The 72,089-nt window shown below is 36.7% G+C and overlaps 1 protein-coding gene and 1 long non-coding RNA gene across 2 annotated transcripts; both read left to right on the forward strand.

Moving 5' to 3' along the window:
• The first annotated feature begins 22,796 nt into the window (after positions 1-22,796).
• On the forward strand, positions 22,797-25,842 carry LOC128293893 (uncharacterized). Its single transcript, XR_008284018.1, has 2 exons — positions 22,797-22,884; positions 25,669-25,842. It is a non-coding gene; the product is annotated as an uncharacterized LOC128293893 (long non-coding RNA).
• A 7,552-nt stretch (positions 25,843-33,394) lies between these two features.
• On the forward strand, positions 33,395-36,054 carry LOC108485174 (uncharacterized). The gene is made up of 5 exons (XM_017789017.1): positions 33,395-33,773; positions 34,022-34,144; positions 34,400-34,759; positions 34,994-35,220; positions 35,569-36,054. Exons 1-5 carry the CDS (start codon positions 33,395-33,397, stop codon positions 36,052-36,054), a joined length of 1,575 nt encoding a protein of 524 aa, XP_017644506.1.
• Positions 36,055-72,089: the final 36,035 nt, after the last annotated feature.

Genomic DNA, 72,089 nt, shown 5'->3' on the forward strand with positions numbered 1-72,089 from the left:
AATAGATAATGTATGAATAAGTAACAAGACACTAAGGTTAAAATGTTGTAATTGTGCTATATGGTTGTTTCGATAAATGCATGATGACATATTTGCGTGGTAGTTATCCTAATCATTCACTAAGCTTGTTAAGCTCACCCACTACTTTTAACTATTGCAGATTAGTAGCGTTTTGGTCTGAGCGGTGTGGTTCCAAAGGAGTGATCCAAGCAAAACTTTTACATTGTTTGTAGATGTTTATTCATTTGTTTATGTTTTGGGGGAATAAAGGAAATGTGGTAGAAATATTGCATGATATTGCCATGATGATTTGAATATTTCATAGCTTAATTGTTCATAGGAATTATAGGCTTGGACCTTGGTATGTTGATTCTTGCTCAGACATGTTTTTGATTGTTTGAACTGTTATTTTAATCGTTTTGACATTGGTTTGATAAGATAAATGTAACATGTTGAATAGACATTTGTTAGGATGGATTAAATGCTTGGTTATGTTGTATTTTTGGGGTCTGGAACAAAGGTATCGATATTCGAGTTTTAAAAACGATACCTCTATGATATTTTGATGTGCAGGAAGTCAGTGTTGTAATTTGGTATCGATACCTTACTACGAGTATTGATAATTGGGGTAAAATAATTGATACTTTAAAAATGTACGAATAAATTCTAGGGTTTGATTTGTAGACGAGAAACAAAATGTTGTTTTGGTATTGGTTTTCCAATTGGTAACGATACCATATAAAAGAAATATCGATACCTTTGTTTCATATCGATACCTGCGTAACTTATTTTGGAATTTTGCTAAGTGGCTCTAATGCATGTTTAATAGATAAAATAAGTCTTTTTGAAGTATGCTAAGCATTTTTTAATGTTGATTGATGCATGTTGGACATAAAATTTACGCAAATTCTTTACAATAAGAATGAATTATTAATAATAAGACCATTTGGATTGCATGTGATGTCTGGCGGTGGTATGGTATCTTGATACTTGAGCTTAGCAATCGGGCCGAGTATAGGGTGTTACAAAATCAATTTATCAACCTCAAATATTCTAATTAAAGTAATACTAACAGAATAATGATAAACATTCATCAAATTCTAAAAGTCTATAAACATATAAAAATATCAAAGAAATAATATGCATATCCAGCCAACATTCTAGCCACATTGCCTTTATTTTTATAATATAAAAGAATAATAACGCCTCCTACTCAATTTACTAAGCCTAACTTAGATAACTTCCTTGGAACCGCACCGTTCACACCGCAACGCTAAATATCTTCAATGGTTTAAAATGGAGTGTGTGAGCTTAAACAAGTTCAGTGAATATCAGAATAACGCTAAATATCTTTGATGAGGATTGATAGGGTTTATTCATCAATATCTTTCTTGAATCTTTAGCTTCAAAATCAACTTTTCTCTTTTCTTTGCCAAGTTCTTCAGCTTTACAAGCTTGGTCAACTAACACCACAAATACTTTCAACTCTAGAATCTCGACTAGCAATTTGATATCTTTGTCCAACCCATCTTCAAATTGTTTACACATAATTGCTTCGATGAAAACACATTCTCGAACATATTTACTGAGTTTTACAAACTCTCTCGTACTCGGTTACAGACATTCGACCTTGTTTCAGCTCCAGAAAATCTTTTCGCTTTTGATCAATAAACTGTTGGCTGATGTATTTCTTTCTAAATTTGGTTTGAAAGAATTCCCAGGTGACTCATTCTCTCAGTACCACAGATACTAAAGGATTCCTCCATTGATACATTGTGTCTCTTAAAAGTGATACGGCATATTTTACACATTCAGCTAGTGTGTAGGATAGTTCATCAGATACTCTTATAGTATTCTCAAGCCAAAACTCGGCTCTCTCAAGATCATCATCTACTGTAGCTCTAAATTCTTCAATCCCATACTTTCAAATTTTATCCACAGGCAGCTTACCCAAACATAAAGGTTCCAAATGGGGAATAGGTGGGGGTGGAGGTTACTGAGCAGTTGGATTTGTTCGGACAAACTCAGTGAACCACTTGTTCATCATTTGGAAGAAGGCTTCTTTGGCTTCTCCTCCCTGACTACCAGTCACCGGTCTCAATTCAGATTGCGCTACTCCATGAACGGAGGCTGGTGCATTACTCTTAACATCATCAGCCATTGCTCGATTGGGATCCATTACTATATGAAAACACGATTTAAACTGTCAGGAGATATCACACTATCATAGGTTATATATGGCATGTATAGCTAGACTCTCACATACGCTATGTTAGTCCTAGAATTGACTAAACCATAGCTCTGATACTAATAAATGTAACAACCCTAACCCGTATCCATCGCCGGAATAGGATTACGAAGCATTACCAAACTTATTTCACAAACGAACATACATTTCTCATACAATTATTAATTTCAAATACAAGTTGTTCATAATCAATCACATTGTCCCTAATACGAGCCTACGAGGCCCAAATCATACATTATAAGTGGTTCGAGACTAAACCGATAACTTAAGAAATTTTTGGAACACTTAGAAAATTTTACAAAATATAGGGGACACATGCCCGTGTGGCCCGACCGTGTGTCTCACAAGGCCAAAGGCACGCTAGTGTCATAGGCAGTGTGGACATTCGAAATGGGATCACATGGCTGTGTCTTAGCCCGTGTCTGACCCCGTGTAACTCCCTAACTTGGGTCACACGACCAACCATACGCCCGTGTGCCCTTTGAAATGGCCTCACAAGCCCGTGTGGCAGGCCGTGTGCTAGGCCGTGCCAAACCTGTAGGGTATACTAACTTATGCCACACGGTCAAGTCACATGCCTGTGTGTTGGGCCGTGCGGAGCATACTGACTTGATTTCTAATTAAACACCAGTAAACACACAGCTATGTCACCTGACCGTGTGTCAGACACAGCTAAGACGGACACCCGTGTCTCTATCCGTGTGGACAAAAATAGGTTATTTACCAAGCCATCTTTTTCACCCAAACCTTCATTCACCTATGCAAACCCAATAGCATATAACATGGCATAAATAGGCATTCAAACCAATTTTAAATAAGCCTAATTCATGCTAATTCTATACCATCAACCATATGACATACAAATATCACAAATAGTCATTCAACTTCATACCAAATTCACAGTTTCAAATCACTTAAATGGTCACATTCAATTATGTACCATTTTACTTAAAGCTAGAAGCATACAAATCTGAATTTTCAACCATTTGGTATCCATAATTCCAATTCATAACAAGCATCGCATAGAAAATATCAACCACACAACAAAAGGCCATTTGCACAAATATATACATCACCAATTATAACAAAATAACCCAAGTCACACGGCTATACACATAACTATCCTTTATCATTTACAGTCGAACTTAAATGGCTAAGTCCATTACCAAACTATATACCAAAATGACCATAATTCCTATACATGTCATATAACCAAACACATAATTTCAAAAGTATCAAAGTGATAGCTTGATAGTGTGATGAGATCTCCGATGACTCTCAATCCGAGCTAGCTTCGATATTCACTATAAAACATGAAAATGTAAACAGAGTAAGTTATAAAGCTTAGTAAGCTCGTATAATTAATAAGAAAACTCACCATTCATTCACAATTCAAGTAGTGTAACAACCTTAACCTATATCCATCACTGAAACAGAGTTACAGAGTATTACCAAAACATTCAGAACATTTTACAAATAATTTATGTAAATTATTATTCATTAACCGAGATCATTCAAAATGTCTCTTAATTGGACCCTTGAGGCCCAATACAAACTTTAAAATCGAGTCGGGACTTAATTGGGACCTTTAAGAATTTTTTACGAAATTACAAATTTTTCCAAGGTCAGAGCTAACACGCTCGTGTGACCTTGGAACACGCCCGTGTTAGAGGCCATGTTCGACCCTGTGTAACTCTCTGACTTGCACACACAGCCATGCCACATGCCTGTGTGCTAGGCCGTGTGGTCAATTAATTCAATTCGAAATTAGGTACAGGTTTCACATGGCCAAGACACATGCTCATGTTCTAGGCCGTGTGGCACACACAGCTGAGACACACGCCCGTTTCTCTACCCGTGTGCTCAATTCTGAGCATTCTATTTCTCAAAATTAAGCTGCAAGGGACACACAGCCTAACCACATGGCCATGTTACCAGGTCGTGTGTCACACATGGTCTAGACATACGCCCGCGTGTCTACCCATGTGGAAAAAATAAAGCCATTTCTAGCTTCATTTCTCACCCAAAATTTCACCCAAGATTTGCACTTGAAATGCACATCTAATACCAACCAATCCAAGCATCCAACTTAAGCAAATTTCATCATTCACAAGGCATATCACTACAAGCATAGATGATCAAAACCTTACCTTAGTTTAACTTAGGCATTCACAACATTGATCATATATTCTTATCATAACACATGTGTATATATATATATCATAACAATCTACTTAGTCATGCCAAAATGAACCTTTACTAGCCATTCCAATGGCTAGGTTACAAAATAACATTTTGAGCCACTATTGGCCAAGTTGTCCTATACATGTCATTATACCAAAATGATTTTACTACGTATACCCAAAATGACTAGTTGATAGTGTGATGATGTTCCATTGATCTTCCAACCTCCACGAGCTTCCAAGCACTATAAAACAGGGAAAAATAAATGGAGTAAGCATTACATGCTTAGTAAGTTCGTATAACGGAAACTAAACTAACCAATCCTGTTTATTAGATTTAAGCATACAATGATATGTTTCCATCCATTTGGCTAAATTGCCTAATCACATACATTCAATCAAACATGTAAGTCACCAAAATCGTCGTATCAATCAAATAACATAGATGAGCTCATCAAGCAATGTTCTTTCAACTTATTATCATTTCATCTCAAGATTTCCATGCCATGTTAAAGGTTTTATGCCCGTTGAATCATTAAATTCTGATGGATACATAAGTAGTACACTTGAAGTGTACGATTCAATAATCCATCAATTTCTTATTCAAGGGCACCCATTAGGGCACTTAACTAAGAAACACTCTCTCGAGCCACATATCTTATAATAGGACGTAAGCTTAGAGGAGCTCGATTAGGATTACCAGTCTAGGCTAAACCCTAATCATAACGTATGCTCGAGAGGTATCATATCGGGATTACCTGTTCGGGCTAAATCCTTTCTATAACAAGGTCAATAGGATTACTTGTCCGAGCTAAAACCCGTCCGCAACAAATGCAGGACCTTATTAGTTTCGAGAAAGAGCATATAATCATCTGAATTTAACATTCAATCAGGACTTAACCCTTTATCACCTTTTCAAGCATGTATCAAATTTTCCATCATAGAATACAAGTAAAGCACATAAATATAAATCACATTACATACAAACACAACATTTAATTAACATAAATATATGCTCGATTAAGTTAGACGAACTTACCTCTACACTTGTTCGTATTAGAAATCTACTAATCTGAAACTTTTTCTTTTCCTTGATTGTGGTTCGGATCTATATAAACGAATTTAACTATGAATTTCACACATTTCATATTTAAATGGACTCAATTTACGTCTTGAAAAATTACCATTTTGCCCCTAACTTTTCTATAAATTTTGATTTTGTCCCTAGGCCCGAAAAATGAAACTTGTGCAAATTACTCCTTATTCCAAGCCTAAACAAAGCCCCATTACAAGATTTATAGCACATGTACTCATAAAAATTCAAAACTTTTCATCAAATTTTACAACTTTACATTTTAGTCCTTAAATCATGTTTTCATCAAAAATCACTTTGTAAAAGTTATTTATCTATCAATAATCTTTCATTTTCTACCATAAATTTCTAATTTCCAGCATATACATCTATGACCTATTTTTCATACCTTGATAACTTTTCAAATTAATCCCTCAAATAGAGAGATCAAGGTATCTCAGTTTCAAAAATATCAAAATTACTATAAACAGGACAAGGAAACTTACCCAGTTAGGCCTTGAAAGTTTCTTTTCTCTCACCTAGGGTTCCATGTGTTTTAGGTTGAAAATGACATAAAAATAAGATGATTTCTTTTATCATCTTTTGAATTAAGTAGGTATTTTGCTATTTCCAATTTAGTCTTTACCCTTTTTCTATATTTCCATGGATGAGTCACTATGAAAAATCTACATACTCTTTTTAATGGTCTAATTACCATATAAGGACCTCTAGATTTGAATTTCGTAGCTATTTAACCCTTATAGCTACTAGAATTTAACTTTCGCATTTTATGCGATTTAGTTTTTCTTGTAATTAAACACTTAATCGGTAAAATTTTCGTATCAAAATTTTCCCACAATGTGCATACTATAATACAGACTATATAACGAAATAAAAACAAACCTTATTTTTGGGTCGGATTTGTGGTCCCGAAACCACTGTTCCGATTTCACTAAAAAATGAGTTGTTACAACTCTCCGCCCTTTAGGGATTTCTGTCCTCGAAAATCGTACTAGTAAAAAGATTCGGGTATTGCTTCCTCATAGTATCCTCTGATTCCCAGGTGGCTTCCTCAATACCATGTCATTGCCAAAGAACTTTTACTAAAGCTACCTTTTTATTTCTTAACTCCTTCATTTCCCGAGCTAAGATTTTAATTGGTTTTTCGCTATAAGTTATTTCTGGCTGAATCTCTACCTCTATCAGAGAAATAACATGTGAAGGATCGGATCTGTAACAACCCAAATTTGGACCTAGTCAGAACAGTGGTTTCGAGACAATAAATCCGACGTAGTAAAACTTGTTTTTATCACATTTTGATAGTTTACAATTTTATGGAATGATTTCGTGAAAATTTCGTTTGAAAATTTTGATGTTTGAGCACTCAATTTAGCAAAAAAGAATTAAATAGTAAAAAGTGCAAAAGTTGAGTTCTACATGCTAGAGGTGTCTAATTGTTATGAAATTTTAAATTGAAGGTCCTTAGATGGTAATTAGGCCATTTTACTTTAATTTGGACAAAAATGGACATGAGGTAAGAGAAATTTCATGTTTTAAGTTAGGCGCATTTTGGTCATTTGGCTAATAAATGATTAAAAAAATCAAATTAAAAGCCAATTTTTTTCCATCTTCTTCCCATGGTCGAAATTCTCAAAGGGGGAACCATAGCTAGGGTTTGTTCATCTTCCTAGCTCGATTGTAAGTCCATTCTAACCCTGTTTTTAATGATTTTTATGTTTTTAAGATCCTTGTAACCTAATCTAGCTATTTCAATGACTAATTTTACCATGAAGAATATTTGTGCATTTTGATGTCTAATGGTAGAAAATCTATGTTAGATGTATGAGAAACAACTTTTGCTAGCTGATTTTTGATGAAAATGGCAAAAAGGAACTATTTGTAAAAAGTTACAAATGGGTAGTAAAAGTGTGATTAAATGAAAAATGTGAGCTGTTATGAGCACCATTACTGTTCAGCTAGGCTTGGGTAATGAATAAATTGAATTTATTTCAATTTATGAGCCTAAGGACCAAAGTGTAAAAATGTCAAATTTAGGGGTAAAAATGTAATTTTGTCATAATATGATTTTTGGGCTAAATTGAATAATGTGAATAATAAGTGAGTTAAATTTGCTATTTAGATCAAGAGAAAAAAGGTTCGGACCTAGATCAGGGGAAAAACAAGGTGTTTGACGATTAGGTCCTATTTCTACCATTTTTGTACCAAGGTAAGTTCTTATGTAAATAATGCAATGTTTTAATTATGTTTTATATACTTTAATATTGTATAAATTATGATTGACCATTGAGCGTGTTCAATAAAGTTACGACAAGTGTGAAATCCCTATTGAAACTTAGGAATAGATAGGATACAAATGTCATGACATTAGGATTACTAAGACTATGTGTAAACCATATCTGGGATATGACATCAATATGAGATTTCGTGTAAGATAATATCTAAGATATGGCATCGATGTGAGACTTTGTGTAAGACCATAGTTGGGCTATTGACATTGATACGAGATTCCATATAAGACCATATTTGGGATATGGCATTAGTGTGGTACCATGTGTACGGAAATCTCAAGTGTCCTTTAGTATTCCAAGTGGTTCAATAGGTAATTTAACGAGTATGTCAAAGATGAATTGTGTGTAAATCCATTTCGAGATGACTCAGGTATATACATAAAACTCATACAAAATGAGCTCGTTATGTGATGAACCCTCGGTAAGGTTATGATTGAGTAAGTTATGATTTTAAGATCTTAATAATATTTATGTCAATAATCATCATGTTAATTGTATGTTAAATGTGTGTTTATGATGCCTATTATTTGCATGGGAACTTACTAAGCTATATAGCTTACTCCCTTTCTTTTCCCTTGCCTTATAGTGTCGCCAAGCTAGCTCGGATTTGGGGATCGTCGGAGGCTCCATCACACTATCAACTTATTATTTTGGGTACCAAAGAATTTAACATTTTGAGTTATGGCATGTATAGGGACTTGGTCATTTTGTTATGTGTCATAATTGATTTGGCTAAATGTGTTGGCTTATGTTGGTTGATAATTCGTTTTGTAAATGGCCATTGAATTTGGATAATATTGGTTTAAGTATATATGCATATGATGATGTCTTCATGGATGTGGAAAATTGCATGGTTTAAGTTGATAAGTATGTTATGTTTGTAAGTGGTAAATGGTAGTATGTGAATGGTGCGTGGATGTCTTGATTGTGGCTGAATTGGTTGAATATAATTTTCTTGGATTAGTGTTATGTTTTGTTATGTAGGTGTGTGCATTAAAGGGTGACAAAATGGCTTGGTAGATAGCCTTGTTTTTGTCCACACGGGTAGACACACGGGTGTGTGTCTAGGCCGTGTGTGACACACGGCTTGCCTCATAGGTGTGTGTTTTGGCCTTGTGTCCCCTACACCTTAATTGTTGCAAAACAGAATGTTCATAATTGAGCACAGGGCAGAGACACGGCCGTGTGTCTCAGCCGTGTGGATGACACGGCCTCAGGCACGGGCGTGTGCCCTGGGCTGTGAAGTTTGCACCTATTTTATGAAAAATCATGAAAATTAAATTGACCACACGGCCTAGCACACGGGTGTGTGACTTGGCTGTGTGTCTTCAATTTGTTCTTGGGTGACAAATAGAGAGTTACATGGGATAGGGACACGGGCGTGTGTGATAACACAGCCTGCCCACACGGGCGTGTCCCAAGCCACATGGGCATGTGGCTCTAAAAACATGAAAAATTTTCTAAGTGTTGTGAAATTTTCCAAAGTTCTCAGTTTAGTCCCGAACCTCTTCCAATGCATGTTTTGAGTCTCGTAGGCTCATTTTAGGGACGATATGAATGTATGTGAAAAGTTTTAAATTTGGATGGAAATTTATGTCTTGGTTTTGTATGATTGCTTGTGTTTAAGTCTAGTAATGCCTCGGACCCTGTTCCGATGTCGAATACAGGTAGGGGATGTTACAAGATCGATACCACCGTAACATAGACAAATGAAAAACATTATGAATCCAATTAAGTTCTGGTGGTAAAGCTAACTGACATGCAATCGGTCTAATTCTTTCTATAATCTCATATGGTCCAATAAACCATGGGCTCAGTTTTCTTTTGCGTCCAAACCGAAAAAATTTCTTCCAAGGCGACCCTTTTAAGAATACTTTGTCACCGACTTGGAATTTTATTTCTTTCCGTTTCAAATTAGTGTAGGACTTTTGACGATCAGAGGTTGCTTTCAGACTGTCCCGAATTACTTTTACCTTTTCCTCTGTTTCTCGAACCAAGTCAAGTCCATGTAACTTTCTCTCACTAAGTTCTATCCAATATAATGGAGTTCTACAGTTACGACCTTACAAGGCTTTATACGGTGCCATTTTAATACTAGACTGATAACTGTTATTATAAGCAAATTCAACGAAAGGCAAATACCTTTCCCAGTTACCTTCAAACTCAAGTATACAACACTAAATCATATCTTCCAAGATCTGTGTTACTCATTCAGATTGACTATCTATTTGGGGATGAAATGCAGTCCTAAAGTGTAACTGAGTACCCAAAGCTTATTGCAATTTGCTCTAGAATTGAGATGTAAATTGAAGGTCTCTATCTGAAATAATGGAGATAGGCACTCCATACAATCTGACAATATTAGAAACATATAATTCAGTCAATCTATCCAAGGAATAATCCATACATACTAGAATAAAGTGTGCAGACTTTGTCAACCGATCAACAATTACCCAAATGGCATCTTTCTTCCTTGGAGACAGGGGTAATCTCGTTACAAAGTCTATGGTAATTCTTTCTCATTTCCATTCCGGTATCGTAACTGGCTGTAATAGTCCAGAAGGCAACTGATGTTTAGCTTTTACTTGCTGACATTTCAAACATTTAGATACGAACTTAGAAATATCTCGTTTCATTCCTGGCCACCAATACATCTTTTTCAGATCATTATACATTTTATTACTACCGGGATGTACAGACATGTTACCATTGTAAGCTTCATTCAAAATCTTCTGTATCAATTCTGAACTTTTCGATACACATACTCTACCTCTGAATAACAAACAACCATCAGTCTCAATCTGAAATTCTGAGTCAGGAGTCGTTTCACTTTGTATCCGTTTTGCTTGTAACTTAGTATCATTTTTCTAAGCTTCAAAGATTTTCTGTAAAAACATTTGTTTAGCTTTTAACTCGGCTATGATTGAACCATCATCAGCCAACGACAACCGGTTGTTCATTGCTCGTAAAGTATACAGGGATTTTCTGCTGAAAGCATCTACCACTACATTGGCTTTTCCCAGAGGTGCTCAATAATAAGATCATAATCTTTCAATAACTCAAGCCATCTGTGGTATCTCAAATTCAAATCTTTCTGTGACATAAAATATTTTAGACTTTTATGATTAGTGAATATGTGACATTTTTTACTAAATAAGTAATGCCACCAGATTTTTAGTGCAAGCACTATGGCTGCCAATTCAATATCATGTCTCAGGTAGTTCTTTTCATGTGGATTTAGCTTTTTTGAAGCATAGGCCACTACTTTACCATCTTGTATCAAAACACAGCCTAAACCATGCAATAATACATCACCGTAAACTATAAATTCCTTACCTGATTCTGGCTGAACTAACACTGGACTTTCTGTCAATAAAGCTTTTAATCTATCAAAACTTTGTTGGCATTTATCAGTCCACTCAAATTTTACATCTTTCTGTAGAAAATGAGTCATCGGAGTAGCTATCATTGAATTTTTTTTTACAAATCTCCAATAGTAACTAGCTAGTCCCAGAAAACTTCAGACTTCAGACACATTCTTCAGTGGCTTCCAATTAACAATGGCTGAAATTTTATTGGGGTCTACTCTGACACCTTCAGTAGATACTATATGCCCAAGAAAACTAACTTCCCATAGCCAAAATTCACATTTACTGAATTTGGTGTACAAATATTTCTCTCGCAGAGTTTGCAACACTATTGTCAAATTCTCAACATGCTCATTTTCAGCTCGAGAGTAAACCAAAATATCATTATTAATACTACCACAAACCTGTCCAAATACGGGCTGAAAATTCTGTTCATCAAATCTATAAACACCGCAGGTGCATTCGTTAAGCTGGATGGCATCACAAGAAACTCATAGTGTCCATACATTGTTCTAAAAGCTATCTTTGGCAAATCGATTCTTTTACCCGTAGTTGATAATAACTAGAACAGAGATCAATCTTCGAAAATACAGTGGCACATTTTAAGTAGTCAAACAAGTCATCGATTCGAGGCAATAGGTACTTGTTCTTTATTGTAACTTTTTTGAGCTATTTGTAATCAATAACAACCTCAACGATCCATCATTCTTCTTTACAAATAGAATTGGTGCACCTGAATGTGAGAAACTAGGTCTAGCAAAATCTCTGTCAATCAACTCTTGCAACTGTACTTTCAGCTCTTTCAATTCAATAGGAGTCATTCTATAAGGTGCTATAAATATAGGTGGTGTACCTGAAACAAGATTTATAAAGAACTCAATTTCTCTATGCAGTGGTAAACCAGGTAATTCTTCTGGGAATACATCAGGAAATTCACAAACAACCGGTATTGATTGAATCTTTGACTCAGATACTTTGGTATCCAACACATACACAAGATAAGCATCATATCCCTTTCTAACATATTTTTGTGCTGATATTGCTGAAATCACATTAGGTAGTCCATCTAGTTTATCAGATTCAACATGAACGAATTCACAATTTTGACATTTCAATACAATATATTTCTGTTTACAGTTCACTACGGTATCATATTAGGTTAACCAATCCATTCCCAAGATCATATCAAATTCATCAAATGGTAATAACATCAAGTCAGCCGAAAAGCAATAACCTTTTACCATCAACGGACAGTTCTTACAAACTTTATCCACCATAACACACTGGCCTAGGGGGTTTGAAACTTTAACTATAAATTCAGTGAGTTCAATAAGTAAATTTTTAACAGACACTAGGTTCATGCATATGTATGAATGTATGGAACTAGGATCAATCAAAGCAATATTATCAGTATCAAGTAGAGAAAATGTACTAGTAATGACATTTGGTGTACAGGCATCTTCCCTCGCATGAATAGCATATGTTCTTGCAGGTGCTCTTGCCTCAGATCTAACTGCTGTAACCCTAGTAGTACCTCGACTACCACTAACATTACTGGGGTGATGGGGTGGTCTGCCTCTCGCAACAGGATTACTAGGCTTTGGAGCTGGTTCTATGTGACAGCCCAAAATTGACCCTAGTCGGAATGTGGTTTCGGGACCACAAAACCGAAGCATAAAAATAATTAAAAATTTATTTTGATACCTATAATATGTGTGTGCTCATGTATGACATTTTATGATGATTGATTTAGTGTTATAAAGGTGAATTTCACTAGAAAGGACTTGTGTGAGAAAACTTAGAAATGAGATAGGCAAATGTTGAAGTGGCCTATTGATGCACACTAGGAAAATGTTGTCCTTGCATGTCAAATTCCCCAAATTTGACTATAATGGCCGCCAAGGTGGGCATGATGGGCAAGGAAAACATGTTTCCAACATGTTTGGCTAGTGAGTCATGTAGGAAGTATTATAATAAAATAAGCATAAAAAATGAAAAAAAAGAGAAAGATGAGCTTGGATGCCCCTTGCCGTGAGTTGAGAAAGAAGGAAGAAAAAATTTTGTTGTGTTCATCCATTTTCACTTCTTGGCCGAAAATACTAAGGAAAAGGGGAGGACTTTTGCTTCATGCTTGGGTTGGAAGAGATCTAGAAGGAGATTTGGCTAAGTTTGCATCAAGATTAAGGTATGTATGAGGTTGTGTTAGGAGTTTCATGCATGTTTTGGTTGCTAACTTGATGTGCATGTTAGCCATGGCTCAAATCTTTGTTATGCCATGGAAATGGTATTTGGCCAAAGTTGTTATGGTGATAAAGCCATTGCATGCTAAGTGTAAAGCTTGATGATGATGCATGCAATGATGGATTGTCTACTCTTGAGTAAGATTTTGAGTTTTCTTTTGTTTAATCATGATTGAAGTTGAAAAGGAGCATGATTGTCATATTCGCCATGATGCATTCATAAGCATGGTTCATGCTTCTTGCATGTTAGTTAAAATTTGTGTTTTGGATGGCTATGGACACCTTGAAATTCGCCATGCTCATCTATGTATATATATGTTTGCACATGATGTTTGGTTATGAACTAAGTGATGAATATGTTTGTTTAAAGAAGAAGATGTTGAAGAATGAATGTGAAATTGCAAGCACATTCGCCTAGCACACATATGAGTGCTCGATGCTATATTATAAGCTTTGAGCAACAATATGCAAAGCATTAACTAGTAAAATGCATGCTGTTTTTGTGAGGTATTAAGTGCATAATTGGCCTGAACATGTACATGAATATTCGGCCTTGGGTAGCCTATTGAAGGCCTTAGCTTTTCCTTGATGCTCGAATAAATTGTATTGAATTGCTTGATGTAGTATAAAATGTGCATGACCATTGTGTATTCAAGCTAAAGAGTGGCCATATGACCATTTAAACTCCTTGTCATATTCGCCATAAGCTAGCACAATGAGGTTTTAATAGATTGAATTTGTTTGAATTAGCTCAAGAGCTAAGAGGGCCACAATTGGACAAGGGAGGGAAAAAGTGATCGAATAGCCGTAAAAGCCGTTCGACAACATCCGAGGTAAGTCCTCAAGAAGTGACCTTAATTGAATTATGTGGAATGAAATATGGATGTATTGATTATTGATTTATGTGTGTATGAGTATTCGAATTCTACCCGGCTAAGTCCCAAGGCGATTATGCTAATGATTATAATTGTGTTTGAGCCTTAGTAACGAAAATGAAATATGTATGTCCAATGATTATTGATGTATGTGTGCATGAGAAATTGAATGATATCCGGCTAAGCCCAAGACAATTATGCTGGAAATTATATCCGGTTAAGACCAAAGGCAATTGTGCTAGCGGCTATATCCGGCTAAGACCAAGGCATTCGTATGAAGTCATTCTATCCGGCTAAGACCAAGGCATTTGTGCACATGCTTATATCCGGTTATATTCAAGAATCTTGGGCTGGAGGTGAGTGTTGGTTGCTGTAATAAATTCAATTAGTACACTCGAGAAGCCCAAAGAATAAGGTACGCTTATATGTGCATTGAAAGTCGACATGTTTGAGCAACATTCGCTCAATCGACTAATGAATTTCAGTTATTGAATTGATTGATACTTTGTGAAAGTATATAATGATGAAGTGTGAAGTAAGAATGTGTATTAATGAAATGACGATTTGGCTATGTGAATGTATTGCTGTAATTAGAGTTGATTATATTCCTTGAGACTTACTAAGCATAAAAATGCTTACCCTGTTACTTTGGCTCTCTGTTTTATAGATTTCGCCGATAGCAATCGGATTCGGGATCAATAAAGTCAAGTCATCCACACTATCAACGCCTCTATTTTGGTATAAATTTTGGTTGAACTTTGAAATGGCATGTATAGGACTACCCTTGTTGGTTAAATATGTTGTGATGTATTTGTGTACGGCCATGCGAAAATGGCTCGTAAAAGTGAAGTATCGACTTAGACTATTTGCGGTTTGTATATGTATATATTTGGTGTCATGATGTGACCATGGATTGGAAATAGGAATGTTGGTCACATGATCAGCCATTGGCATGGTTAAAATGATCATATATGAACCTATGTATGGCAAGACTAGTTGGTTCATGGAGACTACCAAATAGGTAAGACCTACCTTAAAAACAGATGCTGCCAGCTGCAGTGACGTGAATGTGAAAAATCACCAAAATTTGTAGGAATGGTATTAAATAGTGAATAAGCTATGTAAATGAACCTTGATGAGTCTAGTTTCATATGGAAGAAACGAAATGGTCATAGGAGTTACATGTTAAGAGATATTAAAGCTATTGTGAGACAGGGCCAGAACGGTTTCTGGGTCCCCTGTCGCAACTTTAAAAATTTGCTATAAATTATCCAGAAAGAATTAGGAGTCATGCCTTATATGTACAGATTCCATTTTGAGTATAGTTTCATTAGAAACAAATGGCACCAGTATTAAAGCTCTGTACAGTGAGAAATTCAAGTTGTAACGCGCGAAGGTCAGAGCAGTCGATCCCTGTAACATGGGTGACTTTCACTAATAAACTGTACCAATTGGCCCAACCAAAAATTATAGAAATAAATCCATGGATGGATACATGAGTATAAATTCAGGGAAAATTAACGAAACCAGTTTCTGAGTTTTGAAACTCGAGATATGATTTTTAAGGCGACGGTGACGCAGTTTTCCAGCCTGACTGGAAATGTCAAATTGGTGGGCAAAACAAGTGAACTTGGTTTGTTAACCCCTCGTGTCCGACACCGGCGATGGTCTCGGGTTCGGGGTGTTACATTCTATTTCTTTTTCAACTCTTTCGGGACAATCTTTGAGAAAATGGTCAAGTGAACCACATCTGAAACAAGCTCCAATTCTAGACCGGCATTCCCCATTGTAACGCCCTAAAATTTGGGGTCTGTAAGTTTTTTTTGTTTAACTCGATTTGTATGTTTGGTAAGGTGGATGAATGGTTTGGGTGCGTTTAGGGGTGTCAGTGAAGCACGGGGGTCAAGTTTTAGCTTTTGCGAAATACTATTTTTTCTTTCTTTAAGAAACCATAGACGCTGGCACCTAGGCCTTTTAAATAAAAGTGGTGTTTTATTGGCACAAAGAAGCCAAGTGGCTTGGTGGCTTGTGGCGTGCTTTGGCTTCAGTAAGGACTGGGGTTCGAATCCCATGTGCTGCAAAGGAAGTTATTTTGCTGCATGAGGGCGGCATGTAACACCCTGAACCCGAGACCGTCGCCGGAGTCGAACACGAGGTGTTAACAGACTTCAAACCACTTATTGAGAATTTCCCAGACAAGCTGCCAATCTGTGTACTAGTCGCTTCAAAAATCATAACTTGAGTTTTACAACTCGAAAATCAGTTTCATAATTTTTTCCTGAAACTATACTCATATTTCCATCTACAGATTTTTTTCTAGAATTTTTGGTCAAGCCAATTAGTACAGTTTATTAGTTAAAGTCTCCTATGTTACAGGGGTAGACTATACTGACCTTCGTGCGTTACAACTCAAATAACTCCCTGTGCAGAGCTTCAATACTGATGCCGTTTCTTTCTATAGAAACTAGACTCAAAGAGGAATTTATAAATATATGGTATGACCCCTAATTATCTCTGGTTAATTTATAATGAATTTTTAAAGTCTGAACAGGGAATCCAGAAACCGTTCTGGCCCTGTTTCACGAAAACCCAAATATCTTTTAACATACAACTCATATGACCGTTTCGTTTCTTCCATATGAAAATGGATTCATCAAGGTTCATTTACATAATTTATTCACTATTTAATTCCATTCTTACTATTTTTAGTGATTTTTCACATCCACGTCACTGTTGCTGCCAGCATCTATTTCTAGGGTAGACTTTCTCTAACACATAGTTTCTATGATTCAACCACCCTTTTACATATATAGTCCAAAATATAATCATGATGACCCATTCTAATGGCTGGTCGTTGCCAAACATTTCCGTGCTTCTTAATGAGCATATACATACCAAATGATTATAATATTATGCTCAAAACATTTATAAGCCATTTTCGCATGGCTATTCAAAATTTTACATACCAAGTTCAAACAAAACATAATAGCCTATACATGCCGAAATGTACTCCAAGACCAACTATGAAGAAAATACCAAAAGTTGTTAGCCGGTGTGATGACTTCGATGACGGTCCCGAATACGCAAAAAGTCGAGTCCAAGAAACCTAAAATAGGTGACAAGCAAACACCGAATGAGTATATAACTCAGTAAGTCATAAGCAATGCACTAACAACCATTAATAACATTATCGCAAGAGGAAACAAAATGGAACGAGGTTAATTACTCCATTCAAACCGAACTATACCATAGTTCCTTAGACCTTTCGATTCAATCATACATCTACATGACCTTTCACTCATTCCGCGATAATTCTTATGTACGTGACTTCAATTTACATTGTCACATAGGTTCAAACTTACCAAGCTTAACCCCAAATATAAACTTAGCGCCTATTAGCCATGAACTCAAGGTACTTACCCGATCCGCTGTCCGTGATCAACTCAATAGTGTCGCACACTCAGTGTCAATAGTGATTCAAAAGCATATAGTGAGTCCGCACACTTAGTGCTATATAATCAACTCGCACACTTAGTGCTACATGATCAAACTCGCACACTTAGTGCTGTACAAGTTTTAAACCCGCACACTTAGTGCCATTCTCATGATCACAAATGTTTATACCCGCACACTTAGTGCCGAAATCAACAACTCAATACATCTCACCTCTTTTCCTTCCATTCAATACTTCCATCACCACATACACACATGTATATAAATTCATCATTCCTTTCGGCATAATTACATAGACATTATGTCTATTCAAATCAATACAAAATATATGCTTAGTGACTTACCTTGTGTTGGGTAAAACAGTCCAAGTCGGCTACTCGATGACCTTCGTCTTTCCCTTGCTTGATTCTCCTTCTTTAACTCCTTGAGCTTAATCAATAAATCAACTAGTTTAACCATCTTGCTAAACATTCATAATTCAATTACACATGCATATGTATGTTTGTATATTCGGCAACCATCCTCACTTATTACCCATTTAGTCAATTATCTAAGCCAAGATAAGGCTTCAATACGGTTGCCTCTAACCGAATACATGCACACCAATCTACTTCATTTGGCCGAATATGCATGTCTATGTTGAGGCCAATTTTACACTTAATACCACACAAAAAAACAGCATACATGTAACACCCCTTACCCGTTACCGTCGCCGGAACAGGATATAAGGTATTACCAGAACATAACACATACCATTAAACATAATCGAGATGTAAATATGTCATCCAATTTGATACTGCATCGTATAACATATGTCTTGAACAATATTAGCCCACTTTAATGGCTTGTACAAAGTATCTGGTCGAGTACTGTAACTAATATTTTAACCTAGACAAATATGACACGTAACAAAATAATTAAGCCTACTATACATGCCATAATTCAAAACGTTTAGTTCAAATACCCTAAAGTATGATAGTGCGGATAGATCTTCACGATCCTTAACTCCTGAGCAAGTCAAGAACACTATAAGACAAAAGAGAGAAACAAAGTAAGCTTATAGCTTAGTAAGTAAGTATGTAAATACTAATTAAAGAATCTAACATGTTTACACAACAATTCAAGTTTATCTACTTTAACTTCACTATTCATTCCACTTTGATTTAGCTGTCTCTACTGCATCATATTCACTAAATAAATCATAACTCGGGTTACAAAACTCGAAATTCAAATCCGTAAAATTTCCTGAATCTAGACTCATAAAGCTTTTTGCTAATTTTTTCTATAATTTTTGGTTCAGCCGATTAGTACAGTTTATTAGTTAAAGTTTCCCCTGTTACACAGCTCGACTGATCTGACCTCTGTTCACTACGAATTGAATATCTCTCAGTACACAATTCAAACAACCCTGAGGTCTGTTTCATTTAAAACTAGTCTCAAAAAGGAATTTAGGCACGTAAACTATATTTCTTAATTTTCCTTGTACAATTTTTAATGATTTTTCAAAGTTGGAACAGGGGATCACGTATTCATCCTGAGCAAGTCACATACAATTGTAAATATCTCAAAATATAGAACTCCTTTGCTTGCTCTGTTTCTTTTATATGAAAGTAGACTCATTAAACTTTAATTTCACATCTCATTCAACCTCTAATTATATTCCTCCTATTTTTGGTGATTTTTCAAAATCATGTCACTGCTACCATCTAAAAACAGTTTTAATGCTAATTTCACTCTTTCACACATTCTTTATGCTAACCTCATTTTATCTTATATATGTATATACCACAAATCATTTTCACCACATTTCATTCACCATAAGTGTAGGTCCAAACCACAATATCACCACAAAACCATCCCGTTGAACAATTCGGATCAATCTCGATATTTAATGGTTTCAAAGACACAGCTTCACCATCATACTTCGCTTAGTTCGGCTCTCTTGTACACATGGTGAACACTTAGTACCACTCATGCGACCCAACCGATTTGTCTCGTAGCTCTCTTGTCTACATGGTGTCCTTCACTTGGAATCACGCATGCGACCTAGCTACATTTATCTTTCACGTAGCTCTCTTGTCTACATGGTGCCCTTCACTTGGAATCACACATGCGACCTAGCTACATTTATCTTTCACGTAGCTCTCTTGTCTACATGGGATACATCTCGTATCACACATGTGACCTAGCTACTACAGGGTGTCTCGTAGCTTTCTTGTACACATGATGTGCACTCAGCATCATACATGTGACCTAGCTACGCCCTCTATTTCATTCGATCTCTCCAATGTTCAACCGGATCTCTCTCTATTTTATTTCCATTCTTCCAATAGTCGATTTATATTTTAACATCAGCTAGTATATTTATATAATAGGCTGAAATATAAGAATGTACATGAAATTATTGTAATATTTACATACAAACTTACCTTGGTGCAAAATGTGGAAATTTTGCAATTTAGTCCAAAACTTTTTCCTTCCCTGCTCGAGATCAATTCCGCTCTTTCTTGATCTATACTAACACATTTAGCTCATTTAATACTCATACTATTTATTTCAATCCAAAAATCACATCATGGAAAAATTACATTTTGCCCCTAACTTTTCAAAATTACAATTTTGCCCCTAGGCTCGGAATTTAATTTCAGCCCTTATTCTTATATTTTATGATATGCTGAACATTTTCTCTTCTACAACAACATCAAATTCTCACTCTATCATATAGTTATGAACAATAGGTATTTTTACCGATTATCTTGCTTTTACTCGCTTTCACTTAAAACCGAGTAGCACAAGTTATTTAACATAATTTAAAACCTCATATTCTATCATAAAACATCAAAATACACAAATTTCACCTATGGGTATTTTTCCAAATGTGAACCCTAGGTTAAATTATTACTAGCATAAGCTTAATCGAGCTTCCGGATTCCAAAACGTAAAGAACATTAAAACGGGCTTGGAATCACTTACTATGGAGCTTGAAAGTTGAAGAAACCCTAGCTATGGAGAGAGGAGAATTCGCAGCAACTAAGGAGGATGATGACCAATTTTGTGTTATTTTTCCCATTTTATTTCATTTAATATCCAAATGACCAAAATGCCCTCCTTACTAAACTTTCAAAAATTCCTTCCATGTCCTAATTTTGTCCATGAACTTAAAATTGGTCAAATTGCTATTTAAGACCTCCTAATTAATATTCCAAAACAATTTCATACTAAAAACTTCTGGGATGCAAATTTTGCAACTTATTCGATTTAGTCCCTACTTTCAATTTAAGCACTTTAGGCATAGAATTTCATCACGAAATTTTCACACAATCATGCAATCATATCATAAACCCCAAAATAATTATAAAACAATTATTTCTATCTCGGATTTGTGGTCACGAAACCACTATTCCGATTAGGCCCTAATTCGGGTTGTCACAATACATTTTACTAACTAACGCATTACATATTGTAGCTCAATACACATCTCTCATTTACTACATAACCGAAACATCATCACAAGCAAATATACACCTTGAAATAGTATATATGTCATACCAATTCATCATGTGCAAACACATATTCATGTAGGTGCAAGGGTCAATCTCAAGTTGTTTATATCCAAATATAAACACATATCCAAAGCTCAAATCTTACCTACCATGCAACATGCATGAATCATACTTATGGATATACCATGACCGAATACATCACAACACCATAATTTTGGTCATGATTAAGCAAAGAACTTAATGTCTTACTCAAAAATACTAAAAAGAAAGTCCAAGAGCCATCAATCCACCATCACATATACCATTAACAAGCTTCATATTTAACATGCAATGGCATTAACACAAAATCCACCTTGGCGAAATACCATCCCCATGATATAACAAAGATTTGAACCATGGGCTAATAAGAACATCAAGCTAGTAACTAAAACATGCATGAATCTCATGGCACAACCTCAAACATACCTTAATCTTGATGCAAGTATAGCCAAACCCTTCCTAATCCTCTTCCAAACCAAACATGAAGCAAAAATTCCTCTTCTTCCTTAGGATTTTCGGTCAAGAGAGAATGAAAGGATGATCAATTTTTTTTTTCTTTTCTTTTCTTCAATACACGGCAATAGGGGGTTCACTCACACACATTTTTTTCATTCTTTATTACCCATGCTTATTTGTTTATTTCTTTTCTCCCTAATGCACCAACAAAACATGTCTATGACATGTTTTGCCCATCCCTCATTGTCATGGCCGGCCACCTCTTATAAAAAGAGGGATATTTGACATGCAAGGCCATTGTTTTGCATGCATGCTTTAATTAGTCATTACACATTCCCCCATCATACTTCCAAAGTTTTCTACTAGGTCCTTTCTAGTGAAATTCACATTTATAGCTCTAAATCAAAACATCAAAAATGTCACACATGAGTTAACATATATTATAGGCAATAAAATAAATATTAAATTATTTTTATGCCTCGGTTTTGTGGTCCCGAAACCACATTTCGACTAGGGTCGTTTTAAGGCTGTCACACGGCAAGAGTTTGTGGTGAATTCAAACTCTGCTATATAGGAGTTTGAACTAGTCTGGGTTGTTGGGAGAAGATTTGTGACACCCCCAATTTGACCCTAGTCGGAAAGTGGTTTCGGGACCACAAAACCAAGCCACAAAAATAATTAATTGTTATATTTTATGCTTATTATTTATGAATAAGTATGTGTGAAAATTTCATGCTTTAATTTTGTCATTTGGATGTGAAATAAATAAAAAGGGGCTTATGTGAAAAATCTTGAAAATGTCATAGGTTAATTGGTAGTGGCTAAAAATTTGCATGGTTTGAAGCATGAGGGACTTGCATGTCAAACATTCCTTTTTCTTGGTAGTGGACGGCAAGGATGGGCATGAATGACACATTTTGGCATTTTGTATGTTATATTTTAGTTAAATAATATCAAATAGTTTTATAATAAATCAAGTTATTATATGTCATAAATTATAAGAGGAATTAAATAATTAAAAGGGGGAGAAAAAAAAACAAAAGTTGGGTCTTTCTTCTCCTCCATTGGCGTAGCCTAAAGGGGGGGGGGAGAAAGTTTGGTTGCTTTGATTTTTGGCTTAGAAGATGGCTAGAATGAGGTATGTATTGAATGGTTCTTGAAAATCTATGCATGTTTGAGATGATTAGTTCAAACTCTACTTATCCCATAGATTAAACTTAGAATTTTGAGGTTTGAGATTCGGTCAATAAGCTTGAAACACATAGTAGTTTGTTTTGGTAAGCTTGGTATACGGATGATAGATGTGTTTTGGTTTTGGTTTGATAATGATGTTAATGATGGTGATTTTCGGTCATGCATTAACTTAAATTGTAAGTATGATTTATGGTATAATGTGATGGAATGGTCTTGAGATTTGGCTTGATTAAATGGGTAAATTGCTAAGTGTTTTAAAGATGATGTAATGGTTATTTCGGTTTATGTGAAGTAAATATAGATGATGGTTATAAGCTGTTTTATGATTTGATAATGGTGATTAAATCTTGTAGTTAAGTGTTTAGATATATATATATATTAATAATGAATTTAGTTGTACTTGCTATGTGAGAAATGTGCAATGCTATAGGTATTTGATTATTAGATATGGTTATTTTAAGTTGATTTGTAATGGTATGATTGTATTGATGAATTGGTTTGGAAATGGTGGGAAGAATTGGCTATTATGCTTGATAGTAATGCCGAATATGAGAATGTTGTACTTGAAAAATGTAGGTGAACATGACAAGTGTATTCGGCTTAGGGCATAAAGGATATGAAAATTTGGTATTTATTTTTGATTGTGTGTGTATGACCATGAATAATTGGCTGCACAAATATTATGAATACATAATGTATGATAAATTTATTAAGCTACAAAACATTATACATGATCGGCCAATGTAAACTATTTGAGTAAAGTATATCTTGATGGTACATTTCGGCTAGTATAAGATGTATATGAATGTCGTATGACTATGTTTAATTTGGGAAGTAAATTGTTTGATTTAGCTCAAGAGCCTAGAGGATCAAAGTTGGATAAGGGAAAGGAAAAAGTGATCGAATAGCCGTCAGAATCGTTCGGCAACTTCCGAGGTAAGTTTTAAGTGATTAAACGTTGAGTAAATTCAATCATAATAGGACATAATGAGTTGATTTAATAAGATATGATGTGGCCATGATATGTCTTAAACTCAAATGGTAAGTTCATAAGTGTTTGGACTTGGAAATTTAAGAGCAAATTGTAATAACTTGCTTAGGACAGCGGCAGTAACGTGATTTTAGAAAATCACTATAAATTGTTGGTGTGGAATTATAGGCTGAATAAAATATGTAATCAAAGCTTAATTAGTCTAGTTTCTTATAAAAGAGACCGTGTAAGCAAAGAAATTTCCTATAAAGAGATATTTAAAGTTGTGTGAGACAGTGTCAGAGTGACCCCGAAATCCCTTGTTCTGTTTTTAGAAAATCATTATAATTTGTACAAAAATGGTTATAAGATAAAATTTATATGCTTAGACTCCTTAATGAGTCTAGTTTCAAATGAAATCAAATAGAACATATTTTGAATTCTGTACAATGAGAAATTTGATTCGTAGTGAAGAGTGGTCAGATTAGTCAAACAGTGAAATAGGGGAAACTTTAAGAAAAATCTGGTATTGATTGGCCAAACCTAAAATTCTGAAAATTTTATGGATGGAAGATATATGAGTCCATATTAAGGGAAAATTAACAGCAATTGATTTTGAGTTTTTTAGCTCCAGTTATAAATAATTTAGTGACTATTGCTCAGGAAAAACAACTTGTAGTGAATATGTGAATTTGTTGTAAACATTGATGAAACTATTTGAGTTGCTTATAAGCTATTGCTGAAATCGATGTACAAGATAAATATATATATATATATATGTGGTAAAGCCGAATGGCTAATGTGAAATATGTATGAGATATGTATATGTGGTAAAACCGAATGGCTAATGTGAAATATGTATGAGATAGAATGGCTAATATGAAATATGTATGAGATATGTATATGTGGTAAAGCCGAATGGCTAATGCGAAATATGTATGAGATATGTATATGTGGTAAAGCCGAATGGCTAGTGATTCGGCTAGTGTGAAATATGTAGGAGATGTGTGTATATTGTGGCCGAATGACCAAATGTGAAAGGTGTGTATTATTAGATATTTGATGAGGCAAATGAATTACAAATATGACAGTCGATGTGAATGTTGTAACATGTGAATAAATGTACATGAAACTTGGAAATATATTCCGGGTAAGACCCGATGACTACGTGTGGAGATTATGTCCGGGTAAGACCCGATGACTACATGTGGAGATTTTGTCCGGGTAAGACCCGATGACTACATCTAGAGATTTTGTCCGGGTAAGACCCGATAACTACGTGTGGGGACTATTCGAGCTAAAGGTTTCGCTGAAGATTCAAGTAAAACATAAGATTATACGACCTCACAGTAACGATTGGTAATAAATACGTTCAATGCGTTAAGCTGGTCAGGTATGTATTTTGAGATTATATTTAAGCTTGATTTGGACTAAATCACAAGGTCGTTATGTGATGCATATGTGAGTAAAGCAATAAGACTGTTCTATGATTATTGTGCGTTTGGTCAATGTGGAAAGTTAGGTGAAAATGTGTAATGTACCTATGTTTATAAGAGATCACTATCAAGTGAGAATTTATCTGCCTATTATATATGATGAGATGGGCATATTCGGTAAAGGGATGGTATGCCCGAAGGAAGAGTGAAATAAAAATACGAACAACTATGTTATAATTTGATTGTTATCTGTTGACACTGCTTAAAACTTACTAAGCATTGAAATGCTTACTCCGTTTACTTTGTTTCCTCTGTTTTATAGATCTCATTTGGAAGCTACAAGCTCGGGGATCGTCAGCAACTAGTCACACTATCACTATCCACTGCTTGTTACTGTTATGTTTTGAATTATTTTATGGCATGTAAAGAATAGACCAGTGGCCGAAGAATATTTTGGTTAATGTATATAAGCCATGCGAAAATGGCATCTTTTAAATGTGTACTTATAGCAGTTAAATTGTATCCCTGACTATCTTTAGTATTTACCTAAAGGAACTTTATTTATAAAAAAAAAAAACAAAAATATATATTCAAAATTTTTACTGTTCGGATATGACTTTCAAGTCCGGTAATGCACCTTTACCTATTCCGGCGACGGATACGGGATAGGGGTGTTACAAGATTGTGGAGGGATAACGGGAGTGATTTGTAGAGATTTTCAAGGAGTTAGAGGGGAGGAGTGTTGTAGCCGAATTGAGCACCTTGTAGAAGCAAAATTGGCTAGGGGAGTTCTTCTGGCATTTCGGCATTTTGGTTTTAGGGTAAAAGTGAAATTCTACTTTCTCTGTTTTCGGGTTTGTACTTTTGGTTCATTTTTGAGGTATTATCTTTCCTTGTGCCGAAATTTCCTTCATTTCTCAGCTTTAGCCGATTGTGATTTTCTTAAAAATCTCTTCTTCCCACTTCATCTTGCTACATTTTACTTTGGCCGATTAACTCCATTTCTTTTCTCACCCATACTTTTGGTCTAAGTCGTAGCACCTTCTTGACCTTTTACTCATCCCCTACTTGTTCTTGGTTTGTGTTTTCCTTCTTGAAGCTTTCATCGAACACTCCCATATCTAGCCAAAACTCTCCTTTTTCAGATTAAGGTAAGTTACTCTTCGATTGTCGAATCTCAAGTCATAGCCGAGCTTGGCTATTGTTTCATCAGTACGTATGTTGTGGTTGTGTCGTTTCCTTCTCATCTATTCTAGGTAGTCTTTCTTTTAAATCTCCTACTTTATTAGCATGCACTAGGAGGGTGTTCTTGGCATCGGGAGTTTGACAATGGTGTTTGCTGGGATAGGCTGAATACTGCTACTTCTTTCTCTTAGTCTCTGTTTTGATAAGTGGTTCTCAAAGTTAAGTAGTTTACAATTAAGTTAGGTAATATAATGGATGTGGATGTTAATGTAGATTGTTAACAACTGTGTTGTGGAAGGAGAGGTGGTTTAAACCTTTTTTGAGCTATCAAGGTTGGGCGTATGGAGTGCATTGTTTCTTCGCCAATCAGGTGTGTAATCGTACACCCATCCTTAAGTTATTGCAAAAAGATGGACATAGGTGTGTTTACACACCAAGGCTGTTGTGAATTGGCAAAAGCCGAAAAGCTGAAACTTCGGCATTTGTGGCCTCTCAAGCATATGATCGCTTGTGAGGAAAATCGAGCCCACAGATCGTGGGAGAAAGTGTGAAAGGCTGCCACGAGCATTCTCGTGCAATGGGGCCGTAATGGGCCATGCAAGCCCAATGGGCTCATGGGCCCACACAGACAAAGTTTATGGTAAAGTGATAAATAATGAAATGGACTTGTTCGAGACGACTGTAGACCAACTAAAGTGTTGTTATCTATATCGAGGCCCTAAAAGTTGTTAACGACTAAAATACCCCTAATGGAGGGAAACGACCGATATGCCCTAGAAGTTGATTGATAGATGGTTATATGTTATATGCATGATTGTATCTGAGTGGGAAACCTTGCATACACATAATACTATGACATGACATTCTGCATTGGGGTTGGGATTTCTGATTCGAAGGAAGTACTAGTGGCTGTGCCACTTTTTACCGTTCTAGTGGCCTTGCCATGTATTCTGACATTAGTGGCTACGCCACATTTACTATATTTAGCAGTTCTGCTGCATTAGTATTAGCAGCCTTGTTGCGGTATTGGTGTGCTGCTTGGGCAGGTCGTTCTAATCCCCACATGGTGAGTTGGTTGGTACAGGTGGTGTGTTGGTTAGATTTGGATGGGTTGTATACCTGTACTGTACTATTACTATTTTTGGGCTTAGGCCCACACTGTCATTATATAGGGCTAAGGCCCAACCTGCATCATTCATGAATAAGGCTCGCCTGCACTGCATCTTGTATGCATTGATTACTGTTTGACTGGTAGGGGTTTACACACTGAGTTTTCGTAAACTCACCCTCTTTGTTAATTCCGCGGGTAATCTCCAGCCTTAGGCGATTTGGAGCTACGAGAGACTCAGGGGCGTCCACTCGACCGCAGACTATTTGATTAAGTCGTAATATATTAAAAAATGATTATTTGTGTTTCTTTTTTTTGTAAAAAGGCCATCTGGGGAATTGTTAACTTTTATTGGGCTTTTGGTTACGTAACTTAATCTACTAGAGTAGGAACAATGGGTTTACAAAGTAATAACGTTTTTTAAGAAAAACCTACAAATAAAACCTTAAAATATTTAACTAGAAAAGCTTCCACGGTTTAAATCAAAGAAGAGGGATCTTTAACAACAAATGTTTTGCTGAATACATTTTGACAACCTAATTTACCAAGTTACTCATGCATCAAAAACTACATAGACTTTCAACTGAGAAATTGATTAATCACTTTCAAACCCTAGGTCTTTAGTAACACTCGGTGTATCACACCGGATTCAGCCGTAACGTCTAGGTCGAGTTTGAGATGTCACATTTTGTGGTATCAGAGCCAGGTTCAAAACTTGATTGTGGAATAAATTTTTCCTAAAATTTAGTTTTGGAAAAAATGTTTTCAACGGAATTCGACTTGTTTTTTACGAAATAACATTACTAGGAGTGTGGCACACCGAGTCTCCAACACCAAATCTATAAGTCTTCTATTATTAATTGCTACTATAAACTGTCGTGTTATACTGAGAAATTGTTATAGGCAGTAGAACTATATTGAAACTCTATAGGTAGAGTAGACGAAAAACCCTAGGAAGTTGATGTTGATAATGATACCTCGATTTACGAAAATAAAAACTTTAAGTACTATTTGACATAAAACAATCGATAATAAAGATTGGAATTATACACTGATGTCATAAAACTCTTAAATCAAATTATGAAAATATCGATATGAGCACTAGAGGTACTCGGGGAAGAGGTACACGAAACCGTGGTAGAGGCCGAGGAATTGCTAGGGCTGGGTCTTCAACTTCGGGCCACATGCCTACTAGGGAGGTACCAACTTCACCGATAACTGAGATAGGGTCCCATGATCGAGTAGTTGGGGATGATGTTTTGTCCTAGGCGATGTTACGTGTTCTTGAAAGGGTTGCCGGAGTGAGTACGGGAACAGTGGGCCGGGTGTCAATTTCTGAGCGACTCCTGTAACACCCCAAACCCGTGACCGTCACCGGATTTGACCACGTGGTGTTATCGGGCTTACTTCCCTTATTTCTCTCTTGGAAATATTTAATTTCTGTCCCAGGCAGGCTAGCTAACTGCGTCACTGTCTTCTTAAAAATCATATCTCGAGTTCCAGAACTCTAAAATCAGTTTCGTAAATTTTCCCTAAAACTAGACTCATAATACCATCTACACATTTTTTTCTAGAATTTTTGGTCGATCCAATTAGTACAGTTTATTAGTTAAAGTTTCCCCTGTTTCAGGGTTCGACTACACTGACCTTTGTGCACTACGACTTAGATATCTTCCTGTACAGGGCTCCAACACTTATTCCGTTTGTTTCTAGAGAAACTAGACTCACAAGGGAATCTGTACATATAGAGCATGACTTCTAATTCTCTCTGGTTAATTTATAGTAAATTTTAAAAGTCGGAGCAGGGGATCCAGAAACCGTTCTGGCCCTGTTTCGCGAAAACCTGATTATCCCATAAAATACAGCTCATATGGTCGTTTCGTTTCGTCCATATGAAAATAGATTCATCATGGTTCAATTTCATAATTTATTCACTATTTAATTCTACTTCTACTATTTTTAGTGATTTTTCCATCTCACCTCACTGCTGCTGGCAGCATCTGTTACTAAAGCAAACAATGACTATTTCATAATTCTTCCATGGCCAACTATTTCATCATACATAATACGAACTATGACCACCTTATCAAAATTAAGGTTTCTAAGGCTCGTGCCTATAGGTTTTAGCTTCACACTCAACCGACCACATAGGCCATTTTCGCATGGCTTAAAGTTTACAACCCGAAATTCAACAAAACAAAATAGCCTATACATGCCAAATGTTCTCCTAGTTCAACTACGAAGACAATACCAAAAGATTCCCACCGGTGTGATGACTTCAACGACGGTTCGAGCACGCAAACGATACGAGTCCAAGAGACCTAAAATGGGTGACAAGAAAACACCGAGTGAGTTTATAACTCAAGAAGTCATAAGCACTTCACAACCATCCGTTACTAAAATTATCATAGAATGAAATAATGAAACAAGGCCCATTGTTCCAGCCATACCGAACTACCATAGTTCCTTAGACCTTTCGGATCAATGTCATACCAAGTCATACATTTACCTTTCATATACTATTCAATAGGATATTTGAAGCAATTTCCATTCATCATTTCATTTCCGCAACAATCATGCAATTGAAATCATCACATAGATTTAAAACTTACCGACTCAACCCCGAGCATGAACATAGTATCTATTAGCCACGAACTCAAGGTACTTACTCTTTCCGCTGTCCATACTCCACTCGATGAAGACACACCCTCCATATAATTGTTCGATAGGAGATATATATATATAGAGTACGCACACACGTTGCTTGATACTCGATTTCGCACACTTAGTGCCATGTGATTTAAGCCCGCACACATAGTGCCATACCCTTCGAGCTCGCACACCCAAAGGTCAAATTTCCAGCATGCACACTTAGTGCCATATATTTCCAGCATGCACACTTAGTGCCATATATTTCCAGCATGCACACTTAGTGCCAATCTCGTCACCGTACACACGTATTGTTCAAGACACTTAGTGCCGAAAGAAAACTTTCTACACATTTCACTATTTCTTTTACATTCAACAATGTCATCATTCCATACACATACATTTTCATTTACATATCATCTCATTAAACACAATTGCATAGATATTATGATCATTTAAAACAATACCAAATATATGCTTAATGACTTACCTTATATTGGATGAAACGATTTCCAATCGACTACTCGATTATCTTTGCTTTGCCTTTGTTTAATTCTCCCCTTTTGATGTCTTGATCTCCTAGTATAAATACATTTAGTAGTTAAATTTCTTGCTGGATACTTATGTGTATAATTTAATGGTTTTCACTCCATTCACAACTATCCTTGTTCTAAATATCAAAACCTTAGCCAACATTCAATTAATGCATCAAGGCCGAATGTATTATCACTATTAAGGTAACCTAGTCTCAAGTATTTTCAATTCTAATGTACAACATCTCAAATTCCCATGACCGATCACACCTATTCTTACTTTCCAATATTCGAAATAATCAAAATCACCTCCTAAACACAATAGTCATGGACAATGCCGAATCCTCAAGTGTTTGAACATAAATTATTTTACTAATATAAACATTCACGAATCATATTCATAGGAAGACCGATTCCTTTCCATAGCACATTCATCATCCATACTTAGATGAAACAACCAAAATCCCTTCCTTTATACCCTAGCCGAATGCTCCAATCATCCATACAAATTACAAATTTTTGCATGGCTAAGTAGGAGCCATTTAACATGCAAGAAAAATAATCATAGGAGAAGAATTTATCATTCTAAGTAAGCTCCTATCTCCAACACTAAATCATTCGGCATTTTGCCTAGACACACACAAGAAATCTCAACTTCCTTGACCTTACCAAGAGTGCATCCACCATTCAACTTAGCATATTACAAAACCAAATCAACAAACTCAAAGCTTACCTCCTAGTAGCCAAAGGTACTTGCCGAATTGACTTGAGTAAATCTCCCTTCTTTTCACCCTTTGTTTCGGCTATAGCAAAAGAAAGAAAACATGAACACTTTTTTTTTTCTTCTTCTCAAGCCATGGCAATTGTAACAAAATGAGAAAGGATGAACAACAAAATTTTTTTTTCTCCTTTCTTTTTCCTCAACTCACGGCAACAAGGGGGGGCATCCACACTCTTTTTTTTTGTTCATCATTTCCCCTTTTTTCTCCATTTCTTTATTCTTTCTAACATGATCCATTAACTAGACATGTTTGAAACATGTTCCCTTTGCCCATGCTCTTTATTTTATTATTTCTAACATCCACCATTAGCAAAACATGTTCAAGACATGTTTTCTTTTGCCCATCTTCATTACCATGGCCGGCCACTTCCTATAGTTGGCTAAATTGACATGCAAATCCCTCATGTCTTTACTTCATGCATTATTTGGCCACTTAAAAATTCACCTATCACATTTTCAAGTCCTAACACATGGGCCCTTTCTTATGAATTAGCACCTAATTAATAAAATCAAGGCACGAAATATTTACGTATACAAATTCCACATACAATAAGCACAAAATATAACACCTAATTATTCTTGTGACTCGGTTTTGTGGTCCCGAAACCACTCTCCGACTAGGGTCACATTAGGGGTGTCACAACTCCGGTCTAATGGGGCAGAAATCTTTAGGGGAGTTTCTAGTGTAGCTCTTAATGTGGTAGAATATTGGTTGGAGGCTACGGAGTAGATAATGGATGATCTTGACTGTTCTGGAGAGCAAAAACTAAAAGGGGAGGTGTCTTTACTGCGGGACGAGGCTTATCAATGGTGGCTCACTGTGAGAGAGGGTACACAAGCTGATCATTTGACGTGGGACTTCTTTAAGGCTGCCTTTTCAGGGAAATATGTGGGGACAAGTTATGTGGATGCCTGAAGGAAGGAATTCCTGAGTTTGACCCAAGGGAATAAGACTGTGGCGGCATACGAGGCAGGGTTTCTGCGGCTGAGTCGATATGCCCGTGGGATAGTTGTAACCGAGTATGAATGCCTGTGTGTGGTTTGAGGATGGGCTTCAGGATGAGTTGCGTGTGCTGATAGCTCCACAGAGGGAGCATGATTTTGCTGCCTTGGTTGAGAAAGCAAAGATTACTGAGGATGTGAAGCGCTCCGAACGGTAGAACCCTGAGAAAGATAGGGCAGACTTAGAAGGATTTTGGATCATCGGGTTCTTCTGGTAGGTTTGCTAAGAGGGCCAGGTTTGATGGGCCGGTTCGAGCTGAAGTTCCTGTAGCTGTTACCAGACAGCAGTCTTGTGTAGATTGTGGGAGAGCTCACCAGGGTGAGTGCTGGAAGCGAACGGGGGCATGCTTTAGGTGTGGGTCGAAGGACGATCTGGTTAGGAACTATACTCAAGATATTACTCAGACGCAAGTTGCAGGTCAGGGTTTTGTACAGCCTATGAAAGGTGGTCAACTGCCACCGAGAGGCCATGGTTAGGTCAGAGGTGGAAATGGGAGTAGACGAGGTCGTGGCACACCAGGTAGAGGTACAGGTAACACTAAGGCGAGACAACCAGCTTTGGTCTATGCTGTTCGTCGCTGTGAGGATGGTGACGCACCTGACGTCATAACTGTTACGTTTCTAATTTATAATGTACCTTACACTGCCTGAATTGATATTGGTTCTACACACTCGTATGTTGCATGCACTATGTCTGGGACATTGGGTAATCAGTTTGAAAGCACTGCTAGTGAAATGACTGTGTTGAGTCCTCTGGGATAGTCAGTTGGGGCAAACAAGTTATTCAGAGATGTGCCCTTGGAGGTTCAAGGGGTTTCCGGCAGATTTGATGGAACTGCCGTTTAGGGAGTTTGATATTATTTTGGGCATAGATTGGTTAGTGAAGCATCGTGCGAAGTTGGATTGTGCTGCTAAGCAGATGATGTTAAGGAATTTGGATGATGAAGAGGTGGTGGTGATAAGTGAGCGAAGGGATTATCTGTCTAACGTAATTTCAGCGTTAAGAGTTGAGAAGCTGATTCACAAGGGTTGCGTGGCATTCTTAGCTTATGTTGGCACTGCTGAGTCTAAAGGTTTTTCTGTTGGAGAAGTTAGAACTGTGAAGGAATTTTTGAATGTATTTCCTGAAGAGCTTCTTGGGTTGCCACCCGATCGTGAAGTCGAATTTGGTATTGAACTCTTACCCGGAACAGCCCCAGTGTCTATCGCCTCTTATAAGATGGCACCGAAGGAGCTGACGGAGCTTAAGGCTCAAATCTAGGAGCTGTTGGATAGAGGGTTCATTCGACCGAGTGTGTCTCCGTGGGGGGCACCGGTGTTGTTTGTGAAAAAGAAGGTGGAACCATGCGTATGTGTATTGATTATCGACAACTGAATAAGCTGACCATTAAAAACAAGTACCCTTTACTGAGGATAGATGATCTGTTTGATCAATTGCGAGGAGCTGCAGTGTTCTCCAAAATAGATCTGCGGTCTGGTTACCATCAGCTAAAGGTTAAGGAAGTGGATGTGTATAAGACAGCTTTCAGGGCTCGTTATGGTCACTATGAGTTCCTAATGATGCCATTTGGGTTGACAAATGCACCAGCTACTTTTATGGACATGATGAACTGGGTGTTTCAACCCTATTTGGATCGGTTCGTAGTAGTTTTCATAGATGATATTTTGGTGTATTTGAGAACTAAGGAGGAACATGATATATATCTTCGTATGGTTCTGCAAATTTTAAAGGAGAAGCAATTGTACGCCAAATTTAGCAAGTGTGAGTTCTGGCTACATGAGGTGACGTTTCTAGGGCACGTGGTGTCTGCTGAGGGGATTGGGGTTGATCCTAAAAAAATTGAAGCCGTATTGGATTGGAAACCACCTAAGACTGTATCTGAGATTCGAAGCTTTTTGGGTTTGGCTAGTTATTATAGACAGTTTGTGGAAGGGTTTTCACTGATTGCCTCACCCCTAACCTATTGCGGAAAGGAGTGTCATTTGTTTGGACTGCAACAAGAAAGTTTTGAGAAGCTGAAGAAAGTGCTAACTGAAGCCTCTGTGTTGATACAGCCAGAGGCTAGGAAGGAATTTACCATTTACAATGATGCATCTCACGTGGGGTTGGGGCGTGTGTTAATGCAAGACGGTAGGGTGGTTGCTTATGCATCCTGTTAGCTTAAGCCTCACGAGGTGAATTATCCCACTCATGATTTGGAGTTGGTTGCTATGGTTTTCGCACTAAAGATTTGGAGGCATTATTTGTATGGTGAAAGGATGATTATTTACACGGACCATAAGAGCCTCAAGTACCTCATTACTTAGAAGGAGTTAAACCTTAGGCAATGAAGATGGATTGAGTTGCTTAAAGATTATGACTGTTCAATTAAGTATCACCCTGGTAAAGCTAATGTGGTAGCTGATGCATTGAGCCAGAGAGTGGTGTCTAATTTGAGAGCAATGTTTGCTCATCTCAGCCTGTACGATGATGGTAGTTTATTAGCTGAACTACAAGTGAGACCAACTTGGATGGATCTAATTAAGGGGAAACAGTTGTCAGATGAGTCGTTGGTTCCTCATTTTAGAGAAGTGGAGAATGGTGAGACTGTGGATTTTGGGTTGAACGATGAAGGGGTATTATGTTTTCGTGGGAGAGTTTGTCTGCCAAGAGATCATGATCTGAGGTAGTCTATATTGCGCGAGGTGCATAGCAGTCCATATGCTATGCATCTGGGCGGAAACAAATCATATCGAGACCTTCGTGAATCGGATTGGTGGCCAGGGTTGAAACGTGAAGTTACGGATTATGTGAGTAAGTTCCTAACTTGTCAGCAAGTTAAAGCTAAACATCAATTACCTTCTAGGTTGTTACATCAAGTTAAAATTCCATTCTGGAAATGGGAGAGGGTAACCATGGATTTTGTAAGTGGGCTACCCTTGACGCCTACTAAAAAGGATTCAATTTGGGTGGTTGTGAATCAGTTAACTAAGTCCGCTCATTTTATACCGGTTCGCACTGACTACTCGTTGCAGAGGTTAGCTAAGATATACGTGGCTGAAGTTGTAAGACTGCATGGGGTGCCAGTTTTTATCATATTTGATAGAGACCCTAGGTTGACCTCCCAGTTCTGGAAGAAGCTACACGAGGCTTTGGGTACAAGACGGGATTTTAGTACAGCGTTTCACCCTCAGACGGATGGACAGTCTAAAAGAGTGATTCAGATATTGGAAGACATGTTGAGAGGGTGTGTAATTGATTTCAGAGGCAGCTGGGAAGATTATTTACCATTGGCAGAATTTGTGTATAATAACAGTTACCAGTCTAGTATTCGAATGGCATTGTATGAGGCGTTGTACCGTCATAGGTGTCGTACTCCTACTTGTTGGACTGAATTAGGTGAGCGACAGATTTTGGGGCCAGAATTAATTTCTGATACTGAGGACAAGGTAAAACTGATTCGAGACTGATTGAAGGAAGCGTCTGATAGACAGAAGTCTTATGCGGACCTTCATCAGAAAGAGATCGAGTACGCTATGGGGGATTATGTCTTTCTTAAAGTGTCACCATGAAAGAAAATTTTAAGGTTTGGATGGAAGGGCAAGCTTAGCCCTAGATTTATTGGGCCTTACTGGATACTTAGGTGTGTAGGACCTATCACGTATCAACTTGAGTTGCCTCCAGAAGATAGAATTCATAACGTGTTCCACATTTCAATGCTTAGGCGGTACCGTTCTGATCCCTCGCATATCATACCGATTAAGGAAATTGAAGTTAGGCCTGACCTATCGATCGAGGAAGAACCAGTGCAGATATTGGCACGGGATGTTAAAGTTCTTAGGAAGAAATCAGTTCCACTAGTCAAGGACTGTGGCGAAATCACAGAGCAGAAGAGGCCACGTGGGAGCCGGAGAAAGAAATACGACATTAGTACCCTCATTTATTCTGAGCAGGTAAATTTCGAGGCTGAAATTTCTTTAAGAGGGGTAGAGTTGTAACTCCCCAAAATTTGGGGTCTGTAAGTTTGTTTGATTTAACTCGATTTGCATGATTGGTGAGGTGGATGAATGGTTTGGGTGCGTTTAGGGGTGTCAGTGAAGCACGGGGGGTCAAGTTTTAGCTTTTGTGAAATACTATTTTTTCTCTCTTTAAGAAACCTTGGACGCTGGCACTTAGGCCTTTTAAATAAATGTGGTGTTTTGCTGGCACAAGGAAGCCGTGTGGCTTGGTGGCTTGTGGCGTGCTTTGGCTTCAGTAAGGACTGGGGTTCGAATCCCATGTGCTGCAGAGGATGTTATTTTGCTGCATGGGGGCGGCAAGAGTTTGTGGCGAATTTAAACTCTGTTATATGGGAGTTTGAACTAGTCTGGGTTGTTGGGAGAAGATTGTGAAGGGATAAGGGGAGTGATTTGTGGAGATTTTCGAGGAGTTGGTGGGGAGGAGTGTTGTAGCCGAATTGTGCACCTTGTAGAAGCAAAATCGGCTAGGGGTGTTCTTCTGGCATTTCGGCATTTTGGTTTTGAGGTAAAAGTCAAATTCCGCTTTCTCTGTTTTTGGGTTTGTACTTTTGGTTCATTTTTCGGGTATCATTTTTCAGCTTTAGCCGATTGTGGTTTTCTCAAGTATCTATCCTTCCCACTTCATCTTGCTACACTTTACTTTGGCCGATTAACTCCATTTCTTTTCTCACCCATACTTTTGGTCTAAGCCGTAGCACCTTCTTGACCTTTTACTTATCCCCTTCTTGTTCTTGGTTTGTGTTTCCTTCTTAAAGCTTTCACTGAACACTCCCATATCTAGCCGAAACTCTCCCTTGCCGGATTAAGGTAAGTTACTCTTGGATTGTCGAATCTCTAGCAATAGCCGTTCTTGGCTATTGTTTCATCCATACCTATGCTGTAGTTGTGTCGTTTCCTTCTTATATATTCTAGGTTAGTCTTTCTTTTAAATCTCCTACTTTATTGGCGTGCACTAGGAGGGTGTTATTGGCATCGGGTGTTCGATAGTAGTGTTTGCTGGGATAGGCCGAATACTGCTACTTCTTTCTCTTAGTCTCTGTTTCAGTAAGTGGTTCTCAAAGTTAAGTAGTTTACAATTAAGTTAGGTAATATAATGGATGTGGATGTTAATGCAGATTGTTGACAACTGGGTTGTGGAAGAAGAGGTGGTTTAAACCCTTTTTGAGCTATCAAGGTTGGGGGTATGGAGTGCGTTGTTTCTTCTCCGATCATGTGTGTAACCGTACACCCAACCTTAAGTTATTGCAAAAAGATGGATATAGGTGTGTTTACACACCAAGGCTGTTGTGAATTGGAAAAAGCCGAAAAGTCAAAACTTTGGCACTTGTGGCCTCGCAAGCGTGTGATTTCTTGTGAGGAAAATCGATCCCACAGATTATGGGAGAAAGTGTGAAAGGTTGCCACGAGCGTTCTCGTGCAATAGGGCCGTTATGGGCCGTGCGGGCCCAATGGGCTCGTGGGCCCATACAAACAAAGTTTATGGTAAAGTGATAAATAATGAAATGGACTCGTTCGAGATGACTGTAGACCAACTAAAGGGTCGTTATCTATACCAAGGCCCCAAAAGTTGTTAACGACTAAAATACCCCTAATGGAGGGAAATAACCGATATGCCCTAGAGGTTGATTGATAGATGGTTATATGTTATATGCATGATTGTATCTGAGTGGGAAACCTTGCATACAGGTAATACTTGAGAAGACATTCTACATTGTGGTTGGGATTTCTGATTCGGAGGAAGTACTAGTGGCTGTGCCACGTTTTACCGTTCTAGTGGCCTTGCCATGTATTCTGACATTAGTGGCTACACCACGTTTACTATATTTAGCAGTTCTGTTGCATTAGTATTAGCAGCCTTCCTGCAGTATTGGTGTGTTGGCTGGGTGGGTCGATCTAATCCCCACTCGGTGAGTTGGTTGGTACGGGTGGTGTGTTGGTTGGATTGGGATGGGTTGCATACCTACACTGTACTATTACTGTTTTTGGGCTTAGGCCCACACTGTCATTATATAGGGCTAAGGCCCAGACTGTATTGTTACTGAATAGGGCTCTGGCCCAGACAGTACTACATGCGTTGATTACTGTTTGACTGGTAGGGTTTACACACTGAGTTTCTGTAAACTCACCCTCTTTGTTAATTGCGCAGGTAATCTCCAGCCTTAGGCGATTCAGAGCTACAAGAGACTCATTGGTGGCCACTCGATCACAGACTATTTGATTAAGTCGTAATATATTCAAAATGATTATTTGGGTTTCCATTTTTAGAAAAAGGCCATTTGGGGAATTGTTAACTTTTATTGGGCTTTTGGTTACGTAACTTAATCTGCTAGAGTAGGAACAACGAGTTTACAAAGTAATTACGTTTTCTAAGAAAAACCTACAAATAAAACCTTAAAATGTTTAACTAGAAAAGCTTCCTCGGTTTCAATCAAAGAAGAGGGATCTTTAACAACAAATGTTTTACTGAATACATTTTGACAACCTAATTTACCAAGTTACTCACGCATCAAAAACTACATAGACTTTCAACTAAAAAACTGATTTATCACCTTCAAACCCTAGGTCTTTAGTAACACTCGGTGTAGCATAACGGATTTAGTCATAACGTCTAGGCCGGGTTTGGGGTGTTACACCCATGATGGAATTTGTTTCAATGTTTACATTTTGGTTTGGGATTACCGACACTACCCACACTAGTCATAGACGGAGATGAAGTCCTCGTGTTAGAACGCTGAGAGCCCCACTCTTTTCTAGAATATCCTGTAGAGGTGGTCAGAAGCAAATGATTGTGACTTACTCATAGTTCTTTTTCCAGAAACCCGAGCCTCTCTTTTGGCTTGTCTCTTTTCCTTACTCAATTCCTCAGCTTTGTGTGCTCGATCAGCTAACACTACGAATTCCCTTATTTTGAGAATTCCAATCAATAACTTGATATCATTTAAACCCTTTTTAAAGCGTTTACACATTTCGGCCTCGGTTAGAACCCATCGCCTGGCATACTTGCTCAATCGAACAAATTTTCGTTCATATTCAGATACAGTCATGTTTTCTTGTTTGAGTTCTAAAAATTCTTTGTTTTTCTGGTCTATAAATTTCAGACTAGCATATTTCTTCTTGAATTCATCCTAGAAGAATTCCCATGTAACATTCTCTCTCGGTACTACTGAAGTTATGGTATTCCACCAATGATAAGTTGTATCTTTCAGTAGAGATACCACCCATTTCAGACACTCAGTAGGTGTACAGGACAATTCATCAAAAACCCGGATAGTATTTTCTAGCCAGAACTCAGCCCTTTCCGGATCATCATCTGCGGTATTAATCTATCAGAGGCTTGCCAACTCTAATAAGTTCAGCACCTTTTGGTACCTTAGGACGGTTGGGGAGTAGGTGGGGGAGGTCATTTTACAACAGATTTGTTATCAAGTACTATGTAAACCATTCATTCATCATTTGAAAGAAGGTGTAACAGCCCGATTTAGACCCTAATCAGAATGGTGGTTTTTGGGACCACGAATCCGAGTTAGAAAAATATTTTAAAATTATTTTTTGTGTTTATCATGTGTGAATTCATATCTATGAAATTTTCGTGATTTAATTTTATCGTTTGAGTGTCCGATTAAATAAAAGGACTTAATCACGTAAAAAGAAAATTTGATGGTTTATAGTGTAAGGGCTGAATTGTTAGTGGCTTTTTAAATTGAAGTATTTAAGTTGTAATTAACCATTTGATTACTAGTGGGACGGTGGTAAGTATATTCCATATGGTTTTATAATATTTTATTAAAGATATATATATGTGTAAATTAAATATTATTTTATATTAAGGTATAATATATATTATAATGCATAAATGTGAAAGCCACATCATGCGCATTAGCTTATTGCTTGGATGGTAAAGGATATATATTATATGATTTTATTATTATTTCAGTAAGGGCATATGTAAAAACTAAAAATTATAAGCTTTATAATATAAAATATATTGTAAAGTAAAATATGAGTGCGCATATGTTTTATTTCACCTATGTCGAAACAAAAGAAAAGAAAAAGAAATAAGGGAAGCTTAGGTTCGGCCAACTCCCAAACTCAAATCCAAGGTTCGTTCTTTGTAGGTTTTTGATAATTTTTACGTTTTTGAGATCGCTGCTTCGAGTACTTCAAAACCCATGCTTAAATTTTGAATTTTGATAAATATTTTGAGTTATGCCATTGATGGAAGCTTGTGATTTTTATGGTTTGATGGTGAAATATGAAAGATTGGTGTTGGGTTAACATATTTTGTATTGGAATTTTTGATGGTTTTGAGTAATTAGGACTTAATTGCAAAAATAAAAATTCGAGGGACTAAAATATGAAATTGATGAAATATATGGACCTATATGGGTATGGGTAAAATTCGGCCCAACATGGGTATATTGAAATTTTGTATATTTTGTGTTTTGTGTAATAGGGACTAAATTGTAAAAAATGTAAATGTCAGAGGTAAAATGGTAATTTCCCCATTTATGTGTGTTTAGACTATATTTAATGAAAATATGTTTGCATAAGCTTAATGTGAATATGTTTAGATCATGAATCAAAGAAATCGGATTTAGATCGGGGGAAAATGAAAGTCATCGACTAGCTGTTCTGTTCTGTTTTACATTGTCTGAGGTAAGTTTATAAGCGAATAGACGTTGTATATTTTAATTATATGTGAATTATATATGCTGAAATGGAATAAGTATGTATATGTATAAATTAGTCGAATGTGTATAAGCTTGGCAGCTATGTTCATGAATTCGTTTCGACTGAATTACAATCTTCGAAAGTCTCGTATGAACCTTAGGAATAGTTAGGATACATATGTCATGACATAGGATTCCGATATATGTGTGCGAGTAAGACCCTATTTGGGACAGTGGCATCGGTTTGTGGTTACATGTAAGACCACGTCTAGGACGTTGGCATTGTACGATATATGTGATTATCCGAGTGTCCTATCCAATTTCGAATGGTTCATCGGGCAAAGATAAGTTGTGATCGAACTTGTAAGATGAGCTTAATGAACAGGTATGAGCTAGTTGATTTCCTATTTGAAAATAAGGTGAATTGGTCATTGGATATGTGATACAAATTATATAAGTTGCTAATGTGAATATATGTACATTGGTGAAGTATATTCGACCATATGTGATGTGTATGCATGTGATATTATATTTCGATTCATGATTACACGTATATGAGCGAAAATATATGTATTTTGCTAAATGTGGATTTGAGGTATAGTATGTGCTTGATAAATGTATTTTATGATTTTGGAAATGTACATGAAAATTGAAAAACATGATTTGATTTTGTTTTAACGAATTGAATTAGTTGGTTGTCTACTTAAAAGAAGGTAAGTATGTGACTTGAAACTTGTTTAAAACTATGTGTGATACAAATAAGGATTTCATGTGAACTTGGTAAGAACATTCTACCTTTGATATTTAGATATATGTAAATATGATTATGCATATTCCATTCGGATAAATAAAAAGTATATGTACTTTATGTTTTATTATGATTTTCAAGCTTATTTATATGAACATATGTATAAATGGTTATATATTGACTTATTAGCTTTGAAAGTTGAATGACATTGGTTAATTTGTTCATATGGGTATTCGGCCTTGTGAATGTTATGGAATAAGTTTCAATTATGTACATATGTGATTATTGAATAATCAGCCATTTATCTAATATATGTACATGAAATTATTTTGTGATATGTGAGCTTATGTAATTGCGCGTATGTGAATTAAATTTATAAGGACTATTTGACTTTGAAAGTTAAATGATAGTAGGTTAATTTGGCTATATGAGTATTTAGCCAAGGTGACGCTAATTAATGAATATGTATACCTATATGAATATGTATTTAAAATATGAGCTTATAAGTGTTGGGATCTAAATGTTTTATGATAAAACAGTTTGATTTAGTTTAATAAGCTGATAATTTTATTGAGTTGTTTATTTGCTTATGACTTACTAAGCTATGATAGCTTACTCTATGTTTCCATATTTACTCGGTTTGTATAGATTTTGAATTCAAGTTACGAATTCGAGAATCGTCAAAGGAGCTTATCACGCTATCGACTGCCTTCGGTATTTTATAAATTGCGTTTTGGAACTATGGCATGTATAGGCTAGCGTATGTTTTGGATAGGTTGGAAGTTATGTAAATGAGCCATGCGAAAATGGCTTAAATTTCCTTACTTAAATATGACTTTGTTCGGTTGTGGCTTAAGTCCATTTTGATTATTATGTTATGAATTTGGGATGGATAGTTTTTGTGATATCTATATTGTATGTTGAAGTAGTTGATCATTGGGTTGTGCATATAGTTGATTTGGTTATAGATTATGTATAGGTTAAAAAATATGTATATGTGAGAAAACGAGGTTCCTATAATTGCTTAGTGTTATTATATGAATTGAATTTATAAAATACTCGACTATGCTTCGGGGTGGTTAAGGTCGATGTTAGTACATGTGCTATAAGCTATGTTTAGCACTTGAGAAATGGTATACTAATTTTGGCTCAGTACCGAAGTGAAACAATTAAGTTAAATACGCATGTATTTGAATGAATTTTAAATGCTTAATTTTGGTAAGGATAGCTATATAATGTTTTGACCAAATAGTTACAAGTTGGATATGTTATTTGGATTTATTAGTTTAGGTTACTTTGTGATTTGGCAATTGCAAATAAAATAGGATATAAAATATGTTTTAAAATGTATTCGGTTATGCTTATAATAATTTAACTTGATATTTAGCTATTGCTATAGCAATGTATGGATTCAGTAAAGGTACTTAGATATGGTCATTATTAGTCAAACTAAAAGTGCATAATTTGGAGTAGTTCTGTAAGACACTTTGTAAACCAAAATATAACATAGGCGTATGTCTTGTGCATATATGATGTATGCTTGAATGACTCTTATTTAATAAAAAAAAAACAAATGCAATTACTTGTGAACTTTGTTTGTTCAAATTATATTATAGTCACAAAGCTTAGTAACTTTAAATTGCTGGCCTAAAACGTTCATAAACAATTTACGACATTTGGTATTTTTTTTTATTTCTGTAAGTGTTCGAATGCTATTTAAGCTTTGAGTACATGATTTGATTAATGTATTGATTAAATAATTATGACTTGAGTCTCAAGACATGTGCATTGACTTGTAAGTGTGATGTATGTTTAATATGGATTTAGTCGAAGTTCAACATATGACTCGTGTAATTAAAGTGACTTATATTTTATGTTAAATTTTAAATAATCATATTTTGCACGTATGTATACAAGCACTCGAATGTAACTTAAGAGAATGTGTAAATTTACAAAAGATGTGTCTTTTTTGGTAATGCTTCGTAACCCCAAATTCGACAGCGGATACAGGTGAAAGGTGTTACAGAAGGCTTGTTTCGCCTTCTCACTTCAACCCTCAGACATGGGCCTTTCACTACCAGACGCAGACACAACTCTTTGAATTGAAGCTGAAGCATTGCTCTTAGCTTCCTCGGATTCAGTTCTAACTCGGTTGAATGACATTACTATATGAAAATACATTTAAAATGATTTGGAGTCATCACACTATCACAATTTATATAATGGCATGTATAGCTAAACTCGTGTTTGCTACTTAAAATAGAGAATCAGCTAAACTGTAGTCTGATAGCACTAAATGTAACATCTCTTGTCACACCCCTTACCCGTGTCCTATGCCAGGACAGGGTACGAGGCATTATCGGACTTAAACACAAACAATCATGCAAATCGGGCCATAAAATTTCGTTCATATTTTAAATCATTCTATCACATGCACATAGTCCCTTATTTGGGTTTACGAAGCCCAAAACATACTTTAGAAAGGGTTCGGACTAAACCGAGAACTTTGGAAAGCTTTGGAAGAAGCTTAGAAATTTTTCTCATGAAATAGGGTCACACGCCCGTGTGGACACAGGGGCATGCCCGTGTGCCATGAACACACCCGTGTCCTCAGGCCGTGTAACTCTCTGTTTATGACGTCATCAAATAAATTGAACCACATGGCCAGGCCATACGCCTGTGTCCTCAAGCCGTGTCCCTCACATGGTGGAGACACACGGCCGTGTCTCATCCTGTGTAGTTAACTCTTAGGCTATTTTTCAAGTCTTTTTGTTACCCTTGCATGCACACACATATACATGGATACAATGACATTCAACATCCTCAATTATGATACAAACATATCATTTACCTATCAACATGCATGTGTTACACATTCCCACATTAAACCAAGACTAATCATACCATAGTTATCTTTGTGCCAATTTATTTCAACATATCATCAAACTTTCATGTTCAAAACATTATTATTTTATCTCCATATTACACATTTAATTCATGGTCATAAAACATGCATTCAACACACATTACATATTGCCAACCATGTATGACAAACAAACATAATCATATCTTCACATCATAAGCAATAAATCATAACATGACTAGTTAGACTTACAAGCCATAATCGATATGAGCCAGATCTCATGGCCATATACAATAGCTCAAAATGGACCAATACATTTGGCCAAATCATAAGAACACATGTCATAGAACTAGGTCCCTATACATGCCACTCACTTGATAATTCTAACATATGTAACCATATTCCAAAGGTATTGGCTTGATAGTGTGATGCTGCCTCCGACGATCTCCAACCCCGAGCTGACCTGACAACACTAAAAGAAATGGAAAGGAGGGAGTAAGCTCGCATGAAAAATAATAAGCAATGTATTAACATGTTATTTTTCAATTCCTCTCTATCTATTCAAAGTCCAGTTAAGCTATTTTCTCGAGTCATGGATATGGAATTATTTATATCTAGGAGCTACGTGACTCCAAATTGAGAACCGCTAATTTTTCCAGAAATTAGACTCACATACCTTCTTACTATAAAATTTTCAGAATTTTTGGTCTAGTAAATAAGTACAGTTTATTATTCAAAGTATCCCCTATTTTGCTATTTGACAGCTTCGACCTTTCTTCACTAAAATTTATTTACCTTATAGTACGGGACTCGGATGATGCTCTTGTATATTTCCCTTGAAAATATACTCATTAAGGATTTTGAGTAATTTATAACCCATTATTATTATCATACAATTTTTAATGATTTTCCAAATTTAAGATAAGGGAGCCCGAAATCATTTTGACCCTATCTCACAAAAATTCAAATATCTCATAATATGAAATTTTTTTACTTACACTGTTTCCTCTATGTAAAACTAGACTCAATAAGATTTAATCTAATATCTTATTCTGTCTCTAATTCGATTTCCATAATTTTTGGTGGATTTTCAAAGTAGGACTACTACAGCTGTCTAAACTGTTTTAGTATAATATAATGATACCATCACAAGATTTTCATGAAATTACTCTTATAAGTATCACATTCATTTTCATTCTTACCACAAGTCCATGGGTTTCGAGTACGTACCTGTGCTATCACTTAGAACAACACTCGTCTAAACATGACAATTCATACGCATCATAATAGTATCATATAATATAAATGAGTTTACCATGGCAAGAACCCTTTTATTTCATTTCTCATATTAATCTCATTGAATTTCTTAGAATCTCGATGGATATCCCATTCACCGTCAATCCATACAAGTGATCATTTCAAGTATGCACTCTTGTGAACCTCACTCTTACGGCAGGATTACCAATCCAGACTAAATCCTTTGCAACGACATATACTCTAATGAGCTCGGATCTGAATTACCAGTCCAAGCTAAATTCAAATCCTAATCGGATTATTCATCTGGGCTAAATCCATTTCAGCACACATATTCTTCAGTAGGGTAGATCACTTTACAAGTTCATGTCTATCAATTCGTATTTTCCCTTTTTAAAGAGCACACTCTCGCGAACCTCCTTTCTTACAGTGGGATTACCAGTCCAGTCTAAATCCCCTGTAATATAAACACATAGAGTATTGTCGGGATTACCAATCCAGGCTAAATCCCCTACAACGACATATACTCAAATGAGATCGAATCTGAATTACCAGGCTAGGCTAAATTCAGAACCTAATTCAAATTACCCGTCCGGGCTAAATTCGTTCACACAGTTTCTTCAGGAGGTTTATATAGGGATTAAATCACTCGTTCAGGCTAGATTCTTTTTACCATCAATTCCTTTTCAAGAATCCATCGAATATCCTATTTCATTCAACCGAGATTTTTCTTCTTCTTACTATCAATCATGTCAATGTTTCATAAATTTTCATACATTGAGCATTCAAATCATATTCTTATCAAGAGCATACATTTATTATATAATCATCATTTAAGCAATTAACATACCTCACACATTGTATTTACTTGCAAATGGACTTACCTTCCTTTTCACTCTTTCACAAGTTATCCACGTTATATCAAATTCTCAATATATTCAGCTATTATATAGCAAGCCATCAATAATTGAACCATCAAACATTTCATCTGCTACTAGTAATATATCATTGTTCTCACAAATTTTATATACCATTCTTTCATCACTTTTCAATATATTAAATCATGCCATTCGTGCAATAATAATATAGAATTTTCAATTCAAATATATCATTGCAATATTATTGACACATGAACTTACCTCGACACCAAAATAGCAAAAAGGAACCTAATGTCGATTTTCCATTTTTCACCCGATCTAGGTCCAATCCTCATTTTCCTTGATCTATAATAGCACATTTAGTCTAATTATTTGTAACATTATTTAATGTGATCTAAAAATCATATTTTGGCAAAATTACATTTATGCCTCTAAACTTTGTCAAAATTACACTTTTGCCCCTACACTCGTAAAATAATTTTTATTCAATTTCCTCACTCTTTAAGCCTAGTTGAACCATTTTCGTAACTATAGCAAACCACAATTCTCATCAAAACACACTTTTATACCATTTTTACAACTTTTACAAAATGGTCCTTTCGGACGTTTTCATCGAAAATCGCTTAGTAAAAGTCGTTTATTTAACACCCAACACTCATTTTCTACCATTAGACATCAAAATGCATGCATGTTACACATGGGTCAATTTTTAAACATGAACCATAGCTTAAATTAATGGTAGAAATAGATAGATCTTGTTACGAGGATTGCAAAAACGTAAAAATCATTAAAAACGGGGCTAGAATGGACTTACAACCGAGCTTGGAAGCTTGAAAACCCTAGCCATGGTTTCTCCATGCAAGTTTTGGCCAAGAGGTTGAAGATGGACAAAACTTGGCTTTTAATTTTGTTTTTAATTCATTTTAATAACTAAATGACCAAAATGCCCTTAATGAAAAACTTTGGAAACATGCCTAACCATGTCCATTTTTGTCCACCAACTTAACCAATGGTCTAATTACCATATAAGTACCTCCAATTTAAAATTTCATAACAATTAGACACCTCTAGCATGTAGAACTCAACTTTTGCACTTTTTACAATTTAGTCATTTGGACTAAATTGAGTGCCCAAACGTCAAAATTTTCGAACGAAATTTACACAAAATCATTTTGTGAAATTTTAGACCATAAAAATATAATAAAAAAAAATTTTCCTCATCGGAGTTGTGATCTCGAAACCACTATTCTGACTAGGCCCAAAATCGGGATGTTACATCCCTAACCCATATCCATCGCCGAAATAGGGTTACGGAGCATTACCAAAACATTCAGAACATTTTACAAACAATTTATGTAAATTATTTTTCATTAACCAAAATAATTCAAAACATCCTTTAATTAGACCCTCGAGGCCCAATACGAGCTTTAAAATCGAGTCGGGACTTGATTGGGACCTCTAAGAATTTTTTTGCAAAATTAAAAAATTTTTCCAAGGTGCAGGGCTCACACGCTTGTGTCGTCCGAGGGACACGCTCGTGTGACCCTAGGGCACGCTCGTGCTGGAGGCCGTCTTTGACCCTATGTAACTCTCTAACTTGCACACACGGCCATGTCGTACGCCCGTGTGCTAGGCCGTGTGGTCAATTAATTCAATTCGAAATTAGGTGCAGGTTTCACACAACTGAGACACATGCCTGTGTGCTCAATTCTGAGCATTCTATTTCTCAAAATTAAGGTGCATAGGACACACGGCCTAACCATATGCCCATGTTACTAACCCGTGTGTCACACACGGTCTAGACACAAGCCCGTGTGTTTGCTCGTGTGGACAAAATGAAGCCATTTCTAGCTTTATTTCTCACCTAAAATTTCACCCAAGACCTGCACTTGAAACACACATCCAATACCAACCAATCCAGGCATTCAACTCAAGCAAATTTCATCATTCACAAGGCATATCACTACAACCATACATGATCACAACCTTACCTTAGTTTAACTTAGGCATTCACAACATTGATCACATATTCTTAACATAACACATGTGTATATATATATATCATAACAATCTACTTAGTCATACCAAAATGAAACTTTACTAGCCATTCCAATGGCTAGGTTACAAAATAACATTTCAAGCCACTACTGGCCAAGTTATCCTATACATGCCATTATACCAAAATGATTTTACTAAGTATACCCAAAATGACTAGTTGATAGTGTGACGATACTCCAGTGATCTTCCAACCTTCACGAGCTTCCGAGCACTATAAAATAGGGAAAAATAAACAGAGTAAGCATTACATGCTTAGTAAGTTCATATAATGGAAACTAAACTTACCAATCTTGTTTGTTAAATCTAAGCATACAATGCTATGTTTCCATCCATTTGGCTAAACTGCCTAATCACATACATTCAATCAAACATGTTAGTCACCAAAATCTTCATATCAACCAAGTAACATAGATGAGCTCATCAAGCAATGTTCTTTCAAGTTATTATCATTTCATCTCAAGCGTTTCATGCCATGTCAAGGGTTTTATGTCTGTTGAATTATTGAATTTCGATGGATGCACAAGTAGTACACTCGAAGTGTATGATTCAATAATCCATCAATTTCTGATTCAAGGGCACCCATTAGGGCACTTAACCAAGAAACACTCTCTCAAGCCACATATCATATAATAGGATTACCAGTCCAGGCTAAATCCTTTATACAACGTAAGCTTAGAGGAGCTCGACTAGGATTACCAGTCTAGGCTAAATCCTAATCATAATATATGCTCGAGAGCTATTATATCGAGATTACCCATCTGAGCTAAATCATTTCTATAACAAGGTCAATGGGATTACTCATCTGAGCTAAATCCCGTCCGCAGCAAATGCAAGACCTTATTAGTTTCGGGAAAAAAAACGTATAATCTGTAACACCCCTCACCCATATTGCACGCCGGAATAGGTTACAGAGCATTACCAGACTCACAATACAGTTAAACATTCATTTAGCAGACATTTTCTCAATTCAACCATTCATCATTCAATCTCAATCAATTTGTCCCTAATACGAGCCTACGAGGCCCTAAACATGCTTTGGGAATGGTTCGGGATAAAACTGATAACTTATAAAATTTTTTCAAAACTTAGAAAATTTTCCTCAAAACATGGGACACACGCCCGTGTGGCTAGACCGTGTGTCTAACATGGCCACCAGACACGCCTGTGTCACAAGCCGTGTAGACATTCGAAATGGAAGCACATGGCAGTGTCCCAGCTCATGTTTAACCCCGTGTAACTCTTTGACTTGGGTCACACGCCAACACACACGCCCGTGTGGATAACCCATGTGCCTTAAAAATGGCCACACACGCTCTTGTGCTAGGCCATGCCAAACCTGTAGGGTATACTGACTTATGCCACACAACCATGTTACACGCCCATGTGTGAGGCCGTGTGGAGCATACTGACTTGATTTCAATTTCAATACCAGGGGATACACGGTAGTGTACTTGACTGTGTGTCACACACGGCTAATGCACACGCCCGTGTCTCTGCCCGTGTGGACAAAAATAAGCTATTTACCAAGCCATTTTGCCACCCAAATTATCACACACCTACACCACAATTCAAAGCATCAACTCAAAGCATAATAGGCATTAAATCCACCTCAACCAAGTATCATTTAAACCATTTCAAATGCCAACAATATACAAGACACACAATATTTCAATTTTCCATTTAGTTCATACCAAATATCAACTACTTCAGACATCAAAATGACCAAACTCAAATATGCATTATTTGGCCTAAATTCACAAGCATACCAACCTCCACAAATCATCAATTTAACATTCATAATACCTATTATCATCAATCATCACACAACCATCAACCAACTCAATTCACAAGACATATTCATACATATATGTACATGATTCAAACATATCAAATATACCAAAATAAGCCATCACTCATGGCTATTTATACATACCAAAACATATAAATTTACAAGCCAATTCATTTGGCCAAAATCATTATCAAGTCATAACCAAAATAACCAAAGTCCCTATATAGGCCATATACTTAAAATACCAAGTTCATAGGTACCGAGGGATAGATGATAGTGTGACGATGTCTCTGACAATCCCTGAATTCGAGCTAGCTTTGAATTCACTATAAAACATAGAAAAATAAACAGAGTAAGCTATAAAGCTTAGTATGCTCGTATGACATAAATTCGATATAATCATAACACATAATTCAACCATTTATCATAAGTATAAGAATTCATGTCAACTAACAAACCTTTCAATAACTCATTCACTAAACTATATACTTTCTTCACCATTTCTTCTATTCAAAGCTAATATGGTTTATGCATATACCTGTACCATCTCATTCTAATCTCATACACGTTCTCGTCTTTCATTTACCCGTTGAACCATTCGGAATAGAAGTCAAATACTCAAGGATCTCACTTGATAAGTACCTATACCATGACCCATAGCCAAATCAGGGTAACTTATCCTTGAAATACTGATATCCTAGGCCGAATCCAACTCAGCCGATATGCATGGCTCGAAGCCAAATCGTTATAACTCGCACCCGAAGTACTAATATCATGGCCCGAAGCCAAATCACTATATCCCCTAATGACATGTCACTAGCATCCTACACTATTCCTAAGGTTCAACCGGGATTTTGATTATCGAATCTCTATATTCATATCCACAGTCTCGTATTCACAATTTATGTAATATCAAACCATATAAAATACATTTGTTTTGAAATTTATCACATACGAACATACAACGGATGCTAAAACGGCGAATCGAGTCAACTATTCCATAACTTTATTCTTTCCCCAATATAAGTCTGTATTTGTCCTTTATTGATCTAAATATATTCAAAATTGACTTATTCAATCATCTATTCATTCAATTTAGTCCAAAACACACTTTAAAACACATTTACACTTTTTTCCCCACATATTTCACATTTTTCACAATTTAGTCCTTATTTCATAAAATCACAAATTAATGAAATTCACAATAGACCCATGCTAGAAAAATTGTTATTATGCCCCTAGAAGCCCATATTTTTCATTTATTTCACATTTTAACCACTAACTTTACACATTTCACAATTTAATCACTTAACAAAACTTTTTTAACTATCAATAACAATTTAATCACAAGGAAACTTACCCAATTAGGCCTTGAAAGTTTCTTTCCTCTCATGTAAGGTTTCCATGTGTTTTAGGTTGAAGATGACATAAAAATAAGATGATATAAAAATAAGATGATTTCTTTTATCATCTTTTTAATTAAGTAGGTATTTTGCTGTTTCCAATTTAGTCCTTACCTTTTTCTATATTTCCATGGATGAGAAACCACGAAAAATCTACATACTCTTCTTAATGGTCTAATTACCATATAAGGACCTCTAGATTTGTATTCCATAGCTATTTAACCCTTATAGCTACAAGAATTTACCTTTAGCATTTTATGCGATTTAGTCCTCGTAATTAAACACTTAATTGAAAAAAATTCCGTATCAAAATTTTCACAAGACGTGCATATAATAATACGGACCATATAATGAAATAAAAATAAACCTTATTTTTGGGTCAAATTTGTGGTCCCGAAACCAATGTTCCAATTTCACTGAAAAATGGGTTGTTACAAGTACTATGAACATAATATACTACAAAGTCATTAAATCATAAGGTGAACATGTATTCAATCACATAAGTAATTATGCATAAGTAATTATGAACTCACAACTTTCATAGATTCTATGTTCATATAGTTTCTGTACATACCTATACTGATACGTATCTATTCTCACCGTTTCATATCTTTAATATACCCATTTAACCATTTGGAATACAATCTTATACTCAGGAATATTGCACCCTAAGTGCCAATACATAGTCGAAGCTATCTCAATCTCATAACTCATATAATGCTCTCTCTCGAGCTATCAATGGCTCTGCTCACACAAGCTGACGGTCATGACGTAGCTACACGGTGCTGCTCACACAAGCTGACGAGAATCCACAATACATGCCGGATAACTCAGCCACCAGTAGGACGTACGGACCAATACCACAAATCACATAACCCCTAATGACATTTCATTCATATCCTAATCTATTCCTAAGGTTCAACCAGGATTTCACATTATTGAATCTTTGTCGAACATATCCGTAAGGTCGTTTACAGAATTAATTCAATAATAAAGCATTTAAAACACAATTATAACAATGCTTATTAACATACAAATTTACCTCGAACGCAAAAACATCTGAATAGATCTACTAGTCCAATACTTTATTTTTCCCCCATCTAGATCCAAACTTTGTTTTTCTTGATATGCACAAGTAGACTAGGCCAAATGCTTCAAGCTATTCTCATGGCTTTTCTATGCCCTAATTTCGACTAGGAAGGAGATGAATGAAATAAAATGGCCTTTTGTTTTATTAATTTATCATTTAATTACCTATCTATTTAATTAACCTTTATAATTAATTCAAATTGCAAAATTGCTAAGCCATTATCATCCACTAACACATTAATGGGCTGTTTACCACATAAGGACCTTCACTTTAAAGTTCTATAGCTATTAGACACCTTTAGCTAATAAAACACAAGTTTTACACTTTATGTGATTTAGTCTTTTTTATCAAATTAAGCAAGCAAACGATAAAATTTCTTAATGAAATTTTCACACAATCTTACTATCATACTGTAGACCTCAAAATAATAATAAAATAATTATTTTGACCTCAGATTTGTGGTCCCAAAACCACTATTTTGATTTGACTAAAAATGGGCTGTTATAGCCCAACACACAGGTGGCTTGGTCGTGTGGCACTAGTCAGTATACCCTTTAGTTCTCACACGGCCTAACACCCAGCCTGGCACACGGGCGTGTGAGGCCATTTTGAAGGGTACACGGCTTGGCACATGGGTGTGTGGTCCAGCCGTGTAACTCAAGCCAGTATGCTAACTAGTTTGGATACGGGCTAGAACACGGGCATGTATCCCCATTTCGAATGCCCACATGGCCTGGCCACATAGGAATATGTCCCCTACACCTTTGAAAAATTTCTATGTTTTCCAAAAAATTCTGTAACACCCCTTACCCATATCCTATGTCGAGACAGGGTTTGAGGCATCACTGGGCTTAAACACATGCATACAAACATTTTCGAGTCATAAAATTTCGCTCAAATTTAAAACTTTCAAACTTCCTCTTAACGTCCCTAATATGGACATACGAGGCCTAAAAACTGCTTTGGAAATGATTCAGGAATAAACCGAACACTTTAGGAAACTTTGAAAAATTTCAATACAAATAGGGGCACACGCCGGTGTGGAAGGGCCACACGCCTGTGTGTCCTCTTAACAAAGCCATGTTGAAGGCCTGTGTAGCTCACATGGCCTGAACCTATCGGGACATGCCCGTGTCCCTATCCCGTGTGGATTTATTTCTCAATTCAAACCTACAGGGGTTTTCACACAGCCTGGGAGATGCCCGAGTCCATGGCCTGTATCCCTCACATGGCCATTACATGTCCGTGTCTTAGCCCATGTATTAAAACCTTGACATTCTATTTTTGACGTCATCAACCATTTAGGGGCACACGGCCAAGGCACACGCTCGTGTGCTAGGCCGTGTGGCGAATTTAATTTCGCATTTAAGGTGCAGGCTTTACACGGCCTGGCACATGCCCAAGTACAATGGCCGTGTCCTCCACACAGTAGAGACACACGACCGTGTCTTCGCCTGTGTGGTTACTACCGGGAAATCTATTTTGCCAAATTTAGGTGCAGGGGACACATGGCCTAACTACACGCCTATGGGGCGGACCATGTGTCTGCCCGTGTGGACAAAAATAAGGCTATCTACCAAGCCTTTTTGCCACCCTTACATGCACCAACCTACACAACATCAAACATCTTCAATCCAAGCATAAATACATAACCAAAACAACCACAACCAAATATCCACACATCGATTCTAAGCTATTTTCTATCACATACAATATCTCCCACTTATCAACACAAGCCATGCAATAACCACATCCATGGAAATCCTAATCAGATGCATTTAGCAATAATAAATATTAGCCATCATCCATGGCCTTATACAAAATGAATCAACATTCATGACAAGCCAACATATTTGGCAAAAATAATATGACACTTAGGAAAAAGACCAAGTCCCTATACATGCCATACTCAAAATGATAAATCTAACTATACCAAATATTCTGATTGATAGTGTGATCGAGCCTCCGACGTCCTTTGATCCACTAGTTAGCTTGGCAATGCTATAAGAAAATGGAAAGGAAAGGGAGTAAGCATAAAGCTTAGTAAGTTGCATGCAAATAAGTAACAACCTCAACCATGAATCTTTAAACACATAGCATATTATAAACCAGCACAACATTCTTTATTTAACACATAGCATATTATAAACCAACACAACATTCTTGATTTAACAATGGTAGATTTACTACATATTTACATATCACAAGTATAAGCCAAAGCTTTCAAGATCGTCCCCAACAACATTCTTATAGGTAGAACTTACTCAATTTCATCCTTACCATTAAGGCATCATAACTAAGCTAATATCTTATGAGTTTCGAGTAAGAACTTGTACCACTCACAACATGATTATATCATTTCATATATTTATCATAAGCTTAAAATAACCTATGAAAACATTTGGGATACTAAAGAATAACTGAAAAGCCTCACACAAGAGGGTAAATTGCCGATGCCATGTCCCAGACATGGTCTTACACTGGCTCACACGTCGAGGTTGATGTCATGTCCCAGACATGGTCTTACACTGGCTCTCATAATGTGGCCGATGCCATGTACCAGACATGATCTTACACTAGCACACATATCAATGCGATGCCATGTCCCAAACATGGTCTTACACTAGCACACATATCAACACTGATGCCATGCCCCAGACATGGTCTTACACTGGCTCTTATAATATGGTCGATGCCATGTTCTAGACATGATCTTATACTAGCACACATATCAATGCCGATGCCATGTCCCAGACATGGTCTTACACTGGCTCTCATAATGTGGCCGATGCCATGTACCAGACATGATCTTACACTAGCACACATATCAATGCCGATGCCATGTCCCAAACATGGTCTTACACTAGCACACATATCAACACTGATGCCATGCCCCAGACATGGTCTTACACTGGCTCTTATAATGTGGTCGATGCCATGTTCTAGACATGATCTTATACTAGCACACATATCAATGCCGATGCCATGTCCCAGACATGGTCTTATATTAGCTCTCATAATGTGGCCGATGGCATGTCCCAGACATGGTCTTACACTAGCACACATATCAATGCCGATGCCATGTCCCAAACATGGTCTTACACTAGCACACATATCAACACTGATGCCATGTCCCAAACATGGTCTTACACTGGCTCTCATAATGTGGTTGATGCCATGTTCTAAACATGATCTTACACTAGCACACATATCAACGCCGATGCCATGTCCCAGACATGGTCTTATATTAGCTCTCATAATGTGGCCGATGACATGTCTCAGACATGGTCTTACATTAGCACACATATCACCCAATTGTCATGGCAAGGATATCCAATCTATTCCTAAGGTTCAACTGAGAGTTTTTACTACATCAAGTCTCTTTGGACATATTTGTAACATTAATTAAACAACTCATTAACATCAATAAGTACGTTATTTACATACGAACTTACCTCGATATGCAAAATATGGACGACTAGTTTGATTTAGTCCACTAGCTTGGTTTTCCCTCGGTCTAAGTCTGGATTCCGTATTTCTTGATTTATAATGACAAATTTTATTTATTCAATCATCATATTAATCAAGACATTCCAAAATTCCTACTTTGGCAAAATGACTATTTTTCCCTTAGACTTTCACAAAGTTATGATTTTGCCCCTAGGCTAGTAAAATGATTTTAATCAAATTTCCTCCTTTAACAAGCCTAGCCGAACCTTTATTACTTTTATAGCAACTCAAAATTTTCAATTATTTCACACATTTACAACCTATTTTATAAACATCACAAAATGGTCCTTTTAGGTGTTTTCATGAAAACCTCTTTCACTAGAGTTGTTTATTTAACAACCATGATTCATTTTTTTCCATAAATACTTAGCAAACATTATAAATCCTTTCATGGTAAATCTCTAGACAATCAACCATTTTGCAAAATAGTCCCCTCATTAGATAGATTAAGCTAAAAAGTTTCCGAAAACACAAAAATCAGCAAAAATGACCATCAAAATCACTTACTTGCAAGGGATAGAAGCTGCTGAAGTTTTGAGCTCTCAAAACCCCCCTCTTTGCTGAAACTTTTAGTGGAGGAGAAAGGAAAATGAAAAAGATGATAGCTAGCCTTTTAGGTTAATATTTTATTATCAATTAAGTCACCTAACATTTGACCATTCCATAAATTAAGGCTCCATGTCCAGCCACTAATAATTTTTTGGTCTATTTACTCACTAAGGACCTCTAATGTAATGTTTCATAGCCATTTAACACTTTCAGCTAGTAAAACAAATCTTTCACATTTTATACGATTTAGTCCTTTTTTAAAATTAAGCAAGCAATCACTAAAATTAGTTCACCAAAATTTTCATGCACTCATATAATCACGCTTTAACACATAATATAATATTAAAAATAATTTCTCTGGCCTTAGATTAGTGGTTTTGAAACCACTGTTCTGACTAGCCCTAAAATCGGGCTGTTACAATTTCCCCCCTTAGGGATTTTCGTCCCCGAAAATCTTACCGGTGAAAAGGTTTGGGTATTGATCTCTCATAGTCTCCTCGGGCTCCCTTGTGGCCTCTTCAACCCCATGTCTATGCCATTGTACTTTCACAAGTGCTATACTTTTATTTCTCAATTACTTGACCTCTCGGGACAAGACCTTAACCGGCTCTTCGCCATAAGTCACGTCTGATCGAATCTCAACCTCTGTGGGTGAAAGAACGTGCGAAGGGTCAAAATGGTAATGGTGCAATATCGACAAATGGAAAATGTTGTGTATCTTCTCTAACTCGGATGGCAAGGCTAGTCGATAAGCTACCAGTCCACCTCTCTTAATCACCTCAAGAATTCCAATAAAATGTGGACTTAATTTTCCTTTCTTACCAAATCTGAGGACTTTCTTCTATGGGGTTAAAACGCCCTATCATCAACTTTAAACTCAATTTCTTTTCATTTCAAATCCGCGTAGGATTTCTGTCTATCTGAAGCAGCCTTCAAACAGTTACGAATTATCTTTACTTTCTCTTCGGTCTCTTTGACTAAGCCAACCCCGTGAAACTAATTTTCTCTGGGTTCAGTCCAATAAAAGGGCGTTCGGCACTTACGCCCAGACAAAGCCTTATAAGGCTCCATTTTCAAACTCGACTAATAGCTATTGTTGTAGGCAAACTCTACCAGCGGTAAATACTTTTCCCAATTGCCTTGGAATTCAAGGACACAACACTGCAACATGTCTTCAAGAATCTGAATTACTCTCTCTGATTGACCATCGATTTGTGGATGGAAAGTCGTGCTAAAATTCAACTTTGTCCCTAAAGATTCTTAACTTTTTCAAAAACAGTGAGGTAAACCTCAGATCTCTATCCAAAATAAACGACAATGGCACTCTGTGGAGTCTCACAATTTCGGATACATACAAATTAGCCAACTTTTCAAGCGGATAATCCATACACACCGGTATAAAATGAGTTGACTTTGTTAGCTTATCAACCACAACCCATATGAAATCTTTCTTCCTTGGTGTCCAAGGCAACTCAGACACAAAATCCATAGTAATACGGTCCCATTTCCATTCGGGAACCATCACAGGCTGAAGTAAACCTGAAGGTACTTGGTGTTCGGGTTTCACTTGCTGACAAATTAGGCACTTAGAGACAAACTCTAAAACGTTCCTCTTCATTCAAACTTTAAAATGTTCCTCTTCATTCCTAACCACTAATACATCTTTTTCAAGTTGTTGTACATTTTTACACTACCTAGATGGATAGACATACAATTGCTATGTGCCTCATGCAAAATTTTCCAGATAAGCTCATCGTCTTTGGGTACACAATTTCTGCCTTGAAATATTGGACAGTCATCTAAAGCAATCCGAAAGTCTGATTTTAAACCTGTCTCACACTGAGTTATCTTAGCTTGCAATTCTTTAACACCTTTATGAGCTTCGCAGATCTCTCGCAAAAACATTGGCTTTGCTCTCAACTCGGCTAAAGTCGAACCATTGTCAGTTACTAACAACTGAGTGTTCATAGCCCTCAAGGCAAACAATGACTTCCTACTCAAAGCATCGGCGACCACGTTCGCCTTCCCAGGTGATAGTCGATCACCAGTTCGTAGTCTTTTATGAGCTCTAGCCATCTCCGTTGGTGAAGTTTCAGTTCCTTTTGAGTCATCAAATACATTAGACTTTTATGGTCAGTAAATACTTGATCGCATGATTTTGTGATAGGTTTTAAATATTTATATTTACTCGTTCTTGAAACTTACTATTATCACGATGTAGGCAAGCGTACCTATCGAACAATCGTATAGTTTTAGTAAGACCGGATTGTCGAACCCAAAGGAACTAAAAGTACTAGTAATGACTGTCTTTTTATTATCTAGCCTAAGAATAAAGAGGTTTTTGTTTTAACTAACTAATTATCTAAACTAAGAACTCACAGAGAATAGAATTGGGAAATTGCTTTTGGGAAAATCAATTGAATGAATGCAATACCAAAGGAAAAATCCACCTAGATTGTACTTGTTATTCTGCCTCCGAATCGGACGATTTATTCATTTAACTTGTTCCGTAGAGATCCCTAAGTTATGTTATTATCCCTATTCAAGACTAATAACATCTAATCCCTAGATTGAATAACCGAGACTTTTCTCTAATTAACACTCTAGGGTTGCATTAACTCGATCTATGGATCCTCTTATTAGGTTTCACCCTAATCCGGCAAAATCTTGTCACCCTATGTCTAGGCACGCAATCAACTCCACTTAATTATGACAAGTGTACTCTTAAATAGGGTCTATTCCTCCTCTGAATAAGAGTTTATCTTGAATCAATATCCTGGGATATCAAAACAAGAATTAAGAACACATAATTAAGAACAAGTTAAATATTTATCATACGATTCAGAAATTAATAACAAGATTCGTCTTAGGTTTCATTCCTCTTAGATATTTAGGGGTTTTAATTCATAACTAAACAAGAAAATATCTCAGAATAATAAAGAATACAAAACATAAAGAAAACCCAAAACTCCTGAAGGGAAATTGAGGAGAGATATTCAGTCTTGATGATGAATCTGGATTCTGAGATAGATCAATCAACTTTCTTGGGGTAATTCCTTGCCCCCTATTCTGTGTGTCCCTTTTCTTCCTCCTCTAGGGTGTATTTATAGGCTTTGGAATGCCTAAGAGCCCTCAAAATTAGCCTTTTCCGAATTCGACTCAACTTGGGCTCGGCAGGGACACGCCCGTGTGACACGCCCGTGTGCGATTACTTCAAGCCGTACTCGAGCCTGTAAAATTGACACGGCCATGTGGCCCGCCCGTGTGAGGAGGTCCAGGCCATGTTGATTTCGTACTTTGGCCCATTTTCTCCATTCTTGGCCCGTTTCTCGTTCCTTTCGCTTTCCTATGCTCTCCTAGGTATAAAACATGAAATTAAAGCATTAGGAGCATCGAATTCACCAATTATAATAGGAAATCATCCATAAAATATGTTAAACATGGGGTAAAAATATGTATAAATTACGGTTTATCAATACTCGGCATCTCTTGTCGTACAAATGGTGTCTCCAAATCTTCAGTCCGAACACTATGGTAGGTAACTCTAAGTCGTGAGTCGGATAGTTTTTCTCATGCAACTTCAATTGTCTCGAGGCATATGCTATTACCTTGCCTTCTTGCATGAGCACGCATCCCAATCCATTCAAGGATGCATCACTATACAATACGAATTCTTTTCCCAATTCTGGTTGCACTAAAATTGGAGCTTCAGTCAACAACGCTTTTAGTTTCTTGAAACTCTGTTGGTATTTTTTTCGTCCATTCGAACTTTACATCTTTCTGTAGAAAACTCGTCATCAGAGTAGCAATCATGGAGAATCCTTTAACGAATCATCTGTAGTAACCTACTAATCCTAGAAAGCTTCTACTATCTGATACATACCTCGGTGATTTCCACTCAACAATAGCCGAGATCTTACTCGGGTCAACTCTAATTCCATCACCCGACACGATGTGTCCTAAGAATCTAACCTCTCGGAGCCAAAACTCACTTTTACTAAACTTGGCATACAACTGCTTATCTCTTAAAGTCTGCAAAATAGTTCTCAAATGCTCCGCGTGCTCACTCTCATCACGAGAATAAATTAATATGTCATCGATAAAAACAACAATGAACTTATCCAAGTAAGGTTGGAAAACAAGATTCATTAAATCGATAAACATGGCGGGAGCATTTGTTAAGCCAAAGGGCATGACAAGGAACTCATAGTGCCCGTACCTCGTCCGAAATGCGATTTTCGGTACATCTTGCTCCTTAAATCTAAGCTAGTAATAGTCGAACCTTAAGTCTATCTTAGAAAACACTGTGGTTCTTTTCAATTGGTCAAACAGATCATCGATCCTTGGAAAAGGATACTTGTTCTTCATAGTCACCTTATTGAGCTGTCTGTAATCTATACGTAACCTCATCGATCCGTCTTTCTTCTTCACAAAAGGTATAGGAGCACCTCACTGAGAATAGCTAGGTCTTGTAAAACCTTTATCCATTAACTCTTGTAGCTGAACCTTCAACTCTTTTAACTCCAACGGTGCCATCCTATACGGGGCAACTGAAATAGGTGTCGTACTAGGGACCAACTCAATAGCAAACTTGACTTCCCTAGTTGGAGTCAATCCGGGCAACTCTTCCGGAAACACATCCAGGTACTCACATACCACAGGCACTGAGTCAATCTTTACTTCCAACTCTTGGGTATTCAACACAAATGCAAGATAGGACTCATACCCTTTTCTCATGTATTTCTCAGTAGACATAGAAGAAATTAGTACAGGTAAGCTATCCGATTCACCTGATTCAACCTGAATAATATTCTCATTTTCATATTTAAATTCAATAAACTTACTACCATAGTTTACTAACACGTTATGAATAGTCAACCAATCCATGCCAAGAATTAGGTTAAATTCATCAAACGGTAGTAGCATGAGGTTAGCTGGAAAACAATGACCTTTAATCATCAAAGGACAGTTTCTACACACTTTGTCAACTATCACATGCTTGTCTAATAGTTTGAAAATTTTATCATAATTTCTGTAGACTCAACAGGCATATTCATGCTAGACACCAATTTCACCCAAGCATACGAATGGGTAGACCCCAAATTAATCAAAGCAACAACAGAAATATCGTGAAGAGAAAAAGTAGCCGTAATCACATTAGGTGACAATGCCTCTTTGCGAGTGCGAATGGCATAAGTCCTTGCAGGCGCTCGACCCTCGGACCACACGACGGAATCTCTAGGCGCACTTTTTCTGCTAGCCCCACTTGCAGGGTTCTTTTGTGGTTTACTCCTAGAAGGAGCATTACCCGATCTCACACCTTGATCTCTATCTTTCTCGACCATCTCGAGACAATTATGAATAAAATGGTCTAGCGATCCACATTTGAAACAGCCTCTTTCATTTCCTCGGCACTCACCGAAATGACGTCTACCACACTATGAACATTCTAGTCTGTTTGGTCGAGCACTACCAACACTCGCGATAAAAGTGGTTTGAGCTTTAGACACTGTATATTGCTTATTCTTATTTCTGCTCGAGAATCCTACTGACGCATTTGATCGAGAAGGAAACTCTCTCGATCTCTTGGATGAGGTCTAAAATGATCTTCCTATTTGTCTTTTCTTTGAGCCACAATACTCGTTATTAGCTTTTCTCTTATCCTTGACTAATTCTTCTGTCTTGCAAGCTCTCTCAACAAGCACCACAAACTCCCTTAACTCTAAGATGTCAACTAATAATCGGATGTATTTGTTCAATCCGTCCTCAAATATCTTGCCCATGATGGCTTCAGTAGATACGCACTCCCTAGCGTATTTGCTGAGCCTCACAAACTCACGCTCATACTCTGTTACTACCATTTATGCTTGCTTCAATTCTAGAAATTCCTTCCTCTTCTGGTCTATAAACCTCTGACTAATATACTTCTTTTGGATTTCCTCTTGGAAAAACTCCCATGTAATCCTTTCCCTCGGTACAACCGACACAAAGGTGTTCTACCATTGGTAGGCTGAGTCTCGCAAGAGTGACACAACACACTTCATGCACTCCTCAAGTGTGCAGGACAATTCATCGAATACCCTAATGGTATTTTCTAGCCAGAACTCTACCCTCTCTAGGTCATCATCTATACTCGCTCTAAATTCCTCGACCCTTTGCTTCTGAATTCTGTCAACTAGAGGTTTTTCCCTCTTTAACATCTCCATCACTTGGGGAGCTACAGGGGCAGACTAGGGGATTGGAGGGGGTGGAGGAGGTGGAGTGTTCGGATTTGCACGAACAAACTTCGAATACCAAGCATCCATCATATGGAGGTAGGCTTTTCTAGCCCCTCTGCCTTGACTTAGTGTCACTGGCCCACTCTCGATTGGCGCAGTCTCCTCAGCAGGAGCCAGTGCATTACTCTCTACATCATCTGCCACTGCTCCGTCGGGATACATTTACTATATGAAAACACAATTTAAATTCGTCAAGAGTCGTCACACTATCATATCACATATATGGAATGTATAGCTAGACTCATACTCATGCTAGGTTAGTCCAACAATCGACTAAACCAAAACTCTGATACCGCTAAGTGTAACACCCCTTACCCATATCCTACACCGGGACAGGGTACGAGGCATTACTGGGTTTAAACACATACATACAAACATTTTTGGGTCATAAAATTTTGCTCAAATTTAAAACTTTCAAACTTCCTTTTAACATCCCTAATATGGACCTACGAGGCCTAAAACACACTTTGGAAACGGTTCGGGAATAAACCAAACACTTTAGAAAACTTTGTAAAATTTTAATGCAAACAAGGGCACACGCTTATGTGAAAGGGCCATACGCCCGTGTGTCCTCTTAACATGGCCATGTTGAATGCCCGTGTAGCTCACACGACCTAAACCTATCGGGACATGCCGGTTCCCCTATCCTGTGTGCATTTATTTCTCAATTTGAACCTACAGTGCTTTTCACACAGCTTGGCCTACGTTTGTGTCCATGGCCTGTGTCCCTCACACGGCCATGACACGCCCGTGTCTTAGCTCGTGTATTAAAACCTTGACATTCTGTTTCTGACATCATCAACCATTTAGGGACACACGGCCAAGGCATACGCCAGTGTGCTAGGCCATGTGGTAATTTCGCATTTAAGGTGTAGACTTAACACGGCCTGGGCACATGCCTAAGTACTATGGCCGTTTCCTCCACACGGTTTAGACACACGGTCGTGTCTCCACCCGTATGGTTACTACTAAGCATTTTGTTTTGCCAAATTTAGGTGCAAGGGACACACAGCCTGGCTACACGGTCTTTCCCATGGCCATATACAATGGCTATCTACCAAGCCTTTTTGCCACCCTTACATGCACCAACCTGCACAACATCAAACATCTTCAATCCAAGTATAAACATATAACCAAAACAGCTACAACCAAACATCCACACATCGATTCTAAGCTATTTTCTATCACATACAACATCTCCCACTTATCAATACAAGCCATGCAATAACCACATCCATGGAAATCCTAATCAAATGAATTTAGCAATAATAAATATTTGCCATCATCCATGGCCTTATACAAAATGAATCAACCTTCATGACAAGCCAATATATTCGGCTAAAACAATATGACACTTAGCAAAAATACCAAGTCCCTATACATGCCATACTCAAAATGATAAATCTAACTATACCAAATATTCTGATTGATAGTGTGATCGAGCCTCCAACATCCTTTGATCCCCGAGTTAGCTTGTCGATGCTATAAGAAAATGGAAAGGAAAGGGAGTAAGCATAAAGCTTAGTAAGCTGCATGCAAATATGTAACAACATCAATCATACATCTATAAACACATAGCATATTATAAACCAGCACAACATTCTTGATTTAACAATAGTAGATTTACTACATGTTTATACATCACAAGTATAAGCTAAAGATTTCAAGATCGTCCCCACAATCATTCTCATAGATAGAACTTACTCAATTTCATCCTTACTATTAAGGCATCATTACTAAGCTCCTATCTCATAAGTTTCGAGTAAGAACCTGTACCACTCACAACATGATTATGTCCTTTCATATCTTTATCATAAGCTTAAAATAACCTGTGGAGCCATTTGGAATACTAAAGGATACACGATAAGCCTCACACAAGAGGGTAAATTACCGATTCCATGTTCCAGACATGGTCTTACATTGACTCACATGTCGAGGCCAATGCCATTTCCCAGACATGGTCTTACACAAGCTCTCGTTTCAATACCAATGCCATGTCCCAGACATGGTCTTACACTGGCTCTCATAATGTGGCCAATGCCATGTCCCAGACATGGTCTTACACTAGCATGCATATCAACGCAGATGCCATGTCCCAAACATGGTCTTACACTGGCTCTCATAATGTGGACGATGTCATATAACACCCCTCGCTCGAATCTGACGCCAGGACAGGGTTGAGGTGCTACCAGACTTAACTCAAGCATACGCATATAAATTCAGACCATAAAATATCTTTTAACTTGAAACTTTTTGTTCACATTCTTATGTCCCTTGAATAGGCTCACGAGGCCCAAAACATACATTAGAAACGGTTCGGGACTAAATCGAGAACTTAAGATAAACTTGGAAAATTCATGCCTTAGGGCTCCACATGCCCTTCTGGTCACACACGCCCATGTGGTTTGAGACACGCCTGTGCCCTTAGTCCGTGTGCAACATTGAATTTTCAACACGGCCTCGACATACGCTCGTGTGGCCTACCCTTGTTCAATACTGTCTTTTAAGCACGACTAAGGCACACGCCCGTGTGGCCTGTGCGTGTACCACACCGACCTAAAATTTTAAGTGCAGGAGACACACGACCATAGCACAAACCCATGGGAGTGAGCCGTGTGTCACACACGGCCTAGACACACGCCATTGTGTCCAACCATGTGGACCCTAATAGGCTATTTTCCAAGCCTTTTGGTCACCTCTTTTTACTTCTTATGCCTAATGGTTACCAAATACAAAACAAAACATAATTAATAAAACTTATTGCATGGAGACCTCATATCATTAGTGTCATACATGCAAGGTTATTTCCCATCTAGTATTTATGGGTTTCCATATTATTGTAATTCATTCAAAATTTGGCTCCTTTTGGTAACTCATTGCCAATTATAGCAACCCATCATATAATAGTATAAACATGCATGGATTTGTAGGTCATAGCCTACTTCGATTGAGCAATTCCAATGGCCATATACAAAAAGATAGATACATCTTTACACGCCTTGATTTGGCAAATCAAATGACATATATAACAAAATACTCAGAACCCTATACATGCCATTGAACAAAATAGAAATGTCTTTATACTAAAGTTGGGCTAGATGATAGTGTGTTGACTTTCCTACCGTCTTCCAATCCTCACAAGTTCTTGAGCTCTGAAAAAAATAGGGAAAAGAGAGGGGTAAGCATTTACATGCTTAGTAAACTCGAATAACCGGAAGGTAAACTTACCAAGTAATCAGCATACATCCATAATAGGTAAAGAAACAAACAAGTAAGACATGGTTCCCTATCACATGCACTCAACCAAAGAGTTAGTCACACGACAATGCACCATATAAATTATCATAGATAAGCTCATCATTTAACAATTCATTTTGTACACGTATTTCAGGTTAATACCGTTGAGTGTCTAGGAAATCTCGATGGAGTATTCATTAACTGTTAATTCATAAGGATGATTATATCAGGTGTGCACTCCCGCGAACCTCACATTTTATGGCAGGATTACTAGTCCAGGCTAAATCCTCCATATCATAAACTCATAAGGTGATGTCGGGATTACCATTCCAGGCTAAATCCCTTATTTTAACAAACACCTTTATTGAGCTCGGATCTGAATTACCAGTCTAGGCTAAATTCAGACCCCGATCGGATTACCCGTCCGGGCTAAATCCAGAATGCACATGTATTCTTCGGAAGGCTCAATCATCCAAAGGAACACCCGTCCGGGCTAGATCCTTTTCATAATCAAGATCTACGGATTACCCGTCTAGGCTAAACCCTAACACATGCAGGATCTCAATTCATATGTTAATTATGGTTATCCATCGAATTCCCTTTTTAACCTCAACCGAGACATTTTCAACAAATCATTATCAAAGATACATTTCATGTATTTCTATGCCATCAATCAATGCAAACATCATACAATCATAAATCATATAATTAGGCATATTAGGAGTTCACCTTAAGTTATCCGAACTTACCTGGCAATCGTTTTGGAGCGGTGTTTCGGTTATTTCGAAACCTTTCGTTTTACTCGATCGACCTCCAAAATTTGTTCCTCGGGATCTATTACAACAAAATTAAATCATTAACATTCTACATTATACATTTCAAGTCTAAATTCCACCCCCAGTCCAATTGACCGTTTTGCCCCTAACTTTTCACCTTTTTATGATTTAGTCCCTAGGCTCGTATAATGGCACACATGCAATTTCTATCTTACCCAAGCCTAGCCGAACACTTTTCCCTCTTATGAAAGCCCACATTTCCCATTATTTTCTCATTTCTACAACATATTTTACAACTTTTGCAAAATAGTCCCTATAAGGGTTTTTCATGAAAATCACCTAGGAAAAAATGTTTAATACACATTCATCTTTCATTTCCCTCCATAATCCATCAAAATACAAGTAACTCATGCATGGGTAAATTTTTAAACATGACCCCTAGCATGAAATATGGGTAGAAATGGAGAGAGCAAGCTACTAGGATTTCAAAAATACAAAGAACATTAAAAATGAGGCTTGGGAGCACTTACCATTGAGCTTGAAATGTGGAAAACCCTAGCTTGTGGAGCTTTAGGAATTTCGACAGCTATGGGGAAGAATATGGCTGATTTTGGTTTTCTGACTAGGTCCTATTTCAGAATGTTACATGCCATGTCCCAAACATGGTCTTACACTAGCACACATAACAATGCCGATGCCATGTCCCAGACATGGTCTTACACTGGCTCTCATAATGTGGCCAATGCCATGTCCCAGACATGGTCTTACAGTAACACACACATCAATCAATTGTCATGGGATTAATATCCAATCTATTCCTAAGGTTCAACTGGGAGTCTTTATTACATCAAGTCTCTTTGGACATATTTGTAACATTAATTAAACAACTCATTCAACATTTATTATTAATTGCATAATATAAAATACGTTATTTACATATGAACTTATCTCGGTATGCAAAATATGGGCGACTAGTTTGATTTAGTCCACTAGCTTAGTTTTCCCTCAGTCTAAGTCTGGATTTCGTATTTCTTGATCTATAATGACAAAATTTATTTATTCAATCATCACATTAATCAAGACATTCCAAAATTCTTACTTTGGAAAAATGACCGTTTTACCCTTGGAATTTCAAAAAGTTACGATTTTGCCCCTAGGCTTGTAAAATGATTTTAATCAAATTTCCTCCTTTAACAAGCCTAGCCGAACCTTTATTACTTTTATAGCAACTCAAAATTTTCAATTATTTCACACATTTGCAACCTATTTTATAAACTTCACAAAATGGTCCTTTTAGGTGTTTTCATGAAAACCCCTTTCACTAAAGTTGTTTATTTAACAACCATGATTCATTTTCTTCCATAAATACTCAGCAAACATCACAAATCCTCTCATGGTAAATCTCTACACTATCAACCATTTTGCAAAATAGTCCCCTCATTAGCTAAAAGCACAAAAATCAACAAAAGTGACCATCAAAACCACTTACTTGCAAGGGATAGAAGTTGCTAAAATTTTGAGCTCTCAAAACTCCCCTCTTTGTTGAAATTTTCGGTGGAGGAGAAAGGAAAATGAAAAAGATGATAGCTAGCCTTTTAGGTTAATATTTTATTATCAGTTAAGTCACCTAACATTTGACCATTCCATGAATTAAGGCTCCATGTACAGCCACTAATAAATTTGTAGTCTATTTACTCACTAAGGACCTCTAATTTAATGTTTCATAGCCATTTAACACTTTCAGCAAGTAAAACAAATCTTTCGCACTTTATGTGATTTAGTCCTTTTTCGAAATTAAGCAAGCAATCGCTAAAATTAGTTCACCAAAATTTTCATGCACTCATATAATCATACTTTAAAATAATATTAAAAATAATTTCCCCGGCCTCAAATTAGTGGTGTTTATTTTGGGCCTCGAGGGCTCGTATTAGGGACTACATGATTTATTGTGATTGGTTTTGACTTGAATATTATATAACCTAAAATGTTTGAAATTATGTATGTTCGTTCAGTAATACTCTGTAACCCTACTCCGGCGACGGATACGGGTGTAGGGTGTTACATTACATCTAAGAATTTAACCCAATTTAACAAATATCTAATCAACATGCATCATTTACCTCTGTAAACCAATGTCAAAATGACCATTCTAACAGTTCAAAACATTAAAACATGTCCAAGCAAGAATCAACATACCTATGTCCAAGCCTATAATTCCTAAGAACAATTAAGCAACAAAATATCCAAAACATCGTGGTAATATCATGCAGCATTTTCTTTATTCCCTCGAAACATAAACAAATAAACAAACACGTACAAATAATGTAAAAGTCTCACTTGGATCACTCCCTTGGAACCACACCACTCACACTAAAACACAACTACTTTGCAATGGTCTAAAAAGAAGTGGGTGAGCTTAAACAAGCTTAACGAATGTTTCGGTAACCACAAAGTATACATAATATCAAAGGTCAAATAAGAGCATACTACAACACATTCACAACCATATTCTAGCCAAGTTAAAATAACATATTCACATTTCATTAAATCATAAACTAACATATACTCCTACATGCTATTACATTCAACTCGCTTATATATGCAATTCATTTAATAATAATTCATCAAGACTTAACAACGTATACATGCTTTAATAACTTCACAAGTATAGCTAATATATTCACATGTATTCACAAGTTAAATGGAAATGACCCAATCCTCAATTACATACGCAATTTACTATGAGAACATACTAACATTTTTATGAAACTTAAATAAACTCATTTAGCATATTATTTACATGTTTATGCGTCCATCTCGCATCATATTATCACAATATATAAGATCATATTTAAACAATAATTTAGCACTTGAAGCTATGAAACATAAAAGTGGGCTTTATCACAACACATCGGATACACGAGTCTCCAAGACACCAATTGACTCATAGGATCAAACATATCCCGAAAAGTAAAGCATAAATCTAACACTCTCCAACACACCAAACATGTCCCGTTGAATGAAGCTTAGCTCACATTCCCTTATCTCTCCAACCTGTCCAAAGGCCTCAATGCCAAAAAACACAATACATATAGGTGACTACTCACAATCCTATGGCATGTCAACTATATCCAATGGTTTTAAGAGATCATAAGGCCAAAATATCCACAATTACACATTTTTAATTACAGATTTAATGAACATCATCTCTGTTCATATTCATCAGTTTACAGCACAACTTGTACACAATACATGCTTATCAGATTCACATTTAATTGAAATTTAAGTGCCACAATAATGTTCATTGAGCCATCACATATTCGACCACATATGTGTGCATTAAAATTAGTACATCATATATCGCATACAAGTATTCTCACATATTATCTATCATAATAATATTACTTTCCACAATTCTACACATATATACTTATCGAAATTCCACTCGCTTTCGCTACATATTTGCATTATTAGCATATTATTATCACTATTACTTGGCATGTATATCATGCCCACAACACAACATAATTCACAATAGTCATCACACATGTCTCATATCACAATATCGTATCATAATAATCAATCCACAATTATTCACATAATCGCATAATTTTCCAAAATAAGGCAGGAGAAATAAAAATCCTACACTCAAAACTTAGGATAGGGGTTTTGGCTATTCCTAACCTCCCAATTAACACTATGAATCATGTTTACAAGTAGAAATTCCAAACGCTCACCGATCAAGCTTTCACCTAATTGTCGAATGCTTAAACTAGCTTTTCCTTGCCTTTGGCGATGCTCATAAAAGGCTCTAATAGTTCCGATGCTTCACACATAATAGCCACACAATATACACAATTAATTAACAGCCAAAGACTCACCTAAAGCAACCAAAAACGCAAACTTAAGCTATATTCCTCATGAAGCTGAAATTTCGACTAACAAACTTGAAACTCAAATATCTTAATTTTTACTCATTCCCATTGCCTATAATCGATTACAATAATCTAATCATACATATAAGAACAATTCGTAACTTTCAAACTATTCAAAACTATGAAGATTCATGGATCCAAAATTTTGACATAAAATGGCAATTTTCACGAAAATTAATTAAAACATTGGAATTCTTTAAGAAAAATTTATAGAATGTTTAGAAACCTTCTAATGACACCAAAACTAATGGAAAAACACTTTGAAACCTCATTTTTATGCAAAATCCCAAATTTCACCGTTAACGACCCAAGTTTATGCTTTTATTCAAAACATGCGATTTAATGCCTAAAAAATCAGTTTAAAAGACATTAACAACTAGTAAGAAATGAAATCATTACCTTCGATAGACGAGCTTTTGGTTGAAAACTTGGAAAACCCACAACCTTG

The sequence above is a fragment of the Gossypium arboreum genome, chromosome 6 (genome assembly GCF_025698485.1).
Source record: "Gossypium arboreum isolate Shixiya-1 chromosome 6, ASM2569848v2, whole genome shotgun sequence".
In the NCBI taxonomy this organism is placed as follows: Eukaryota; Viridiplantae; Streptophyta; class Magnoliopsida; order Malvales; family Malvaceae; genus Gossypium; species Gossypium arboreum.

What these genes read in the sequence shown, in the direction of transcription:
- LOC108485174 (XM_017789017.1), top strand. Translation starts at nt 33,395, where the DNA reads ATGTGCCCTTGGAGGTTCAAGGGGTTTCCGGCAGATTTGATGGAACTG. An exon ending in CGATCGTGAAGTCGAATTTG is followed by an intron (nt 33,774 to 34,021) that starts GTATTGAACTCT and finishes TACTGAGGATAG; the next exon opens with ATGATCTGTTTGATCAATTG. An exon ending in GGTGGTTGCTTATGCATCCT is followed by an intron (nt 34,760 to 34,993) that starts GTTAGCTTAAGC and finishes ACCCTGGTAAAG; the next exon opens with CTAATGTGGTAGCTGATGCA.